The 70,369-nt window shown below is 44.8% G+C and overlaps 5 protein-coding genes across 13 annotated transcripts; 4 read left to right on the top strand and 1 right to left on the bottom strand.

Annotated features, from left to right (window-relative positions):
• The first annotated feature begins 27,173 nt into the window (after positions 1-27,173).
• On the top strand, positions 27,174-33,252 carry LOC103625686 (aldose reductase). The gene is made up of 10 exons (XM_020545520.1): positions 27,174-27,316; positions 29,366-29,453; positions 29,628-29,834; positions 29,969-30,040; positions 30,122-30,181; positions 30,270-30,450; positions 30,699-30,773; positions 31,007-31,188; positions 32,565-32,646; positions 33,209-33,252. Exons 1-10 carry the CDS (start codon positions 27,174-27,176, stop codon positions 33,250-33,252), a joined length of 1,134 nt encoding a protein of 377 aa, XP_020401109.1.
• Positions 33,253-34,708: 1,456 nt separating this feature from the next.
• LOC103642898 (binding partner of ACD11 1) lies at positions 34,709-35,535 on the top strand. The gene is made up of 2 exons (XM_020545937.1): positions 34,709-34,791; positions 34,879-35,535. Exons 1-2 carry the CDS (start codon positions 34,726-34,728, stop codon positions 35,533-35,535), a joined length of 723 nt encoding a protein of 240 aa, XP_020401526.1. The 5' UTR covers positions 34,709-34,725.
• Positions 35,536-37,659: 2,124 nt separating this feature from the next.
• Positions 37,660-39,142, top strand: LOC103625691 (putative S-receptor kinase). The gene has a single exon (XM_008665298.3). The coding sequence runs from the start codon at positions 37,819-37,821 to the stop codon at positions 38,548-38,550; it is 732 nt and encodes a 243-aa protein (XP_008663520.1). The 5' UTR covers positions 37,660-37,818; the 3' UTR covers positions 38,551-39,142.
• Positions 37,817-43,492, top strand: LOC541872 (inhibitor of striate 1). 2 transcript variants are annotated; one of them, XM_020545242.3, is made up of 3 exons: positions 37,817-38,826; positions 38,949-41,105; positions 42,062-43,479. In XM_020545242.3, exon 3 carries the CDS (start codon positions 42,175-42,177, stop codon positions 43,210-43,212), a length of 1,038 nt encoding a protein of 345 aa, XP_020400831.1. In that variant the 5' UTR covers positions 37,817-38,826; positions 38,949-41,105; positions 42,062-42,174; the 3' UTR covers positions 43,213-43,479. The 2 variants fall into 2 exon arrangements, with proteins under 2 accessions (XP_020400831.1, NP_001105010.1); NM_001111540.2 differs by lacking the exon at positions 37,817-38,826 and having other exon boundaries at positions 40,997-41,105; positions 42,062-43,492.
• A 13,687-nt stretch (positions 43,493-57,179) lies between these two features.
• On the bottom strand, positions 57,180-66,574 carry R-S (seed color component at R1). Of its 8 annotated transcripts, none has more exons than XM_035962858.1 (9): positions 66,505-66,574; positions 65,838-65,996; positions 59,719-59,979; positions 59,508-59,604; positions 59,344-59,358; positions 59,199-59,255; positions 58,330-59,094; positions 57,798-58,226; positions 57,180-57,665 (listed from the first exon to the last, which is right to left on the bottom strand). In XM_035962858.1, the coding sequence occupies exons 2-9, from the start codon at positions 65,987-65,989 to the stop codon at positions 57,594-57,596; spliced, it is 1,848 nt and encodes a 615-aa protein (XP_035818751.1). In that variant the 5' UTR covers positions 65,990-65,996; positions 66,505-66,574; the 3' UTR covers positions 57,180-57,593. The 8 variants fall into 8 exon arrangements, with proteins under 8 accessions (XP_035818751.1, XP_008661286.1, XP_008661287.1 ...); XM_008663064.4 differs by having other exon boundaries at positions 65,838-65,999; positions 66,415-66,552; XM_008663065.4 differs by lacking the exon at positions 66,505-66,574 and adding an exon at positions 66,331-66,496.
• Between the last annotated feature and the right edge of the window lie 3,795 nt (positions 66,575-70,369).

Raw genomic sequence — 70,369 nt, 5'->3', positions numbered from 1 at the left:
TCGACGTATGACGTCGTGCGTTTCGTCGCGTGAAGCTTAACGTCTCTTTATAACTAATGCGAAGTGCCTCGTTGCGTGCTCGGTCGCGCGACGAGTCGTTAATTTCTTAATTCGTTTTAGAGTGCTATGTCGCGCGCCTCGCCGCGCGACGATTCTTTTTATTTATCTTCATTCGCTTATAATGATTAGACATGAAACATGACTTTACTTTACGCTAAACATAGTGTCTACATTAGCTTCCTTCTATTAAACGAGTGGTTAATTTATAATCATGTAACGTGATCGTTTCTCGACTGTCTTTTTCTCTTTCTCTCTTAACCGTAGTTGCGAGCCACGTGGAACGTCTGTTTACTTACTGCATTCTATTGTATGGTGTACTGTTCTTTTGTATTAAATATGTGGATGTATGTATGTTTGCAATCGCATAGAGAACGATTCGGTCGAGGAGCCCGAAGAACTCGCAGGAGAAGCCCCTGAGCAGCAGTCGGTTGGTGGAGGCAAGTGTCCCTTGACCTATCTCTGTCCTATTCATTCTTTAATTCACCTCCCGCTTTACACATTTATGCCTAAGGATTGACTAGCTTTATTATCCATGTCCTTGTTTACCTATTTGGGTTGGATTATTATTGCTTAGCTTTATGCTATTGCTTAACCCTAATCAATGAACATGATGAGATTATCTATGATACACTGTTTTCCCCTCTCTTATGATGATGTTATACTTGTGGTCTTCAAGGGGGCTCGAGCGGTTTCTCGAGTGCCTCTCCGTAAGGACCTGTTCTATGGATGACCGCCCGAGAAAACAGTGCAACCATGAGGGTGGAATGGGATGCCCTTAGCTGAATAATTAGAGGATCCGGGGTGTAGTTCACTTAGCCGTCGTGCCGTCAATGGGGCTCGGTGTATGCGGCTCGCTCTGCCAAGTTTGGGTTCGCCCCTTGGGGAGGAGTGCGGTGCATTTAGGAAACCTAACGGGTGGCTACAGCCCCGGGGAATCTTTGTAAAGGCTACGTAGTGATGCCCTGCTAGGCCACCTAGGTAGTGGTCAATGGGGAGTAGCTCTCTTCGGGCAGAAAGGGAATCACGGCTTGTGGGTAAAGTGCACAACCTCTGCAAAGTGTTTGAAAACTGATATATCAGCCGTGCTCGCGGTTATGAGCGGCCAAGGGAGCTCCAGTGATTAGTGATACTTGATCAGAGACATTTTGGGTTACAGGTGGCGATGAGACTGATGGTTTTGGTTATGACTATGGTGCTGGTAAGTGGTATTCTTTCCGTTTGGAAAGGGTACATTGGGCTAATAACTTGGGTTAATGCTAAAACTTGGCTTTCTACTAGTAAATAATAATCTGACCAACTAAAATCAACTGCTTGACTTATCCCCACACAAAGCTAGTCCACTACAGCCAAACAGGATACTTGCTGAGTATGTTGATGTGTACTCACCCTTGCTCTACACACCAAACCCCCCCCCAACCCCAGGTTGTCAGCATTGCAACCACTGCTCAGGCGAAGATGAAGCTGTGGAAGGAGACTTTCAGAAGTTCCAAGACTACGACGAGTTCTAGGCGTGGGTTAGCGGCAACCCCCAGTCGGCTGCCTGTGAAGGCCGCGGTTATCTACGTTTCGTTTTCACACTTTGATTTATTGTAAGGACTATATGGACGTCTCAGACGTATGATGTAATCGACTATTATTTCCCTTTTTAATACTATTTGAGCACTGTGTGATGATGTCCATGTTATGTAACTGCTGTGTACGTGAATAACTGATCCTGGCACGTACATGGTTCGCATTCGGTTTGCCTTCTAAAACCGGGTGTGACATAAGCTGGTATCAAAGTCGTGCTGACTGTAGGACCGCTAACCTAGAATAGAATGGTCGTTCTAAGGACTATAGACCTTTGTCCCTGCCTTGACTTTGATATCCCTTCAAAAGTTGGTCATACCGACCAAACCTATGTTCTACTATACATTATACCATGCTGAAAATTGTGTTTTATTCTAATCCTTCATTTATTTATGATTCATTATTTGCTGGTCATATTAATTCTGTTCTCACCCTTTTGCTGGCGATGTCTTTTGTAGATGGCTCGACTTAGACACACTGCACGAAAGTCCGTCATCCCCTTCTTACCCTCCCGCCTTGCTGAGCGTCCGCTTCGCCGTCCCGTGGCCGGACAGTCCAGCCACTTGGAGAGACTGCACCACCACCTGCATGAGGAGCAGGAACGTCGACGACAGGAGCAGCAGGGCTCTTCTTTCTCGCTCCAGCAGGAGATAGAGTCTGTGAGGAGCTGCTCCCCCGTGCTTCCTCTGGAGGCGCCCCCTGCACCACCACTGGGCGCCCCAGCTTTTGGAGTAGCTACTGGAGGAGACCCAGACGACGGAGGTGGCGACGACAGCTCGAGCCACGACACCGACCTCTCTGCTGACCAGGAGCCGGAAGGATGGGTTGCTCGACCCATCACTCGCGACGCTGCTCGCGGGTGTCACTTCCACGATGCGCTCGACACCCTGCTACGTCGGGCACTTAACCGGCATACTTGGTCCATCGAGTATCGCTGTGTGGTCTACCAGCATAGTCGCGGGGTCTACCCGGACCGCTGGGAGGCGACCTGCTTGGTGCGCCGCCCGGAGAACAGTCTCCAGGGTGCGGAGGCCTGCTCAGAGCACTATTCTATCTCTGAGCGGGACTCAGCTGAGGCGGCCATGCAAGATGCTGCACGGCGTGCGCTTTCGCACTACTGCTCGGTTCTCGGTGGGGTAGCTGACGGTCTCGACCTGAAGTATTACCCCTGCCGTCCATCTGGCAGCACAGGAGGCTTGATTGTCTCACCTGTTGGTGAGGACAATCCTAGGTTGAGCAGCACAGTCAACCTAGCCGCCGTGCTAAACACGGAGCTGGACCATGCATTAGACGAGCTGAGTAGGGCTCGTGCTGAGATCGCCCTGCTGCGGGCTGAGCGCGCGGAACGTCGTCACCTGGACGATGGTTCCCCCGCTCCCGTCGGGACTCAGCACCCGTACCGCTCACCTCGGCGTGGACACCAGCTTTATGGCAATCCCGACTACAAGACCAAGATAAATCTAGAACCATAGATCGTTAGAGTTGGATCTTGTAATTAATAAAAAATATATATACGTAGAAGCTTCAGTCTTAGCGTTAGTCTCGCTTTTAGTTAGTCTTAGTTAGACAGGGTAGTTTGCTATATCTTGTGCATTTATGTTTGTCATGATGAACTATGTTTGGTTTGGATCTTTGTAATGACTGTCACCAGAGTGTGGGTATCCCCTGCATTTTGGTTTACCTATTATGTTAATGGAGTTAGTGATAGTCGCCTAGAGGGGGGGTGAATAGGGCGAAACTGAAATTTATAAATATAAACACAACTACAAGCCGGGTTAGCGTTAGAGATATAAATGAGTCCGAGAGAGATGGCGCAAAACAAATCCCAAGCGAATAAGTAAGTGAGACACGGAGATTTGTTTTACCGAGGTTCGGTTCTCGCAAACCTACTCTCCGTTGAGGAGGCCACAAAGGCCGGGTCTCTTTCAACCCTTCCCTCTCTCAAACGGTCCCACGGACCGAGTGAGCTTCTCTTCTCAAATCAAAGCCGGGAACAAAACTTCCCCGCAAGGGCCACCACACAATTGGTGCCTCTTGCCTTGATTACAATGGAGTTGTGATCTCAAGAACAAGTGAGAAAGAAAAGAAGCAATCCAAGCGCAAGAGCTCAAATGAACACGGCAAATCACTCTCACTAGTCACTAGGGCTTTGTGTGGAATTGGAGAGGATTTGATCTCTTTGAATGTGTCTAGAATTGAATGCCTAGCTCTTGTAGTAGTTGAGAAGTGGAAAACTTGGATGCAATGAATGGTGGGGTGGTTGGGGTATTTATAGCCCCAACCACCAAACTTGACCGTTGGCTGGAGGCGTCTGCTCGATAACGCACCGGACAGTCCGGTGCACACCGGACAGTCCGGTGCCCCTGCCACGTCATCACTGCCGTTGGATTCTGACCGTTGGAGCTTCTGACTTGTGGGCCCTCCTGGGTGTCCGGTGCACACCGGACATGTACTGTTTGATGTCCGGTGCACCGGTATGGGCATGTCTGACGTCTGCGCGCGCTGTGCGCGCATTAAATGCACCGCAGGGAGCCGTTGGCGCCGAAAAGAGCCGTTGCTCCGCTGGTACACCGGACAGTCCGGTGCACACCGGACAGTCCGGTGAATTTTAGCGGAGCGGCTGCCACGCGAACCCGAGGCTGGCGAGTTCCGGAGACCGCGCTTCCTTGGAGCACCGGACATGTCCGGTGCACACCGGACAGTCCGGTGAATTATAGCACGCCGGCTTCCGAGAAATCCCGAGAGTGAAGAGTTTGAGTCTGAGTCCCCTGGTGCACCGGACAGGTACTGTTCACTGTCCGGTGGCACACCGGACAGTCCGGTGCGCCAGACCAGGGGTGCCTTCGGTTGCCCTTTTTCTCCTTTATTGAATCCAAAACTTGGTCTTTTTATTGGCTGAGTGTGAGCCTTTTACACCTGTATAATCTATACACTTGGACAAACTAGTTAGTCCAAAGATTTGTGTTGGGCAATTCAATCACCAAAATTATTTAGGACTTAGGTGTAAGCCTAATTCCCTTTCAATCTCCCCCTTTTTGGTGATTGATGCCAACACAAACCAAAGCAAATATAGAAGTGCATAATTGAACTAGTTTGCATAATGTAAGTGTAAAGGTTGCTTGGAATTGAGCCAATATAACTACTTACAAGATATGCATGGAATGTTTCTTTCTTATTTAGTATTTTGGACCACTCTTGCACCACATTTTTTGTAAATTCATTTCAAAGATCTTTTTGCAAATAGTCAAAGGTAAATGAAAAAGAGTTTGCAAAGCATTTTCAAGATTTGACATTTTCTCCCCCTGTTTCAAATGCTTTTCCTTTGACTAAACGAAACTCCCCCTAAAAGAGATCCACCTCTTAGTGTTCAAGAGGGTTTTGATATACCATTTTTGAAATACTACTTTCTCCCCCTTTTGAACACAATAGGATACCAAATGATAAATACTTTTGGAAAGCACTAAGTTTTTGAAATAGGTGGGTGGTGCGGTCCTTTTGCTTTGGGCTCATTTCTCCCCCTTTTTGGCATGAATCGCCAAAAACGGAATCATTAGAGCCCTCGAAGTAATTTCTTCCTCTTTGGTCATAAGTAAATGAGTTAAGATTATACCAAAGACGAAATCCGGTCCTTTTCTTGGAGCGATGGCGAAGGATGAGTTACGGAGTGGAAGCCTTTGTCTTCGCCGAAGACTCCAATTCCCTTTCAATATACCTGTGACTTGGTTTGAGATAGACTTGAAAACACATTAGTCATAGTATATAAAAGAGATATGATCAAAGGTATTCAAATGAGCTATGTGTGCAAGCTAGCAAAAGAAATTTCTAGAATCAAGAATATTGAGCTCATGCCTAAGTCTGGTAAAAGATTGTTCATCAAGAGGCTTGGTAAAGATATCGGCTAATTGATCTTTAGTGTTAATGTAAGAAATCTCGATATCTCCCTTTTGTTGGTGATCCCTAAGAAAATGATACCGAATGGCTATGTGCTTAGTGCGGCTATGCTCGACGGGATTGTCGGCCATTTTGATTGCACTCTCATTATCACATAGCAAAGGGACTTTGGTTAATTTGTAACCGTAGTCCCGCAGGGTCTGCCTCATCCAAAGTAATTGCGCGCAACAATGACCTGCGGCAATGTACTCGGCTTCGGCGGTGGAAAGAGCGACCGAATTTTGCTTCTTTGAAGCCCAAGACACCAAGGATCTTCCCAAGAACTGGCAAGTCCCCGATGTGCTCTTCCTATTGATTTTGCACCCCGCCCAATCGGCATCCGAATAACCAATCAAATCAAATGTGGATCCCCGAGGGTACCAAAGCCCAAACTTAGGTGTGTAAGCCAAATATCTCAAGATTCGTTTTACGGCCGTAAGGTGGGATTCCTTAGGGTCGGATTGGAATCTTGCACACATGCAAACGGAAAGCATAATGTCCGGTCGAGATGCACATAAATAAAGCAATGAACCAATCATCGACCGGTATACCTTTTGATCCACGGACTTACCTCCCGTGTCGAGGTCGAGATGCCCATTAGTTCCCATGGGTGTCTTGATGGGTTTGGCATCCTTCATCCCAAACTTGGTTAGAATGTCTTGAGTGTACTTCGTTTGGCTAATGAAGGTGCCCTCTTGGAGTTGCTTGACTTGGAATCCTAGAAAATACTTCAACTCCCCCATCATCGACATCTCGAATTTCTGTGTCATGATCCTACTAAACTCTTCACATGTAGACTCGTTAGTAGACCCAAATATAATATCATCAACATAAATTTGGCATACAAACAAGTCATTTTCAAGAGTTTTAGTAAAGAGTGTAGGATCGGCCTTGCCGACTTTGAAGCCATTAGCAATAAGGAAATCTCTTAGGCATTCATACCATGCTCTTGGGGCTTGCTTGAGCCCATAAAGCGCCTTAGAGAGCCTATAAACATGGTTAGGATGCTCACTGTCTTCAAAGCCGGGAGGTTGCTCAACATAGACCTCTTCCTTGATTGGTCCGTTGAGGAAGGCACTTTTCACGTCCATTTGATAAAGCTTAAAGCCATGGTAAGTAGCATAGGCTAATAATATTCGAATTGACTCAAGCCTAGCTACGGGTGCATAGGTTTCACCGAAATCCAAACCTTCGACTTGTGAATACCCTTTGGCCACGAGTCGAGCTTTGTTCCTTGTCACCACACCATGCTCATCTTGCTTGTTGCGGAAGACCCATTTGGTTCCTACAACATTTTGGTTAGGACGTGGAACCAAATGCCATACCTCATTCCTAGTGAAGTTGTTGAGCTCCTCTTGCATCGCCACCACCCAATCCGAATCTTGCAGAGCTTCCTCTACCCTGTGTGGCTCAATAGAGGAAACAAAAGAGTAATGTTCACAAAAATGAGCAACCCGAGATCGAGTAGTTACCCCCTTATGAATGTCGCCGAGGATGGTGTCGACGGGGTGATCTCGTTGGATTGCTTGGTGGACTCTTGGGTGTGGCGGTCTTGGTTCTTCCTCATCCTCCTTTTCTTGATTACTTTCATCTCCCCCTTGATCATTGCTATTATCTTGAGGTGGCTCATCTTCTTGATTTTGCCCTTCATCAACTTGAGCCTCATCCTCATTTTGAGTTGGTGGAGATGCTTGCATGGAGGAGGATGGTTGATCTTGTGCATTTGGAGGCTCTTCGGATTCCTTAGGACACACATCCCCAATGGACATGTTCCTTAGCGCGATGCATGGAGCCTCTTCATTACCTATCTCATCAAGATCAACTTGCTCTACTTGAGAGCCGTTAGTTTCATCAAACACAACGTCACATGAGACTTCAACTAGTCCAGTGGACTTGTTAAAGACCCTATATGCCTTTGTGTTTGAGTCATAACCAAGTAAAAAACCTTCTACCGTTTTAGGAGCAAATTTAGATTTTCTACCTCTTTTAATAAGAATAAAGCATTTGCTACCAAAAACTCTAAAATATGAAATGTTGGGCTTTTTACCGGTTAGGAGTTCATATGATGTCTTCTTGAGGATTCGGTGAAGATATAACCGGTTGATGGCGTAGCAGGCGGTGTTGACCGCTTCGGCCCAAAACCGGTCCGGTGTCTTGTACTCATCAAGCATGGTTCTTGCCATGTCCAAAAGAGTTCGATTCTTCCTCTCCACTACACCATTTTGTTGAGGTGTGTAGGGAGAAGAGAACTCATGCTTGATGCCCTCCTCCTCAAGGAAGCCTTCAATTTGAGAGTTCTTGAACTCCGTCCCATTGTCGCTTCTTATTTTCTTGATCCTTAAGCCGAACTCATTTTGAGCCCGTCTCAAGAATCCTTTTAAAGTCTCTTGGGTTTGAGATTTTTCCTGTAAAAAGAATACCCAAGTGAAGCGAGAATAATCATCCACTATTACAAGACAATACTTACTCCCGCCGATGCTTATGTAAGCAATCGGGCCGAATAGATCCATGTGGAGTAGCTCAAGCGGCCTGTCGGTCGTCATGATGTTCTTGTGTGGATGATGGACTCCAACTTGCTTTCCCGCCTGGCATGCGCTACAAATCCTGTCTTTCTCAAAATGAACATTTGTTAATCCTAAAATGTGCTCTCCCTTTAGAAGCTTATGAAGATTCTTCATCCCAACATGGGCTAGTCGGCGATGCCAGAGCCAACCCATGTTAGTCTTAGCAATTAAGCATGTGTCGAGCTCAGCTCTATCAAAATCTACTAAGTATAGCTGACCCTCTAACACACCCTTAAATGCTACTGAATCATCACTTCTTCTAAAGACAGTGACACCTACATCAGTAAAAAGACAGTTGTAACCCATTTGACATAATTGAGAAACAGAAAGCAAGTTGTAATCTAAAGAATTAACAAGAAAAACATTGGAAATAGAATGGTCAGGAGATATAGCAATTTTACCAAGTCCTTTGACCAAACCTTGATTTCCATCCCCGAATGTGATCGCTCTTTGGGGATCTTGGTTTTTCTCATATGAGGAGAACATCCTTTTCTCCCCTGTCATGTGGTTTGTGCACCTGCTGTCGAGTATCCAACTTGAGCCCCCGGATGCATAAACCTACAAAACAAATTTAGTTCTTGACTTTAGGTACCCAAACTGTTTTGGGTCCTTTGGCATTAGAAACAAGAACTTTGGGTACCCAAACACAAGTCTTGGAGCCCTTGTGTTTGCCCCCAACAAACTTGGCAACGACCTTGCCGGATTTGTTAGTCAAAACATATGATGCATCAAAAGTCTTAAATGAAATGTTATGTTCATTTGATGCATTAGGAATTTTCTTCTTAGGCAACTTGGCGCGGGTTGGTTGCCTAGAACTAGATGTCTCACCCTTATACATAAAAGCATGATTAGGGCCAGAGTGAGACTTCCTGGAATGAATTTTCCTAATTTTGTTCTCAGGATAGCCGACAGGGTACAAAATGTAGCCCTCGTTATCCTGAGGCATGGGAGCCTTGCCCTTAACAAAGTTAGACAAGTTCTTAGGAGGGGCATTAATTTTGACATTGTCTCCCCTTTGGAAGCCAATGCCATCCTTAATGCCAGGGCGTCTCCCATTATAAAGCATGCTACGAGCAAATTTAAATTTCTCATTCTCTAGGTTGTGCTCGGCAATTTTAGCATCTAGTTTTGCTATATGATTATTTTGTTGTTTAATTAAAGCCATGTGATCATGAATAGCATTAACATCAATATCTCTACACCTAGCACAAATAGTGACATGCTCAATGGTAGATGTAGAGGGTTTGCAAGAATCAAGTTCCACAATCTTAGCATGAAGAATATCATTTTTATCTTTAAGATTGGAAATTGTAACTTTGCAAACATCAAAATCTTTAGCCTTAGCAATTAAATTTTCATTCTCTAATCTAAGGCTAGCAAGAGATATATTCAATTCATCAATCTTAGCAAGCAAGTCAACATTATCATCTCTAAGATTGGGAATTGAAACATTACAAACATGAGAGTCAACCTTAGCATTTAAAATAGCATTTTCATTCCTAAGGTTGTCAATCAACTCACGGCAAGTGCTTAGCTCACTAGATAATTTTTCACATCTTTCTACTTCTAGAGCATAAGCCTTTTTAACCTTAACATGTTTTTTGTTTTCTTTAATTAGACAATCCTCTTGGGAATCCAAAAGGTCATCCTTTTCATGAATAGCACTAACCAATTCATTTAATTTTTCCTTTTGAGCTATGTTAAGGTTGGCAAAGAGGGAACGCAAATTATCTTCCTCATCACTAGCATTGTCATCACTAGAGGATTCATATTTAATGGAGGATTTAGATTTAACCTTCTTTTTGCCGTCCTTTGCCATGAGGCACTTGTGGCCGACGTTGGGGAAGAGGAGTCCCTTGGTGACGGCGATGTTGGCGGCGTCCTCGTCGTCGGAGGAGTCGCTTGAGCTCTCGTCGGAATCCCATTCCCGACAAACATGGGCATCGCCGCCCTTCTTCTTGTAGTACCTCTTCTTCTCCTTTCTTCTCCCCTTCTTGTCGTCGCCTCTGTCACTATCACTTGATAATGGACATTTAGCAATAAAGTGACCGGGCTTACCACATTTGTAGCAAACCTTCTTGGAGCGGGACTTGTAGTCTTTCCCTCTCCTTTGTTTGAGGATTTGGCGGAAGCTCTTGATGACGAGTGCCATCTCCTCATTGTCAAGCTTGGAGGCGTCGATTGGTTGTCGACTTTGTGTAGACTCCTCCTTCTTCTCCTCCGTTGCTTTGAATGCAACGGGTTGAGCTTCGGATGTGGTGGCATCATCAAGCTCGTTGATCTTCCTCGATCCTTCGATCATGCATTCAAAACTCACAAAATTCCCGATAACTTCCTCGGGGGTCATTTTGGTATATCTAGGATTACCACGAATTAATTGAACTTGAGTAGGGTTAAGGAAAATGAGTGATCTTAGAATAACCTTAACCACCTCGTGGTCATCCCACTTTACGCTCCCGAGGTTGCGCGCTTGGTTCACCAAAGTCTTGAGCCGATTGTACATGTGTTGTGGCTCCTCCCCTTTGCGAAGCCGGAACCGACCGAGCTCCCCCTCAATCGTTTCCCGCTTGGTGATCTTGGTGAGCTCATCACCTTCATGCGCGGTTTTGAGTAAATCCCAAATCTCCTTTGCGTTCTTCAACCCTTGAACTTTGTTATACTCCTCTCTACTCAAAGAGGCTAGGAGTATTGTTGTTGCTTGAGAGTTGAAGTGCTCGATTTGGGCCACCTCATCCTCATCATAGTTCTCATCCCCTATCGACGGTACCTGTACACCAAACTCAACAACATCCCATATACCTTTGTGGAGCGAGGTTAGATGAAATCGCATTAAATCGCTCCACCTAGCGTAATCTTCACCATCAAAAGTTGGTGGTTTGCCTAATGGGACGGAAAGTAAAGGTGTATGTTTGGAAATGCGAGGGTAGCGTAGGGGAATCTTACTATACTTCTTGCGCTCTTGGCGCTTAGAAGTGACGGAGGGCGCATCGGAGTCGGAGGTCGATGTTGATGAAGTGTCGGTCTCGTAGTAGACCACCTTCCTCATCCTCTTATGCTTGTCGCCTTTCCGATGCGGCTTGTGGGAAGAAGATTTTTCCTTCTTCTCTTGGTGGTGAGAAGAGGAAGCCTTTTTCTCCTTCCGTTTGGAGGAGTCCTTCTTCTTCTCCTTCCTCTTGGTGCGGGACTCTTCCGATGAAGTGCTCCCGTGGCTTGTAGTGGGCTTTTCGCCGGTCTCCATCTCCTTCTTGGCGTGATCTCCCGACATCACTTCGAGCGGTTAGGCTCTAATGAAGCACCGGGCTCTGATACCAATTGATAGTCGCCTAGAGGGGGGGTGAATAGGGCGAAACTGAAATTTATAAATATAAACACAACTACAAGCCGGGTTAGCGTTAGAGATATAAATGAGTCCGAGAGAGATGGCGCAAAACAAATCCCAAGCGAATAAGTAAGTGAGACACGGAGATTTGTTTTACCGAGGTTCGGTTCTCGCAAACCTACTCCCCGTTGAGGAGGCCACAAAGGCCGGGTCTCTTTCAACCCTTCCCTCTCTCAAACGGTCCCACGGACCGAGTGAGCTTCTCTTCTCAAATCAAAGCCGGGAACAAAACTTCCCCGCAAGGGCCACCACACAATTGGTGCCTCTTGCCTTGATTACAATGGAGTTGTGATCTCAAGAACAAGTGAGAAAGAAAAGAAGCAATCCAAGCGCAAGAGCTCAAATGAACACGGCAAATCACTCTCACTAGTCACTAGGGCTTTGTGTGGAATTGGAGAGGATTTGATCTCTTTGAATGTGTCTAGAATTGAATGCCTAGCTCTTGTAGTAGTTGAGAAGTGGAAAACTTGGATGCAATGAATGGTGGGGTGGTTGGGGTATTTATAGCCCCAACCACCAAACTTGACCGTTGGCTGGAGGCGTCTGCTCGATGGCGCACCGGACAGTCCGGTGCACACCGGACAGTCCGGTGCCCCTGCCACGTCATCACTGCCGTTGGATTCTGACCGTTGGAGCTTCTGACTTGTGGGCCCTCCTGGGTGTCCGGTGCACACCGGACATGTACTGTTTGATGTCCGGTGCACCGGTATGGGCATGTCTGACGTCTGCGCGCGCTGTGCGCGCATTAAATGCACCGCAGGGAGCCGTTGGCGCCGAAAAGAGCCGTTGCTCCGCTGGTACACCGGACAGTCCGGTGCACACCGGACAGTCCGGTGAATTTTAGCGGAGCGGCTGCCACGCGAACCCGAGGCTGGCGAGTTCCGGAGACCGCGCTTCCTTGGAGCACCGGACATGTCCGGTGCACACCGGACAGTCCGGTGAATTATAGCACGCCGGCTTCCGAGAAATCCCGAGAGTGAAGAGTTTGAGTCTGAGTCCCCTGGTGCACCGGACAGGTACTGTTCACTGTCCGGTGGCACACCGGACAGTCCGGTGCGCCAGACCAGGGGTGCCTTCGGTTGCCCTTTTTCTCCTTTATTGAATCCAAAACTTGGTCTTTTTATTGGCTGAGTGTGAGCCTTTTACACCTGTATAATCTATACACTTGGACAAACTAGTTAGTCCAAAGATTTGTGTTGGGCAATTCAATCACCAAAATTATTTAGGACTTAGGTGTAAGCCTAATTCCCTTTCAGTTAGTTATATAGTTGGGAAACCTTTTATTCCATTTTCCTCTTTATCTAAGAAGCTGTGTGGTCTGTGTTGGAGATCAGTGAAGATGCTCATCTGTTCAGTGCTGTTGAAGAATTCTATACTCTTTTCTTATGCTGCAAGATTTGCCAGATCAGTTCTGATGTGTGGTTGCATTCTGCAGATGTCAGAGAACAGGCGCAGAGGAGGAAGGCGTGCTCAGCAGGAGCTAGCCGCTCAGCAGGATGAGGTACCCCAGCAACAGCACCTGCCACCCCCACCCCCGATGTCGATCGAGCAGATGTTTCTGATGCAGACTCAGGCAGTTCAAGCCATCGGTCAGACTTTGGCCGCCATTCAGCAGCAGCAGCAGTAGCAGCAGGCACCACCTCAGCCTCAGATGCCTCAGATGCCCAGAGACAAGCGTGCTGAGTTCATGAGAGGTCATCCACCAACGTTCGCTCATTCTTCTGACCCCATGGATGCTGAAGACTGGCTGCACACTGTGGAGCGGGAGTTGCATACCGCTCAGTGCGATGATAGGGAGAAAGTCCTGTATGGTCCCCGTCTGTTGAGAGGAGCAGCTCAGTCATGGTGGGAGTCTTACCTCGCCACCCATGCCCACCCTGACGCCATCACCTGGGAAGAGTTCAGAGGAAGCTTCCGTCAGTACCATATTCCTGCAGGTCTGATGACAGTGAAGAAGGAGGAGTTCCTGGCTCTCAAGCAAGGGCCATTGTCTGTCAGTGAGTACCGGGACAGGTTTCTGTAGTTGTCTCGCTATGCTCCTGAAGATGTCAACACCGACGCCAAGCGGCAGTACCGTTTCCTAAGAGGCTTGGTTGACCCTCTGCAATACCAACTGATGAATCACACCTTCCCGACGTTTCAGCACCTGATTGATAGAGCAATCATGACAGAAAGGAAGCGTAAGGAGATGGAGGATCGTAAGCGCAAGATCAGTGGACCCCAGCCTGGAAGTAGCAATCGTCCTCGTTTCTCAGGCAATCAACCTCAGCAGTTCAGGCAGAACTAGCGTCCACCTCAGCAACATCAGCAGTTCCAAAGGCAGTATCCTCAGCATCAGTACCAAAACCGTCAGAGCAATCAGTCAGGAGGTCAGTTTCAGAGGCAGAATCAGTAGGCATCCCGTCTTCCTGCCCCAGCAAACTAGCAGAACAATCAGGCAGCACCAGCTCAGGTTGGAAACAGAGCATGTTTCCACTATGGAGAGCAAGGCCACTGGGTGATGCAATGTCCGAAGAAGGCAGCCCAGCAGCAGTCAGGCCCCAATGCCCCAGCAAAGCAGAACGTGTCTCAGCCTGGAGCAGGCAATCGCTCTCAGCCGCGCTATAATCATGGGAGACTGAACCACTTGGAGGCTGAAGCAGTTCAGGAGACCCCCGGCATGATAGTAGGTATGTTCCCAGTCGACTCCCATATTGCAGAAGTGTTATTTGATACTGGAGCAACGCATTCTTTCATTACTGCATCATGGGTAGAAGCACATAATCTTCCAATTACTACCATGTCAACCCCCATTCAAATTGACTCAGCCGGTGGTAGAATTCGAGCTGATAGCATTTGTTTGAATGTATGTGTGGAAATAAGGGGGATAGCGTTTCCCGCTAACCTCATAGTAATGGGTACTTAGGGAATAGATGTCATCCTAGGGATGAATTGGCTAGATAAGTATCAGGCAGTTATCAGTTGTGATAAAAGGACAATCAAGTTGGTGTCCTCACTAGGAGAGGAAGTGGTGACCGAGTTAGTCCCGCCTGAGCCAAAGAAAGGAAGTTGTTATCAGATAGCTGTTGATAGCAGTGAAGCAGACCCAATTGAGAGTATCAAGGTTGTGTCTGAGTTCCCAGATGTGTTTCCAAAGGACTTACCAGGTATGCCACCAGAGCGGAAAGTTGAATTTGCCATAGAGCTTCTTCCTGGAACCTCCCCTATCTTTAAGAGAGCTTACAGAATATCTAGACCAGAGTTGGTTGAACTTAAGGAGCAGATTGATGAACTATCAGAGAAAGGTTACATCCGGCCAAGCACCTCGCCTTGGGCCGCTCCTGTCTTGTTCGTGGAAAAGAAAGATGGCACCAAAAGGATGTGCATCGATTACCGGGCTTTGAATGAAGTCACGATCAAGAACAAGTATCCTTTGCCTAGAATAGAAGATCTGTTCAACCAGTTGAGAGGAGCCAGTGTGTTCTCCAAGATTGATCTGAGGTCAGGTTATCATCAGCTCAGGATCCGACCTTCAGACATTCCGAAGACAGCATTCATTACCAAGTATGGGTTGTATGAGTTCACAGTGATGTCTTTTGGTTTGACCAATGCGCCAGCGTTCTTTATGAACTTGATGAACAGTGTATTCATGGATTACCTTGATAAGTTTGTGGTGGTATTTATTGATGATATTCTGATTTATTCTCAAAGCGAAGAAGAGCATGTAGATCATTTGAGGATGGTATTGCAGAGATTGCGAGAGCACCAGTTGTATGCAAAGTTGAGCAAGTGTGAATTCTGGATCAATGAAGTCCTGTTCTTGGGTCACATAATCAACAAGGAAGGATTGGCTGTGGATCCAAAGAAAGTGGTAGACATTCTGAACTGGAAAGTGCCAACAGATGCTCGAGGAATCAAAAGTTTCATTGGAATGGCCGGATATTATCGGCGATTAATTGAAGGGTTTTCGAAGATTGCGAAACCAATGACAGCGTTGCTAGGCAACAAAGTTGAGTTCAAGTGGACCCAGAAATGTCAAGAGGCATTCGAAGCGCTGAAAGAGAAGTTGACAACAGCGCCTGTCCTAGTCTTGCCTGATGTGCACAAGCCCTTCTCGGTGTATTGTGATGCTTGTTACACAGGTTTGGGATGTGTGTTGATGCAAGAGGGAAGAGTTGTGGCTTACTCGTCCCGACAGTTGAAGGTTCATGAGAAGAATTATCCAATCCATGATCTAGAGTTGGCAGCAGTGGTTCACGCACTGAAGACATGGAGGCACTACCTATATGGACAGAAATGCGATGTTTACACAGACCACAAGAGTCTGAAGTACATATTCACTCAGTCAGAGTTGAACATGAGGCAAAGAAGATGGTTAGAGTTGATCAAAGACTATGAGTTGGAGATCCATTACCATCCAGGCAAAGCAAACGTAGTGGCAGATGCTTTGAGCAGGAATAGTCAAGTCAATCTGATGGTCGCTCGTCCGATGCCTTATGAGTTGGCCAAAGAGTTTGACAGGTTGAGTCTCGGGTTTCTGAACAATTCGCGAGGAGTCACAGTTGAGTTGGAACCTACCTTGGAGCGAGAAATCAAAGAAGCGCAGAAGAATGATGAGAAGATCAGTGAGATCCGGCGACTGATTCTAGATGGCAGAGGCAAAGGGTTTCGAAAGGATGCAGAAGGTGTGATATGGTTCAAAGACCGCTTGTGCGTTCCCAATGTCCAATCCATTCGGGAGTTGATTCTCAAGGAAGCTCATGAGACAGCCTACTCGATTCACCCTGGTAGTGAGAAGATGTATCAGGATCTGAAGAAGAAGTTCTGGTGGTACGGAATGAAGAGGGAAATCGCAGAGCATGTAGCTATGTGCGATAGTTGTCGAAGAATTAAGGCAGAGCACCAGAGACCAGCTGGATTGTTGCAACCGTTGCAAATTCCTCAGTGGAAATGGGATGAAATCGGTATGGATTTCATAGTCGGATTGCCTCGCACTCGAGCCGGCCACGATTCCATTTGGGTAGTAGTGGACCGCTTGACCAAGTCAGCCCACTTCATACCTGTCAAGACCAACTACAACAGTGCAGTATTGGCAGAGTTGTATATGTCTTGGGTCGTTTGTCTTCATGGTGTGCCAAAGAAGATAGTGTCAGACAGAGGAACGCAGTTCACCTCTCATTTTTGGCAGCAGTTGCATGAAGCCTTGGGTACACATCTGAATTTTAGTTCAGCTTACCATCCGCAGACAGATGGTCAGACCGAAAGGACCAATCAAATTCTTGAAGACATGTTGAGGGCCTGTGCATTGCAAGATCAGTCCGGATGGGACAAGAGATTGCCTTATGCAGAGTTCTCCTATAACAACAGTTACCAGGCCAGTTTGAAGATGTCACCATTTCAAGCGCTTTATGGAAGGAGTTGTAGAACTCCGTTGCAATGGGATCAGCCTGGAGAAAAGCAAGTATTCGGGCCAGACATTCTGCTTGAAGCCGAAGAGAACATCAAGATGGTCCGAGAAAATTTGAAGATAGCGCAATCAAGGCAGCGAAGCTATGCAGATACAAGAAGAAGAGAGCTGAGTTTCGAAGTCGGAGACTTCGTCTATCTGAAAGTGTCATCGATCAGAGGAGTCAGAAGATTCGGAGTCAAAGGCAAGCTAGCACCCCGCTACATTGGTCCGTATCAAATTCTCGCCAGGCGTGGAGAAGTGGCTTACCAGCTCAGTCTGCCAGAGAATTTGTCTGTCGTGCATGATGTCTTTCATGTGTCTCAGTTGAAGAAGTGTCTGCAGGTGCCAGAGGAGCAGTTGCCAGTGGAAGGTCTTGAAGTCCAGGAGGACTTGACCTACACAGAGAAGCCAGCGCAAATCCTTGAGGTTGCAGACAGAGTCACCCGAAGGAAGACCATCAGAATGTGCAAAGTCAAATGGAATCACCACTCTGAGGAAGAAGCAACCTGGGAGCGTGAAGATGATCTGATGGCTAAATACCCAGAGCTCTTTGCTAGCCAACCCTGAATCTCGAGGGCGAGATTCTTTTAAGGGGGATAGGTTTGTAATGCCCTGAATTTGGGGGTAGATTTTTTTCTTCTTTTCCCTCACCAAATTCGGGTGTTACTCTCTTTTCTCTTTCCTGTTTCGCTCCTTCCTCCCAATTTCAAACCTGTATAGTGACGGTGTCCGTGTCATGTATAAACCAAAATCTAAGTGTTATGGGTGTTGCATCATGCCGAGGCGCATTTCTTTGTCTGATATCGCGTGTTCGTCTCGTTCTGTCTCGGTTTTCGGTTCGCGATTGGAGTCGTGTCGTGCGTCTTTGTTTGGGTTGTGCGTGTCGTGGGTTTCGATCCGCGAAGTGGCCCGGCCCAACCCAACCCAGCCTGGCCCGGTCCGCCCGGCCCGGCCCTGGCGCCCACACCCCCCCATGCGCCCCCTCTCCTCTCTCTCTCATTTGGATCTCCCGTGCAACAACTTCCCTCTCCCTCTTCCACCTCTCTCTCCCCGTGGTGCCCTAGGAGTTGGAGACGGCGATCACCGGAATTTGGACCCCAAGGTGAGCTCCCCTCCCCTCCCCTCCCCTCCTCTCCCTCCTCTTCTTCCTCCCCCCGCGCGCGCCCTCCCTTTCCCCTGCTCGCGCGCGCCCCTGCCCCTCCCCTGCGCGCGGCGGCGCTCGCCCGCCCCGCCCGCCCCCCCCCCCCGCGGCGGCGACCCCGCCCCCTCCCCCTGCTCGCCGGCGCGGCCCCCGCTCGCCCCCTGCTCGCGCGCGCGCGGCCCCGCCCCCGCCCTCTGCTCGCGCGCGGCGGCCCCGCCCCGTCCCCCTGCTCACCGGCACGCGGCGGCCCCCCGCCCCCGCCCCCTGCCCGCGGCGGCGTGCGGCCCCCGCCCCTGCCCGCGCGGCGGCGCCCCGGCCCCGCCCCCCTGCTCGCCCGGCTCGGCCCCGGCGCGGCCCCAGCCCCCTGCGCGCGGCATCCCGGCCCTCGGCGTGGTTCGCGTGGCCTTGGCGTGGCCTCGCGCTTCCCCGTTTACCGCTAGCGTGTTCCCGCGTGCGCAAACCCGCGTTCGCGGTGATTATTTTTGGTCGGTAGTCAATGTCAAGCTCCGTTAGTTAGTGTGTTGCGTCGTGCTCTTCGTCGCGCGACGGATTTGTCTAATTTCAGATTCTATTTATGTGTTACGTCGTGCGCTTCGTCGCGCGACGAATTTGTCTGATTTCAGATTCTATTTATGTGTTGCGTCGTACGCTTCATCGCGCGACAATCCATTTTAATTTCAGGATTTTTAAGGTGTAACGTCGCGCGTGTATTCACGCGACGTTCCACTTTAGACTCAGTTTAGTCGACGTATGCCGTCGTGCGTTTCGTCGCGCGAAGCTTAACGTCTCTTTATAACTAATAAGAAGTGCTTCGTTGCGTGATCGGTCGCGCGACGAGTCGTTAATTTCTTAATTCGTTTTAGAGTGCTATGTCGCGCGCCTCGCCGCGCGACGATTCTTTTTATTTATCTTCATTCGCTTATAATGATTAGACATGAAACATGACTTTACATTAGCTTCCTTCTATTAAACGAGTGGTTAATTTATAATCATGTAACGTGATCGTTTCTCGACTGTCTTTTTCTCTTTCTCTCTTAACCGTAGTTGCGAGCCGCGTGGAACGTCTGTTTACTTACTGCATTCTATTGTATGGTGTACTGTTCTTTTGTATTAAATATGTGGATGTATGTATGTTTGCAATCGCATAGAGAACGATTCGGTCGAGGAGCCCGAAGAACTCGCAGGAGAAGCCCCTGAGCAGCAGTCGGTTGGTGGAGGCAAGTGTCCCTTGACCTATCTCTGTCCTATTCATTCTTTAATTCACCTCCCGCTTTACACATTTATGCCTAAGGATTGACTAGCTTTGTTATCCATGTCCTTGTTTACCTATTAGGGTTGGATTATTATTGCTTAGCTTTATGCTATTGCTTAACCCTAATCAATGAACATGATGAGATTATCTATGATACGCTGTTTTCCCCTCTCTTATGATGATGTTATACTTGTGGTCTTCAAGGGGGCTCGAGCGGTTTCTCGAGTGCCTCTCCGTAAGGACCTGTTCTATGGATGACCGCCCGGGAAAACAGTGCAACCATGAGGGTGGAATGGGATGCCCTTAGCTGAATAATTAGAGGATCCGGGGTGTAGTTCACTTAGCCGTCGTGCCGTCAATGGGGCTCGGTGTATGCGGCTCGCTCTGCCAAGTTTGGGTTCGCCCCTTGGGGAGGAGTGCGGTGCATTTAGGAAACCTAACGGGTGGCTACAGCCCCGGGGAATCTTTGTAAAGGCTACGTAGTGATGCCCTGCTAGGCCACCTAGGTAGTGGTCAATGGGGAGTAGCTCTCTCCGGGCAGAAAGGGAATCACGGCTTGTGGGTAAAGTGCACAACCTCTGCAGAGTGTTTGAAAACTGATATATCAGCCGTGCTTGCGGTTATGAGCGGCCAAGGGAGCTCCAGTGATTAGTGATACTTGATCAGAGACATTTTGGGTTACAGGTGGCGATGAGACTGATGGTTTTGGTTATGACTATGGTGCTGGTAAGTGGTATTCTTTCCGTTTGGAAAGGGTACATTGGGATAATAACTTGGGTTAATGCTAAAACTTGGCTTTCTACTAGTAAATAATAACCTGACCAACTAAAAGCAACTGCTTGACTTATCCCCACATAAAGCTAGTCCACTACAGCCAAACAGGATACTTGCTGAGTATGTTGATGTGTACTCACCCTTGCTCTACACACCAACCCCCCCCATCCCCAGGTTGTCAGCATTGCAACCACTGCTCAGGCGAAGATGAAGCTGTGGAAGGAGACTTTCAGGAGTTCCAAGACTACGATGAGTTCTAGGCGTGGGTTAGCGGCAACCCCCAGTCGGCTGCCTGTGAAGGCCGCGGTTATCTACGTTTCGTTTTCGCACTTTGATGTATTGTAAGGACTATATGGACGTCTCAGACGTATGATGTAATCGACTATTATTTCCCTTTTTAATACTATTTGAGCACTGTGTGATGATGTCCATGTTATGTAACTGCTGTGTACGTGAATAACTGACCCTGGCACGTACATGGTTCGCATTCGGTTTGCCTTCTAAAACTGGGTGTGACAAGGGGCAAGGGCGTCCTCTCATCCCACCCCAAGCCATTTCATGGCAACTCTCTTCCCCCCCCCCACACACCCACTCCATGTTCCACACAAGCACACACTAGCACAAGGATCGTTCGGTCGTTCTTCGATCGTTCGTCCCCCTGTTCTTAGTTTGTTCGTTTGTTCGTCCGATCGTTCGATCATTCGTCCGATCGTTCATGGTTCGTTCGTCCATTCGTCCGATCGTTTGATCGTTCGTCCGTTCGTTCGTCCAAATAATCTTCTTCCTGTTGTTATGCTGCCGAAATTCCGATCGTTCGTTCGTTCGATCATTCAATCGTTCATCGTTCGTTCATAGTTCCTATTCATCGTTCATTCATAGTCCCTATTCATCGTTCTTCCAGATAATCTTTGTCCTGTCGTTATGTTGCCGAAATTCCGATCGTTCGTTCGTCCGATCATTCGATTGTTCGTCCGTTCGTTCATAGTTCCTATTCATCGTTCATCATTCGTTCGTCATCACTATTCATCGTTCATCGTTCATTCATATGACTATTCACCATTACTATTCACCGTTACTATTCATCATCGTTACTATTCATCGTTGTTATTCATCGATGATATCTATGTCAGCCTTTTCGTCGTCACTATTCATCATTGAAAAACTTCCTGCTCCTTTGGGAGAGGATGCGCTTTGAAAAATACAAAATGTTTTACAAAACAACCCTGCATAAAATATTGTTGTTTCTGCAAAATATCCTGAGCTCCATATATTCTATGCATTATATCTGATTTCCCCATTCCGCGGGTGAAGGTGGGCCGCTGAGTACGTTTGTACTCACCCTTGCTTATTTGTTGTTTTTCAGAAAAAGGAGATCGGGTAAGAGTTACGACTGTTCCCAACCTTGCTTGTGGCTGTTGGACCGCTGATTTGCTTCGCTGCGTATATCGGGCTGCTTCAGCCCCACTCTGATGATATGTCCCGAGTTGTGGACCAACTCTTAAAGTTGTTCGCCACCTTTATAGGTTTGTCTCGTTTAAGCAGATTTGAAATCATCTGCTGTATAAATGTGTTTACTAGCCTCGTGGGACTAGTAATTGTATCACATTTGAGTCCCAGAGGATTGGGGCGCTTCAGTTACGTGTTTTTGTGAACACGTTGGATAGACGCCCTTTAGGGAGCGGATCTCCAAACATTTGCTATGATGTATATGTTTAAGATTAATTGTTTGATTTTGGACTCTCTTATTTATAATATAATACATAATATCAATGTGCTTAACAACAACACTTGACTTGTTATATGAGTAACATATTGTTGATTTGTTATCGTAGTATAGCTTCAGTTGTTTTAATATGTTGTCTACCACTTTTAAATTAGGTACAAACTTCTTAAGTCATGTAGCTTGCTTATTGCCTCATAACATGCTATTAATTCAAACATAGATTATCGACGGTGTAATGACTGTTTGCTTCGAGATTTTCTACGATATAATTTCTTCCATGAATGTAAATATATAACCTAATGAAGACTTTCTACCTTCTCCACATACCACATAATCTAATTTGAAGAACCTATAATTTCAAGGCTACTCGCTTTTCTATATTTTAACATGAGCCTTTTTATTCCTTGCAATTACCACAAGGCTTTCTTAACAACTTTCTAGTAATATATTACTGTATTCTTCTGAAATATACCAAACGTCCCATTTATGGATGTTAAGTCAGTTTGAGTACATATTTGAGCATACATTATGCTTTTGATGACTAAAGCATATGGAATCGATTTCATTCGATCAATCTCATATTTATTCCTAGACATTGATCACTCCCCTTATTGTCCTTGACTACTAACGTAGGTGTGCGGTTACACGCATGCATACTATATTTTGTATGAACGTTTTACACATATGTTTTTTGATAGACCTAATACCACTTTCTCTCTATCTCAATGAATATCAAATCCTAAGATATAAGCTGCCTCTCTCAATTTTTTTTCATATTAAAGTGTGATGATAGAAAACTCTTAGTCTCTAACAACATATTCTTATCACTACTTGCTAACGGGATATCATTTACGTATAGTACGAGAAAAATGAATCTCTCATTCTTAAATTTTGAATAAATACATTTTTCATCAGTGTTTTTCTTAAACCTAAAAAAACTAATTGTTCTATCAACCCTAAGATACCATTGTATCGACATTTGCTTTAATCCATAAATGATTTTCTTCAAATGAAACCCTAAGATTTTTGCCCTTCGTGACAAAACCTTTGAGTCATGCCATGTAGACATTCTCAACTAATTCACCGTTAAGGAATGATGTATTTACATCCATCTGATGTAATTCTAAATCATAGTGTGACAAGCGCTACAATTATTCTAAAGGAGTATTTCATCAAGATAGGTGAAAAGGACCTATTATAATCGATTCATTCTCTCTAAATTAAGCCTTTGTCCACAAGTGTATCTTTAAATCTTTCTACATCCCCTTTACGTCCCGTTTGGATCATTGGAATTGAATTCCATAATAATAATAATTTAGGCATATATCAATTAAGTTAATTTAGTTTTATGCAAAATATATTTGTATACTATTATTAGCAAGATGTCAAAGATTTTTATGTGTTATATTTTTACTATAGAGGAGTGAGATGAAGAGTGTCATGTAAGTTGCAGAGTAGAAACAAATTCTACTAATGCATAAAATCATTTCCCATCTTCCATCCTATTAATTTGATATAGGTTTATATCTGACTTTTGAAAGTGGTGAAATGTCAAATTCTAAACTAAATAAGTTACTTTATTGAGTCAATTTCAATTCCTCTAAATGAAGGGATCCAAACACACCCTTAGGGTTATGTTTTGTCTTGTAGACCCATTTCTATCATATTACTTTGACTTCTCTTGGAATTTCTACTAAGTATAAAATATAGTTTGTACTCATTGACTTTATTCCATCCTTTATGGGGCTAACCGACTTGATGACCATCATATGAAAACTTTGATGACCATCATATATTTTTTATTTGAACTCTCTCACTTTACATATTCAAGATAATACAATATCGTGAGAGTAACATTATTAGCTGCCTCAGACATTCCTTCTATTGTCAACATGGGGCTAGGATTATCAATGCCATAGTCTATTTCCGTCGGAGCTAATGCCATGTCTATTTTCTCTCTCCAAGAGAGATAATTTGAGACATTTAATGGCTCAAGTCTAAAGATTAAGTTTATGGCATTAATGATCTTAGTTGGTGATACTTAATAACAAATTTTAAATTAGTATGCATATAAAATTCAATATAAAATTCAATATTGGTTTAAATTAAACGCACACAAAAATAAAATAATTTGCTTCAATTCTAAAACACCATTTAACAAAGAATAAATAAATAAACGCAGCAGAAAACATAAATAAAATTAAACTCATAACTGAGTGAACTTTAACTTAACTTCTCTCAACAAATACAAAGCTAAAATAATGTACAAAAATTATACTATGGAATTGTATAATTATATCTTTTGAGAAAACAGAAAATGAATAAAACTAATAGTCATCGTGCAGCTGTGCTGTACTGTTCCTAAATGAATAAAATTTTAGTACTGCATGATATATATTCATATGTTCTCACACATACAATCTCTTCTCTGTGCAGGGTCAATCGGCGGCGTCGAACAACCCTCATGCTTCGTCCAGCCCTTCGCCGAACCAGTCCAGATGCCCACCTCGTTGATGATTTGTTTTGTGATGATCCAGACTTACCTTTATGAGTGTTGGTGATGTTATTTACACTTTATCTTGTGAGATACTTGGTGATGTTAGTGATGATGCAGACTTGTATCTGTTTTGTGATGATCCTGACTTTAGTGAGACTTGTGATCTGTTTTGTGAGACTTTAGTGAGACTTTGTGATATATATGATGTTGATGATAAATGTGTTCATTCTGTGATGTGCTTGATATATAATGTGATGTGAATGATATATATCTTTTGTTTGTTTGGATGGAACAACAAAAGCAAATAAAAAAGGGACATCCTGGTCACTTTGCCGAGTGTAACACTCGGCAAAGGGTTGCTTTGCCGAGTGCTATGACCATGGCACTCGGCAAAGAAGGAAACCTGGGAACCGGTAAAGCCATCTTTGCCGAGTGCTGACAGTGGCACTCGGCAAAGAAGGAAACCTCGGAACCGGCAAAGACATCTTTGCTGAGTGCTTTTGCCAAGGCACTCGGCAAAGATACTGGCAAAGGGGCCCACTGGAGGGTTCTTTGCCGAGTGCCAGTCCACCAGACACTCGGCAAAGAAACCTCCTTTGCCGAGTGCCTACTAGAGCTCTCGGCACAGGGACTGGCTGTGGGGTCCACTGGACCAGTCTTTGCCGAGTGTCGCCGTAGGCACTCGGCAAAGGATCCGTCACCGTCACTTGGCGCCGTGACGGTGACTTTTCTTTGCCGAGTACCAAATGGCACTCGGCAAAGTCTTTGCCGAGTGCCCGATAAAAAGTACTCGGCAAAGATGCTGTTGCCGATGTACAGTTCGCCGAGCTTTCTTTGCCGAGTGTTACACTCCGCAAAGCCTTTGCCGAGTGTAAAATAGCCTTTGCCGTGTGTTTAGAACACACGGCAAAGGAGCTGATTCCGGTAGTGTCAGGGACAGGGGCCTAATAGAAACCCATCCATTAGACATGGTCATGAGCCATTCGATCCGACCAATTCAACTTAACCTACCTAAAAAAATCTGGCTCCACCATATCAATGCAACGAACAGATACGAACTGTATCTTTTGACCCGCAATAATTCACATGCCGGGTCGTGTTTTTTGACCCAAAATTCGACCCAACCCAAAAAAACCGATCCAAAATAAAAAAACCCGACGCAACTCGAAAAAACTCCGACCCGACACGCCAAACAGGGAGGCACGACCGACCCGACACTAGGCACTGGTCGAATATGGTCATAATAAATGGCCCACGACCCGACTTTGACCCGATCCAAACCCGATCTGACCCGACGTTTAAACAGGTCCACCTCCCATTCCTTGCGCGCTAGGCCCTAACCTGGCCTAGGCTGGAAATCTCTCCTTCGATCAGAAGAAGCCTAGTTTCTCTCACGCCATTGCCCATGGATCCTCATCCGACAGTTAGAGAAGATCGACGTTCATATATACTTTTCACTAGTCAGTTGCCCGTGATTTGCTACGATTTTTTATATATCATATAAATAGGTATTAAGATATTTATTCAAATATAATTATTGCTTATTTCTAAACACTAAGGCATTGTTTGGTTCATATTTTGTAACGTAAATAGTAATGATAATGATTCACACTTGAGTACCAGCGGTAACAAGTTTGAATATGTCGTTATCTATTTCTAGTGTGGTATTCGATTACGATTAGACTTAAACAAACATCATTTAACGTTATCGGTTACCCATTACGTTACCAACATTTGAACCAAACGACAGCTAAGATACATGTGTCTGATGATTAGTCCCAAATTTCCGAAGTTGGGGGGCGGGGATTCGAGTGTCCGCTTGATACTTGTTTTGCACGGTGTGGTAGCTGCGTGGGTGGGGTTAGGTGCTGAGCAGGCACAGTGGCTGGCTGCGTGGGCGATGGAGTCCACAAAGTTGTGGTAGTACAGATGCCCACATTACGTTCTTAATAGAGTAGTATAAATAAATATGTATTAAAATATTTATTTAAATATAATTATTATTTATTTATAAACACTAAGGTATGTGTGGTCTAATGATTACCTCCGATTGTTTGGAGTAAAGAGTTGTAGGTTTTAGTGCTTGTTTTGTATTTTTTTTTTGCGTGATATGGTAGCGCGGAAGGTGAAGCCGTGGTAGCACTAGATTAAGTGTAGAATCATAAATATAGATTTATAATTTATTATACAATACTACTAGTTATACTTTCTGGTTTTTATCTCTACTAATTGTTAAGGGCGGACCGAGGGCGTCCACCATCTGACCGTGCCCCCGCCCGCGCATGCGAGCCCCGCGCGTGTCTTCCTCCCCAGACAATCTCGCTCTGCGCACGCCCTGTCTCCGTGACCCCGCCTCCCCCAGACAATCTCGCTCTGTTACCCCGCCCACACCTTTGGCAGTCCGCACTCCTCCAACGAAAACCCTAGCCGCTGTCTTCGACCACCTCAAACCCCACACCATGGCTCCGCCGCTGCCTCCGTGACCCTCGCGATCGCGCCTCCCTCCGCGCCATCCTCGCCCGCGCACGCCCGCCGATGCCTGATGCCAGCCACCACCGCCGCCCGAAGAAGTTTCCGTACAGGCCAAAGCCCCGCCGGAGCCGCATCTTTCCTCCTCCACCTCAAGTCCCTTCCTTCACCCGTGGCTGCCGCGGCCTCGCTCCTCTCTGCGCCGCGCCACCTCCATGACCACCCTTTCGCGGCGTGTGTACTGTACCGCGTCGCACGCGCGCGCCTCTTCCCGCTCCTCCCCCCGCTCCTCGCCGCACTCCGTTCCCTCCGCGTCCCCCTCTCACTCTAGGTTCCATCCCCCAGATTGAAAACAAAGCTGTAGCGGTCGCGGTCATCCCGCCGTCCATGCTGCTCCCCGTGCCGGCCAACTCCCAAGAGGACAACAGGCGGCACTGTGCCCCCACCTCTCCCTCCGTGCACGCGCCCGCCCCATCCACGAGCAAGCTCTTGCTGCGAGGCGGGGGAGGTTGTTGGCGGCTGCGTGGGAGGTTGTTGACTGCTGGTAAGTCACCCTAGCCTGTCTATCATTCATCCCGATCTCGTCTCTTCGCGTCCCGCAATCCCAGCCGCGAGGAACTCCAATCGCTTCCTCCATCCGCCCGGATCCGACTCACCTTCCCTGCTCTCTGGTTCCGCGAAGTCCGCTTTCTCCTCACGCAATCCTCGCCATCCGCCTAGATCCACAGACGCAATCCCTGCTCTCTCATGTCCGCCGCTTCCTCTAGGTCTCTCCAGCAGCGAGGAATTGTGTCCGTTTCCTCCGCCCATTCCCTATTCTCTCCATCCGCGAAGTTTGCTACCTCTTGGCGCAATCCTCTACATCCGCGTCCGTGCCGCGCTATCCATGAAGGCGAATCAGACGCCCCAGATCGACGCACCGGCTCTCGATCCGCGCTCTCAAGGGAAGGTGAGTCGCCTTGGCACCGACCGGCCTCGCCCCCATAAAAAACCTTCCATGTAGGATGCGGCAGACACAGATTCGCGCCTATAAAATGTCAGGAAACATTACATAACAAATGCATCTCTTCATACTACTGCCAGGTACGTCCGGATCTTGTATACACTATTTGCATCACTAAACCTTGATTATAAGACATCTGTAGTGAGACTGTTCTTTTCCTATGAATTTCTGTTGGTCAGCTATAATTTCAGTATTTTGGTGTTTCAATAAGGTTTCAGTATTTTTTGGTATTTAACTGTTCTAGACAAGCAGTGTTGTAGATATATAGAACCTGCGCTCATTTTGTCCAAGAGAAACTGTTTTCTCTGCCTGATATATTGTCTAACTGTTCTAGATAAGATGTGTTCTATGTATAGTAGTTTCTGAAAACAGTTTCAAATGACACTAACATAATCAAGTTCACAAGAAGATCATAGATATGTCTTCCCTCACGCACTAAAAACATATGCACACCTTATTTTTCTTTTGTTTTGTAAACTGCTTCTTAAGAAATTAGTCAACTAGGAACGTGTACTGAATATGGGATTCAGGTTGAAATAAAGCGTATATTTTCTGTTTGATGGTGAATGTAAATGAAGAAAAATATGACATTTGCTCTTAGCCTTTCTGCCATTCTTTTTTTAATGTGATCATGAGAATGTGAGTGAATGATGGCAGCATGACCTGCAAGTCATCATAACAAGAAAAAATATTTATAATGTTTCAATTGGAGCTACACACAAGAGTGTTTCAAATAACCTCGCTTGGTCTGTTGCTCTTCTTTTAGCTATAGCTGACCATAATTTTTCTTGGTTGAGGAAACTGTAGTTAGTGATAGCTCAATATTCTGTGTGTAGAAACCTGTATAAAGTATTGGACATGTATTTCATAGTTTTTGTAACTTATAAGGCTATGTAAGTCACAGATTAACTCTTCAAAGAATTATACAACAAAGAAATCAGCGCTCAGAAATGGGATCTTTGCATTTTTAGTCTTGCTCATTTTTTAGTATTCATGTATGACTCATGGTTTTCTAGAGAAAAATATTGGACCGTTACAATAATGCTAATATGGTGTTAATCTAGGATTGCTCATTTTGAGTATTCTTGTACGACTCATGGTTTTCTAGAGAAAAGATCTTGGACTGTAGCACTACCTCCACTTCTGAGATCTGGACTTCTGTAGTTATCTGCCATAGCAACACTAAAAGTGACAATGTTTGAATGGTATAGTTCTTTTCCTTGGTCGGTGATATATATTCACTTGATGGTATAGCTCTGCCAAAAGCACAACAGCTCCTGCTTGATCCACAAAAAATAGGATGCTCATGTGATTGTATTTTGATTTTTTAGTTTTATTTTTGTTGCATGTATAATCCAATCGCCGAGATCAACCTCTACCTTCTCGAGCCATAGGACCTCCCCTCCCTCTTCAACATCCGCAGTCACAACACCAAGGGGTAGTTCTTCGCCCGTGCGGTCGAGGCGGTCCTAGCAACAGGACCAACCACGTACACACAGAGTTTATACCGTTGCGCTAAATACCTGAATATATTGCTCCAATCTCCGAAATTCGATCGATATTTGTCTGCTTTCAGGTGCACCGAGCTGGCTCCTGATAGGGTTCGGCCAGCACTCCAGAAAACACTCAAGGACTTGCAGCTGGATTACCTGGATCTCTACCTTGTAAGAAACCAAAACCACTGACTTTTTTATTGTTTCAACTTCCTTACTGTTATCTGGAAAAAAACTTTTGTATGCTGAGGGACAGGTTAATGCTTACAGCTACTAAAACGCAATATGTTCTTTCTGATAGAATAGAAGCACTATATGCTTGCATTGACAAAGGAACGCACGCAGATCCACTGGCCCTTCAGGCTGAAAGACGGGGCGCACATGCCACCGGAAGCCGGGGAGGTGCTGGAGTTCGACATGGAAGAGGTGTGGAGGGAGATGGAAGGCCTTGTGAAAGACGGGCTCGTCAAGGATATAGGTGTCTGCTTTACCACGGTCACCAAGCTCAACCGCCTGATGCGGTCAGCGAATGTTCCACCGGCAGTGTGCCAGGTAGGTTTCGAGCTATTTATATATTCAGAGCTGATCCATAGCTACAAACAAGCCTACAGCATGCTGAAGATCTGGAACTGACAAAACTGAACTCGAGTTATCTGTTTTTGTTCGCTTGACATTGTTCAATGCAGATGGAAATGCACCCTGGGTGGAAGAACGACAGGATCTTTGAGGCCTGCAAAAAGCATGGGATCCATGTTACTGTAAGATTTTTTCTTCTTCTGAAAATCAGATGGGACAGAGTGATAATCACTAATAATAATACTCTTTTTTGACGCTTCAAGGCTTACTCTCCGCTGGGTTCGTCAGAGAAGAACCTAGCACACGACCCGCTCGTCGAAAAGGTCCCTTACTACTTCAGTTGAACCCAAGCTCCTAAACTAAACTACATGCTGCTGTTTCTAGGTCTGACTCCAAGCGTTTAAACCACAGGTAGCCAACAAAATGGACAAGACCCCGGGGCAGGTGCTCGTCAGGTGGGCGCTCCATAGGGGGACAAGCGTCATCCCTAAATCGACCAGGGACGAAAGGATCAAAGAGAACATCCAGGTGTTCGGGTGGGAGATCCCTGAGGACGACTTCAGGGCGCTGTGCGGCATCAAAGATGAGCTGAGTGAGGGATGGCATGGCTCTTGGGGTTTAAGGCTTAAGCGATAGCTTAGCATATGACTGGGTGAGGGCCGACTCCTTCGACTTCGGGACGACTGTCTCGCCCCCCAGGTATCCATCCAGCTCCTCCTCCTCCTCGCCGCCGCCGCCTCGATCCTGTCCTGGATTGGAGTCTCACCCTACCCCTCTAACAAAGTAACAATCTCATGATTTTGCGATTTCGTGCAACGGGCACACTGCTGTTATCATTAGCAAGTCCAAGGTGGTCCGTCTTCGGCGGATTCACCGACAAGCGCTTCCTCGCTGATGTTTCCGTCTACGACGTAGGTAATATAATTCCTCTCCAATTCTCCGACTGTTCGCTTGTCGTGCCAATTTGCCTGCCCACGTCTTCGAGCAATTTGTGCACACGCTGCAACTCATCTTAAGGGTTATTAGATTGAGGGACGTAGATTGCATTTACATGCTTGAGATTGTTATGGATGGGCTGATGGAGCATATGCATTGGAAGGAAGAAAGAGCTTGGCCTTACAAACTTTTGGATGCAACTTATGTTGCAGAGAATAAGCTATGGTACACACCTGAGTGCACTGGTAATGGGTCGAATGGGCAGGCCGGCCCAAGCCCAAGGGCTTTTCACATAGCTGTTGTCATTGACTGCAACATGTTCATCTTTGGTGGCCGATCTGGGGCAAGCGGTATGCAGTCCACCAGATCTGTTGGTCAATCGAGCGTCAGGATTGTTAGCTTCTTAGTTTGGCGAACTAGGGGATGGGTTGGTCTGGGTGGATCTTGGGTTGCGGGTCTACGGCCGAGCCGCATGATCTTTGATGCAATTTCGTCTGAGGATGCTGCTTGCATGAGTACACAGATTGTGCTTTTGTTTCTGAATCCACCTCACACAGTCCAATTTCTTGCAGTGGAAAAGAAGTCCCATCCATCCATTTGCATTTCATATTTGGTCGTATGCTAAGCTATTAGCTATATCTTTGTTTGTCTATTATCTTTACCAGATTAGAGCAATTAGTATATCATTACCTTCTCTATTCACCCTTTTTTTGTATTCAGTTATGTATCAAATGCAGTTTTGATATTTGATAGGAGAATGGTAGACCATTGCGAGGGCAGTGGAGGAGTTGGGCGACGTGGTCAGACGAAGGCAGGGCAAAGCCACGTCCAGTAGCCACGAGGCTGCATCGCGAGGGCGGTGGAGGAGCTGGGCGACGAGGTCAGACTAAGGCGAGGTGAAGAATCACTGTTGGGCTGCATCAGTCAGCACCCTCTAAGGGAGGAGGATGCATATGATGCGTCAGCTTAAGAGCATCGCCTTCGGCTGCTCGTCAGTCTCCAATCCGGTGAGAGCTCCAATTATCAGTCCATTCCACTGCTATTGGTGGTTTGGGTACCTGCATTGGGTGTTTTTTAGATAGCAAACATTTTTTTTAGATTGTCATAGGACTTGGACTTGTGAAAGCGCTAAGAAAAGAAGTAGATTCGACTGAAACTTTTCTAATTTATTTAGTGCTCAATAATATTCCATACTGACGTTACATATTGTCTTTATTAAATAAGAGGCGGTTCATTATCTTGTCTTTATTAAATAAGAGGCGGTTCAATAAAATTTTCAGTTACATTCTACTGTCTTGCTAATATCTATTGTCTTTATTAATTACAAGATTGGCGGACAAAAAGGATTAACCAACCTTACTGGTATAATATGTTATTGAAAATTCCTATTTATGAAAGTAAGGTTGTTTAATATTATTATTTCAGTAAATTCTATTTCAGTTCGAGAACCTTTTTGCACACCAACTGTTTTATTTATGTTTATATGTTATATAATAATAGAGTAGTAGAGATTTTGGTACTACCTAATTAGATGTTGATGTTTACTCTATTTCAGTTCTAGAAATATTTTGCTGATCAGTAAAAAATCAAACATGATACTTTTCCATAAAAGGTTGTTTTCCTGTTCTATTTGTTGTACGTAATACATATATTTTGCCCAAGGTTAGCCCCCCTGGTCTCGCGCGCCTGCGGCGGAGATCGGTCCAAGTTTAGTCTCTAGCGTTTGGCTGATTAGTCGGTTGTGGTGCTCTTCTGCTTGTTTGCTTCTAGGACAAATTGCTGGACATGACCAGCGTTTCGCGCCTGTTCCCGATCACCGACCGGCTGGGGTTGCTCGCCACGGGGATCGCAGGTGACCTCAGCAGTGCTTGCTTCTCATGTCATTTCTGCCAGAATGCTTTGCCGAATGTACCTAAATATATGAAGTCCTGGATTAGTGTCCTATCTTTGTTTTCTACATCATCCTCAACCTTTTCTTCCCTAATAATGTCATTTATTTTCTAAAATACATGATCTAGAGTTTAATGGTTGGAGCTCAATTTGTTTTTAGTGCCACAAACACTTTAAATGATAGGGTATTTTAATTTCGGGGCACTATTTTGAGGCCCCTCGTTGGAGATGCTCTTACGGTTTTTGGGGTGATGATGCCGGGGAGTTTTGGGGTAATGGTGTAATACCCATGGCATAGCATGAGGGCGTTTGAAAATTTAAACTACTAGGTGTATCCTCAAAATTCTTCTATGAACCTTTTTAAATTGAGTTCTTTAGACTTGCATTTTGGTTGGTTGACACACCAACATGCTGTAATCATATTCAATTTGATAATCTGAAACCTTTGGTCATACACAGCAGAGGGTCAATTCGACTGTCATCATTAACGCACACATATAATGCATTAATGCATCACATTGTAGAAGTTGGTCTAAATTCTAATGATCTGTTTGGTTTTACTGATTGATGTGAGCTATTTCTGCCTTATGTTCATGAGCATGGAATGCATTATTGCTAGCTAAGCTTGACACCACTTCAAGCAAGGTGGCTCTGCCAGTTTATTACTTCTGTTTCTAATCACCATTGCATCTGACCATTGGCTTGGTACCTTGTTAAACATTACACAATTGCCATTAAATTTAACACCTGAAATGGTTTAGAATTTTCTGTTCAAATTCGAACCAACTCGAATCACCATTACCAGTACTGCCACGTGGAGCACCAAAGATGGTAACATCAAAACATGACATAATAGTTATTTTTATTTGCATGCTTGTTTTAGAATGCCGATAATCATATTTTTCTTCTTCAATCATCATTACAGGTGAGGGGAGATCATTGGCACATGAGGCAAGGAATCAAACTGCAGAATTTCGTTTCAATTGGGGATATGAAATGCCTCCTGATGTTTTGGCACAATGGTAAAAAATGAGCTCAAGGAAATATATATTATATCAGGACTTCAGACTGGCAGTGCCTATAATTGCTTGATGACATGAAAGCCGCAGATTCAGTTTCGGTATGTTACAATTTTTAGAGCACTATGCTTAGCTACACTACTCAGTACTTACATATGAATGGAATACAGACACATGTATGGTGATGCTTCTAATTCTCTTTGAAACTGAAACTTCAGATGTGCCTATCTAAAGGTTTAGGCGTCCCTATTGGATTCAAAGGCTTTTGTTGACAAGGTCTATCCATGTGTGTTTCTAAGTCTAAATTGTAGTGTTGTATTATTGCAAAATGAAAAGAACTGTATATTATAATGGAAAATGAACAATACCTTCAGGCCAAAAAATCTTCGAAAGATCCTAGGTGGTGGAATGAGGCAGGTTGGAGTTCTGTGTGCTGGTGCTCATACACTATGGGAAAGCTTGCTGGTGAGGATAGAAAGGCTAAAGTTGTGGCAGGTCTATTTTTTTCCCTCTTTTCTAAAAATTTTAGAATTGGTTGTATGCTATTTAAGGCAAAATGTTTTTCTATTGTCTAAAAAATGATTTATTTTTTCCCAGAATATTTATTTCCTAGCTTTTTATCATACTTAAAACAAATCTTTGCTTGTCATTTATTTACCGACAGCAATGTGCCATTGTACTGCAATTTGTGCCATTGTACTACAATTTGGTAGCTCAATCAATATTTCAGCAATGTGCCATTGTACTGCAATTTGTTGCCATGACATTTTTAGGTCCCAACCAAAGACTGTATCCCTCTTTTGCTGGTTGTTTCATGTGATATCTTTGCTTGTCGTTGGATGTTGCCTTTTACATAGCCAAATGTTCCAACTAATTTTCCAACATCTTGTCTACCTTTACCTGTTAGTTGTAGCTTGAAACCATGCTGTCTTTGATGTCAATGAGAACTTTGTTTGCAAATAGATGTCCCACAAATTCTAACATATACTTTGGTGCTATCAAAGGGAGCCACAATAGTTGATATGGCTGTAATCGTCACACCAGCCAATGATTATGAGCTACCAGCTTCTGTTTTAGCTGCTCTTGAGGTATGATCAGAACCATACTATTTACATGTTACAACATGGTATTGCTATAGTTGTTGTACAGCGTTGTAACATTATTTTCATTTCTAGCCTAAAGACACAAAACCTTATGCCCTTCAAAAGGCCGAGGACATTGTTGGGACCATGCTGGCAAAGGGATTTATCCTTGGTAGAGATGCACTGGACAAAGCAAAAGCTTTGGATGAAAAGCACCAGCTCACGTCAACTGCCACAGCTAGAGTGTCCTCCTTTGACAAGAGAATAGGCCTAAGTGAGAAGATCAGTGTTGGCACTTCAGTTGTAAATGATAAAGTGAAGGAAATGGATCAGAAATACCAAGTCTCTGAGAAGACAAAGTCAGCGCTGGCAGCTGCTGAACAGAGTGTCTTGACCGTTGGATCTGCTATCATGAAGAACATGTATGTTCTCACCGGAGCAGCATGGGTAACCGGTGCTTTCAGCAAGGTCACCAGTGCTGCCAACGATGTTGGTGCAAAGGCTAAGGAGAAAATAGCAGTCGAGCAGGAGGACAAGAATGCCGAGGGTGGGCCTGGACAAGCAAACATCTCAGAGATCCCTGCAGCACACAGGGAGTTGGACTGCGAATTCGCAAACATACATGTCTCTGAAACCTCTGAAGATGTTCCCATGTCTTCCGTGACTGTCCCGCTGTTACAGATGAGGAGCCCAGCATGGCCACTCCACCAGCTGAAGTTTCTAAAAAACCAGAAGCTGCACAGGGATTAATACTATAAGTGATACAGTTTTGCTTCATACATGCATGGAATGTAAATAGACATGAAATGAGGTAGCCATTGAACTCATTTGTGGTGTTGTGGTTGACATCATCAGATCGAAACCTCTTTGAAGGTTGAAAATGATTGGGACCTGAAGAATTTTGCAATTTGTACGTGGTACTTTTTTTTATCAAATTATCAGTCTTACCCGGCAGTGGGAAACTGGGAAAATGGAATTTAATGCTTCTGCATTTGTGCTGATGCTGGTCCATCTACTGTTTCTTGGTATAACAATTGTTTGTGCTTGAGAGATTATTATGGCTGTTAACGAGGGAGCTGTAGTTCAACGTGGGCTGCACATTTTGCGTTCCTGAAGCAACAACGTTTCTGGAACATGACCGAATTATTTGGACGATTCTCCTGTTTGAATGTTGTAGTTTTTAAAAACCATGGTATCAAGAGACTAATCTCGTATTTGAAGCACTTATATCATATCCTGTCAGTGAGCATAGGAAGGTTGGAAACCTAAGACACTGCCGGAGTGCCCATGTTCATTTTCTGAAATCTGGTAGCTTGCCGAGTTCGGTAAGAATAAGCCCAGATGCCCGGCTCATTACTTTCGTTCTATGTCTGTTTAGTTTCATTTAGCCAAAAGATAGGATTTCTGCAACGCGTGTGGCTAGCGATGTGTATGGCTCGCGCTTGCAGCGACGATAATGCCTGAAAAATAAAAGCAGCAGGCGTCGACGCTTGCAAAGACCATGCCAGGATGTCTACATTACGTGTGTTGGCACATTCATGTTTTCCTTGTAGGCTCCCATAATTGTCATTGTCAATGAGTAATAATGAGTGCAATGGGCAGGGCCAGGGCAAACAAAAGCCACAGAACATAACTAATGTTATCAGACGATCAGATTTCTGAGCTTCTAATACTACCGGTATGCTTTGCATTTATTTACCGGCAGGGACAAGCTCCATAGAGGCCCGTGTTTATGCTTCGTATCTGAGAAGAAATCACCAAATACACGATTTGTATGAAGAGAGGAACTGAAAACAAAACCAAATGTCTCAAACGTTCTCGCTGCATCATTAATCTGTTCAGTCCTTGGTCTCACGATAAGAGCAACCTGGCCTTCACGCTCCCATCCTTCTTCCCAAAACTCGACATGTCTAATAAAGAGTAAAAACAACATATTGTGATCAGAGATGAAGCACGAACACAAGAAATGAAAAGTGCATGTATGTTAACTTCAGTCGATGGATTTTTACTGACCTGCTAAGTGTGATGTGGAGTCTAAACTGAGAACTGCTTGAGTTGGGAAGCGACAAAATTTTAGGAATACAAGTAGGACCCACTCGATAATCTATGATTCAACTACGCTTGCAGAAATTATGTACAAAATATAGTAGCTGTGTGTAACACTTACATTTGTTTCTTCCCTAGGTCTGCGCTTATAAAGATGGAAATGTCATAATAGATATTGTTGCCGGTATGTTGGGGAAGTATGATCGTCGACATGTTCAACCTGATTCTCTCTTTCCTATTTTCTCAGTGACTAAGGCCCTATTTGGAACCACCCAGTTTTTAAGAAACCGATTTATAGAAATAAATGTGGTTCCAAACATATCAGTTTATGACTCGGTTTATAGAAATTAGATTCTCAGTTTCTTAAAAACCAAGAAGTTGGCCTCTCCTAGCTAAAAAATAAAAATTGGTTTCTTAAAAAGCTTCCAAACAGGGCTTAAGGGTATCACTTATGGGATGGTATATTGGCTTGTGGACAAACGGTGAGTATTAATTTAGTGTCAGGGTTCTTTTAACCTTGCCAGTTTAAATATGTTTAAATGTCTGCATGATATTAGTATACACTATATTATAGGATTCGGTGTGCTCATAAATTGTTTCTCACCTTTACATATACCATTGTCATGGATTTTTACCTTTCGGGAGGGGGGCGTAACATCATGTCATTTCACTCCTTTATAACACCTGTTTTTCTGTAATATATAGTGCCCGTTTTTCTGTAATCATTGTGCACTAATATTTTGTTGAATATTTTATATACCGTTGCAACGCACGGGCACCTAACTAGTCTCTACTAACTATTAAGAAGGTAATGTAGACCACTTTTGTGCCCCCGCCTCCCCCTGCTCCACTCAATTGCGTGCGCGGTGCGCCCTCGCCTGTCCCCGCGTCCCCGCCCCTGTCTCCTGAAGTCGTCCGCGACCGCCGCCATGCTCCCCTCGCCCCGTGCCGCATCCGTCGTGATAGGGATCCGAGAACACCCCATGGATGTGTCCGGGATTCGAGGCCTCTCCCGTCCCTTCCCCTCCCCCACCCCCATCGGCGATGCCCGGATCCGCGACCACCGCCGTCCAACCCCGGCCTCCGTCTGTGACCGCTCCGTGGTGGCGCAAGCGCTGGAGGCATCCACAGGGGGCTACCGACGGCTGGGACGGGTTCGTGCTCACCACCGACGGCTGGGACGTCCATCGGGGGACCTTCCCGGCATGGATGGTGTCTTCGCAAGGAAACGACAGCTCGCTGGTGCTGCTGAACACCCGTCCGGGTCCGGCTGCGGACGGCGCAGGCATGGCGGAGCACCTGCAGCTGCACCTGGGGCAGGTGAGCTTACGGAGCTGGTCGAGTTTCGCTGGCTACTGGGTGGCCCGCTGGACCTTCCCATCCGACTGCAGATCCAGCGCCTTCTTCTGCGTCCGTTTCGGCATTTGCACCAGCGTCGGCACGTGTGCCTGCGTCGACGAATTCGAGCCTTCGAAACCCTGCGAGTGGCAGCGCGGGTACTTTGTGGACGGGTGCACCACCAGGTCTCACCCGCTGAGCTGCACCGCAGACGATAGTGGCCGCCGCCCGACGACGGAGCAGGACGACTCGTTTCTGCTCCTGGACAACCTGCGAGGGCTCCCTTACAGTTCCATCCCACAGCGAAGGGCCACGGCTGGCCGCGCTTCTTCACGGCGGCCGCGGCGTGGGGAGGCATCAGCTGGATCTGGTGATGGATGAAGAGCGGAGGGGCCCGACGCCGCGTCCTCTGCTCCTCGCCACCGGACTGCCTCGCTTTCTACGGCAACATTATTGCCAAGAACATTTTTGATGATGTACTGCATTCCATAGCAGCAGCATTGTCCGTAGCAGATGATGGCAATTCACTGCTAGCACTAGCTGAAGCTTCCTTAACTTGAGTGGGAATATCAATCTTAACTGAAGGTCTGATTGCTCGAATTGGAGCTGCCAGTGATTCCTTTTGGCCTTGGGTTTGCGCATCCTTCAACTAAATCGGTATGGCAACTGTTAGTGATCCACAAGAGGCTAGCGTTATGTATCATAATTTACTAGGACAGAAATCACAGGAGAAGTTGAGCTCTTCCTTGGTTGGTATTGTACATCCTTTACCTGAAAAGGGATCACAGATGGAACTGCTTCCTTCCTTGATTGATCTTGCCTGGCCGTGTGCGCCGTGGAGGGCAGGCCGGAGTCTTGGACGATGCTGGCTGTGGCGGGCGTCGACATGGAAGGTGCTGTGTCTGACCGATCTCTGATGTTCTTCTTTTAATCGATTTTTTGTTTTATTAAATAGCCAAAAGGCAGTTTAACGTATGCGTCTTCTTTGAAAATGACATATAAGCGAAGTCTTTTAAAATAATGGTAAATTGGCGAAACTCACTTGCCATAATGGCAAATTTCCAAATTTCTCCTCACGCAAGTCTTCGGCGCCAGGTCGCAACCGTCACGTCACCTCGCCGCCTCCCCCCGCCCGCCCTCCAGAAATAGGGCCAGAAAATATCTCTCTTCCCTGGTCGGGTGATGAGTTGTGCTGATTCGGCGGCAGAAAGAGCGCGTAGGGTAGAGGTGGAGTGGAGGAGCGAGAGGAGTGGGCTACCCGCTAGCCCTGGTGGCGTGGTGCGGCGCTGGAGGGAAGACGTGTGTGAGAGGGAGGAGGCCGCGGGGAATCGAGCACAGACAAGGCAGCGCAAAGCGCGCGGAGAAGAGGACCTCCCGCTCCCGCCTGCGTGGGTAGCGTCCTGGCGCAGCAACAAAGGCAGATGGGTGGTGTGCGCCGTGTGCGTGGACGGACGGATGGCATGTGTGCGTAATTAGCGACCGGGCGCGGGGGCGGGGCGGGAAGAACGCGGACGGTGGGTGCTGGTGCCGCTGCCTTCGGCCTCACCCCATGCCGGCAGAAGGGGGTGCGGGGCTGGCCAGACCATACGATGGGACTTGTGAGCGACGGGCTGCCCACCCCGGAGCCGGTCGGATCGAGACGAACGACTACGACAGTGAGCGATCGCGCGTCGCGGGCACCGGGCACGCACCACCACTCGCGCTCGTACCCGCGGTAGGCAGTCCAGTCCACTCCAGTGCGGCTCCCCTGGTCAGGCTAGGGCCTGATGGACCTGGCAGGCTGGCACACACGCGTTGGCGATGCGTGTGCGCCTACTTTGCTCCTCTATTTTATCGTACGGCGGGCGGGGCAGCTGGCCCAGCATGGCTTCATTCCCACATGTTCAACTGTTTGATGTATCAATTTTTTTATCTATCTCTACTTCTCTACTATCTATTAAGGCAATAGTGTAGACCATCTCCGTGCCCTCGCCTCCGCGACATCCACGCCGACTCCGCGCACACGGAGCTCTGACTCCACGAAACCCCCGCCCACCTGCGTCGGATAGCCAACCTCCGCACGCGACCTCCGCAACCTCCGTAAACTGCTATCGTGGCTCCATGACATTTGCGTCGACGACTCCGCGACCTCCTCCACCACGATGGCTCTACCACACCGTGCGTGCCATCGCAAAAACCTACGCAATGTGTCGTGCGGCTCCCACCCACCGCGCCCCTGCCTCCCCTCCGCATACGCCATGCTTGTGGTTTCGTATATATATTTTATACTATTTTTACTTACGTAGCAACGCACGGACACATATCTAGTATTTGATTATGTACACAATAGAGCCGAAGGATACGAAATGACTTCGTGATCCAACTAGTGACATATAAAATAAATTCAAGAGAGATATCAATTTCCAAAGAAACACAAGCTTATCTTTGTGTATCGTAGACACAAAATGGTATAATAGTTGTGTTATCTATTATTTTTTACTACTATAATATTTTGTATCATGGTATTATTTTCGTTGCCACGTACAGATATTTAACTAGTTAATTAAAAGTTTAAAACACATCCGTCGGGCGTACTCGGGTGTTGAATGTTGTTCGTTAAAAAAAAGCACCCTCCGGTGGACACGCATGCCGGCATGCCGCCCAAGGAACTGGAGAAGTGGAGAGACAGCGCCGCGGCCCATACCTCTTGCTCTTGTTGCCGCCGCGCAGCCTCTCTTTCTAACAGCTGGGTCCCAACTACTCCTGTCCCCACTTGGCATTGTAACCAAGCTGCCGCAGCCCGCAGCGGCCACCAATGCGGAGCGGCCGCCTGCGTCCCTTCACCTATCCGAATGGGGCTTATCGCCACCATCCAATCGAAGCTCTGGAACCTCCTCCACTCCCAGCTTCCGCCGACGCTCGCTTCAGCTGCTGCTTTCCTTCCCATCCTTCAACAGGTCTGTATAATCCTCTAATGTGTCCGGATCTTGTGAAGTAGCTACTGATTGGGTTAAGATGAAGCATTGTGTTGTTCATTTGTTGTTTGCTGTCTGTCGTTCCTGGAAAAAAATGTTCGTAAATGGCGGAGTTTCGCTGCAAGATTGCGCCTTGTTGCTTCGCATTTGTTGTCCAATAGTTGGGATGGAGCTAATTAAACTGAGCTCCTTATGCTAAAGTTCGCCTTTTATTCTGACACTTGTTGTAAGTTCGCCTAAAATGCGGAAGGCATGTCTATAGGAAAAGTTACTGTTAGGTTGTTCTTTTTATAGGTCCATATGATGATCTATCTGTAGAAATGCTTTCAAGAAGTGAGGCTCTGCATATGCTTTCTTCCTAAACTCTAAGTATACTGCCAGCAGAACTAAGATAACGAACCAATTGCTTATCCCCAGCTAGCTGATTTTAATGGAAAAAGGAATTCTTGCCCCCCTTTTGCAGATTTCTTTAGTATTTTTGTTTTTGGATCAAAGGCTTTTACCTAGCTTTATTAGAAAGCATATTGCTCAAACCCTGACCCAGCACTGGGTTTGCCAGTAAAAAACAAACAAACAAAACTCGCATACCAGCGTGCAAAGCACTTCTAGTTAACCCCTGCTCACAGATTTCTTTAGTTTCTCACTGAAGCTAACACTCTATAACTAAACAAGCTGTTAACATGGAGCATCTATCTCTCGATTGATGCTGGCAATGAATTTATGCACTGTGCATTATGTTGTTATAACTTTGCGAAAGCACCATTGGTACAGTTGTAAGATGTGGAAGTATAGCTCCACTCACTATGGCTCAAATCCTAGTGTGCACATATTGAAGAGAGGTAAATGGTGGCGTGTACCTCTAGTTGGTGCAGAAGGTGGATATACCCCCTCCAATATTTTGTAAATTTTTTTATACCTTTTGCTTGTTCTTAATGCAGGTGCAATTTGCATTTCCCATGGAGCTCACTGATTAATAACGTGTGAGCTGAACTTGCTTTTCTGTGGACAATTTGGAACTTCAGTACTAGTTTCCGATAGGATTCAGGGAGAAATGATCTCTTTTAACAATTTATTTTGGAGCTCCCTTCAGCCTTCTTTCAAGTTTTACAGAAAGTGCCTGACAAACTGCCCATATTTTGCACTGACCATGCATTCAACTACAAAGCCCTTGGGTTCATCTATGCCGGTAAAGAGGGCGCATTTGAAGCCACATGCCGCAGACATCAAGAGGAACCCCCATGTACATGAGCTTTACAAATTGGTTTACCGACTTCCGGAGAACCTTAGCTGGCTGTTGGCACCACCAGAAATTCCTAAAAGACCTGCCTCAAAGAAGAAAAAACAAAAAGACGAAATAGTGGCCGGTAACAGCTTTGGTGTGATCTTGGAGTGGGAGGGAGTTGTTGTGGATGATGATGATCCAGACTTGGAGCCCCGGGTTTGGTATGTTCTATCACTAGAAGAGGGGAAGTCTTTCCCTCCAGATGCATTGCTGAAGAAAATCGAGGGAATGAGAACTGACCAGGCTATTGCAGAAGTCTTATGTTGGTCAGAAGATCCAGCAGAAATCCAAAGGTTGGCAACACACAAGGAGGTTATATATCAAAAACTTCAAGGTGGATACTACCAGCTGCGACCACATGTGCTTGATTTCTTGAACACCCTTGTGGGTTTTGACATTCCAATAGCAATTGCAGCTCCTCGCTCAAGGAAGAGCCTTGAAGAAGGGATCAAAACTGTTGGTCTGCAAGGCTACTTCGATGCTATAGTTGCATTGGAGGACTTCTGCTTAGGGAAACCTGATGGTGAGATGTTTGAAGTCGCAGCGGAGCAACTTGGTCTGGAACCAGATGCCTGTGTTGTGTTTGGTAACTCAAACTTGACGACGGAATCTGCACATAACGCTGGGATGAGGTGTGTGGCAGTTGCAGGCCGACACCCTGCCTATGAGCTCCAATCAGCAAACCATGTTGTGAGATGGCTTGATCAGCTCTCTATTGTTGACTTGCAGAGGCTTGCTAATGGTGAAGTTATTGGTCGCAGGGGTAGAGAATCTGACATGGATATGGAAATTGTGATTGAGGAATGATGATGTTTCTGCAAAAATGACGCACTAATATATTGTTGTGCTTATAATCTGATACACCTAAGTAATGCATTACATTTTGTAAACAGGCCAAGCAGTGCAAGTTCCGGACTAAGGATACTCCGGAGTTTGCATTACCTTCCTGGTTTGCTTGTGATGAATTGGAATTCGCCTAAAACTCTTTTAGTCATTAGAGTTGGAAGTGAAGAAACTCCCACCCGTAACTTGTGTATGTACAGTATATATATGTATTACCTATTCTTCCCTACATCTTTGAAGGTGTATCTGTTGGGCTTTTTGGGAGGGGCTCAATTTATACACGGTTAAATGGCCTTTGGGTTTTACGGGGTCACGAGTGAGGGGAGGGAAGGGATGAAGGTTGATTCAAATAATATTGTCTATTGAATTTGAGTATGCTATCTAGCGATATGAACCGTTAGTTTTAATGATGTGTTAAGTCTGTATACAATTTGTTTCGTAGATTTATTTGAGGTTATGAGTGTTAGGTGATTTGCGATATGAATTAAGTCTGTATACAATTTGTTTGGTAGATTTATTTGAGGTTATGAGTGTTAGGTGATTTAGTTGAGTGAGTTTTGCAAAGTTTAAACTAGTGAATTATATAATGGTATAGATAGATTATTATTTATTGCAAGATTATTATTTATTTCATAGCGTGTTGACATAATCAATCAACCTCAATGGGCATGGGCTGCATCACCAATGCTCTTATCTCTGCCTGCCTCGACTGCTACATGAACCTTTCACTGACAATCTGAATTTGCTGCCACCATATGCATCTTGGATCCACTAATAAGCTAATCAGCCGGTACTGCCGTTTTACTCAACAAACACGATCTGCAGCAGAATATACAGGCACAAATTATTTCTTGCATTACCCGCAGCTATATCTGCAACATGCTGATAAACACCACCACATGTTGACAGTCTTATCCATGGCTCCACCAAGGCTTTGATCGGACATAATAAAACCTGCTATCCTAAGGGGTGTTTGGTTTTCATCCTGCTAAAGTTTAGTTTCTACTAATGATAATTACATATATTAAATATAATCTAATTATAAAATTAATTACACAGATAAAGGCTAAAAGATGAGACGAATCTATTAGACATAATCAAACATATATTTAATACTTATAATTAATGTTCAAATATTTGATTGACACAAACTAAATTAAAATCAGATAACCAAACACCTCCTAACCTTGGTCACCACATTATGGATGTCAGATGTCTTTCGAGACCAAGCACGACGCTGGTGGTGCTGCAGACATGCTGCAACAAACTAGCTATAGCTAGCTGTGGTTCTACTCTGCAGACTGCAGTAAAGCAGGATCAGTAGGTATGGAGGGGAATGGAGCTTGGAGAGGGAGAGGGAACACGAGGCTTTGATGGCGTGCTCAGGTATTGAATTGCTGGGTTAGGTGGCACTGGCACCCGGGTGACGGTCTAATCTACGTATTGATGGTCACCAGCGTGTTTATATCTTTTAAGAAAAGAATTTTTTATAGGCCATGTTTTTTTAATAAACATACTTCGTCAACAAAAATGTGTACAAATTGAACTCTGGCGATGGGGATGGATTAGATAGGTCGTAGTTTGGCTACAGTTGGAGCCAATGTCATGACCGATTTGTGTCGCTTTAAAATCTTTGTTCATCTGGAACACTCCAATGACAACTTACGGTGAAAAAAATGAACAATAGATTAAAGACATTATAGGGGTCTAAATCTAGACCGTCTTAGTTAGGTTTTGATTAGCAGATCGTATATATGATCGTGCAAACACCGTTGACCAAGTATAGCTTGAAATAGCAGGTGAGGTAGATAAAACTACTCGAGATAGCCTTACAATACAATACACTCGTTTGCTCGACAGCATGTCAGCATCTAAGGTTGATCGAGCATGTTACAGACATTAATTATTTGTTGTATGGCAAGACGCCAAGACGTAACATAGAGATTAGAGTGTACTAATGAAGAAGGAACACTTAAGTCGGTGGATTAGCAGGGCATGACGTAGGAGTCGAGCCTGGACCGTGCACATCGTTGTCACGGTAGATAGAAGGCTGACGGTAAGGCACGTTTGACTAAATTTGCTACGAAATTTAGGAAAGAGACAAAACAAATGTCGTTAGCAGACGGATGTGGCAAGTAAATGCACAACCTGTCGCATTAACAGCGTAATGGGTTGATGGGATGGGATGCCACCTTTAATGCAAGAGGCGTGTAGCCTGGAGAACTAGCAATAGCAACCGTAGTTGTACGTGAGGGATGTCGTGATATGCCTTTGTTGAATGCAATTTTGTTGCTGATGCAGGGACGTCTGTAGCCAAAAGTTTAATACGCATCTGCAGGAGAAAGAAAAGAAAGAAAAAGAAATTATCATCCAGAGAATACGTGGGAAATAAGCAGGAATACATAACCAAGATATTTGCCAGGCCATCATGCAAATCCTTGGAGTTGGCGGCCACAAAGATAGGAGTTTGTTGTAATCTTTTCCTATTATTTAGAATAAGTTAGTTTTATATCCAGTTAGAGACGGGATATATAAGCACTATTGTAAGCTGCAAAGACGAGAGATCAACAGTTATCATTTTCTTTAATCTACTACATATTCCTTTAGTTTCTTTCTTTGGTGCTTTGACGAGAAAAGCATTCGAGTCTCTCTGCGAAAGTGAGATCAACGCCTGCTGCTCAACCAATTTCTGGTAGCAGCAGACGCCTGCTGCTCAACCAATTTCTGGTAGCAACAGATTTGGCGACTCCGCTGGGGAACGATTTATAATCGTTTCACGGCGGCAAACTGCTGGTGATTGGCGTCCTCATCGCCAATCATAGTCGGGGCTATGGAGGACAAGACAGCGAAGAAAACGGCGCTAGACAAATCTGAAGTTCATCCCTTGAACGTGATCAAAGTCACGATGGAAGATCTTACAGAGGTAGACAGGAAGGAGATTGAAGAAGAAATCGCACGAGAGATGGAAGAGAAACGGAACGAGAGGTTGGCTTGTTTCCGAAAAACCAAGAATGGTGTGATCAAACAGACCATTGGGGCAAGCACGTCCGGCAAAAAGGTAAGTTCATCTGTCACTTGCGAAGAGCTAGCTCACATGATTGATACTTCTGTAGCTAGCAAGTATGGGGCTGATGTCACAGAAATTACGCGTATGATTTCTGAGGGAGTACGTAATTCTTTCGATGTGTTTAGATCTGAATTTAAGCAAGATATAAGCAACAACATGCCTAGACAGATTCGATCTATAGTTCAACAGATACAAGAAGAGAGTCAGGGTAAACGTGCAGCGAATTCACCAGACACGTCTAGCTTCGGCATAGCAGTTGCACCCAACACCATAGATGCATCGGCTAAGGGTACGAGTGGGAGTGCAGTAGCAAATTCTAATCTGCAGCAGCCATATTACCAAAGTGTGGCTTATGGACCATCTATTAATCCCATAGGAAACGGAGTGCCGCAAGGATCTGTACCAAACAGGCATGTGGCAGGGGCGCAGGGAGCATTGTGTTCGACCCCTTTTATGACACCTGTGACTTATGATGGTGAAGCATTTGAAAATGTTAGGGAGCAGGTAGCAAGGACGCTTAGGGAATTTGGTTTTGAGCCTAAAGGGCATACTAGATCCTATAAGAAGCCTTACCCAGAATTTTTTGATACAGTGCCATATCCTCGGGGTTTTAGAATTCCAGATTTTGTGAAATTTTCGGGAGACGATTCAAAAACCACCTATGAACATGTAGGACAATACTTGGCACAAGTAAATGATATAGGTATAACTGATGCCCACAAAGTTAAATTGTTTCCTCTATCATTGTCCAGCACTGCCTTCAATTGGTTTACATCTTTAGCACCGAATTCAATTAGTACTTGGGCGTGTTTGGAGAAAAAATTTCATGACTACTTTTATTGTGGTGAGACTGAGCTTAGGTTATCACATCTTACTACAGTCAGACAGAAATATAATGAGACTGTTTCTGAGTACATTAAAAGATTTAGGGAAACTAGGAATAAATGTTATAACTTAACTCTAGGGGAAAGGGACTTGGCCGATTTAGCTTTTGCAGGGTTGTCGTCTTATCTGAAGGAGAAGTTAGAGGGGCAAGACTTTAACGATATAAACCAAGTTATGCAGCGCGCTATCACCCATGAAAATCGTGTTAGGGATAAACAACAATATAGCCGATTTAGAGACACGAATAGTAGGGAAAAGGAGAAACGTGAGGTTAACATGTTGGAGCCCAATACTGATAGTGATGAGGAGACAGATGTATGCGTGGCTGAATGGGTAGATGCGCCAAAGGGTAGGCCTATGGCGTGTACTTTTTTAAAGCCAAGTCCAGGGAAAAGGGAAGAAATGAAATATACATTTGATGTGTCCAAGTGTGATAAATTGTTTGACATCTTATTACAGAATAACATCATTAGATTAAGGGAGGGGCATGTTATTCCACCCCCTGAGCAATTGGCTAAGAAAGATTATTGTAAATGGCATAATTCATTTTCTCATTCTACTAACGAGTGTAATTATTTTCGCCGTCAGATACAATCGGCCCTGACTGATGGACGATTGACATTTGGAGAAGCTAACAAAATGAAGCTTGATAAAGATCCATTCCCTATCAATGTAATTGATTTCGAGAGCAAAAGAGTGTTAGTTCGGACAGATCAGGCCGAAACTACTAAAGGCAAGAATGTGGTTATCTCTGATGATCTCAAACTCAAGATGATAATACCAAAGAGTCCGGAAGTTGGTGTGTGGAAAGTAAATGAGAGAAAAAGGGTTCAGTCTGTCTTTAAACCAACTTCTGAATTTTTGCTCAACAAATATACTTCACAATGGAAAAGAAATGAGTTCCAACATTTTAGAGGTTTCAAGAGACCCAGGTCTCCAGAAGGGGCAGGAGGCAGCCTTTTTGGACAGAGGGGAGGGTCGCTGAACTGGAGAAGTAGAGGAAACTGTGCTCATGCAGAAAACCGAGATTTGTTCTCACAACGTGAATTCCAGAAGCAACCATATTTAGAGACAGAGAGAAAGCATGGAGTGTGGAGCAGGATAGGGAGAAGTATGGGGAGTCAGCCCAGGGCTGTTGCCATATCAAAAGGTCCCGAGGAGTTGTGCTCGCAGATTCAAAAGAAATGGGCTTCTCACAACCCAGCAGATGCCAGAGGGCTGCATATGGGCAAAAAAATAGAAGAAGGGGGTGTTATTGTTGATGGGCGAGATGAGCCACCGAGCAAAAGATGCTCTAAAGTCATAGTGGGAACAGTGGAGTGCGACATATTAAATGATACAGAAGGTTCCCAGGCAGAAGTGGCAAAGCAGAATGGTCAGGTGGTTGTCACTAAGAATTACACAAAGAAGGGTGAGGAAGTGGCAGCTAAGCCAAGCATAGGGCATGGACGCGTAGCTGCTGCTAGGACAAACAAATCACAAGGGAGCATGCTGCGAGGTGGTGGTGATCAAGGGGTGAGCAGCAAGCGCATGAGGCTTGACGTAGGGGCTGCACGAGAAATGAATAACTCTGCTAGCTGGGAAGGTGAACGCAGGGCTGAAATGATTGCAAGTCAACGCATAGTTGGTCCCGGTGTTGTGATGGATGGCCACTATAGGGGGGAGCATCACACATTGGTTGAACAATCAGGTTGCAGTAATAAGCAAAGAGCAATACCAGCAAGGGTACCAGTTAGAGAACAGGTTGATACAGGCGGAAAAAATATGTTGATTGATGTCACCCAGAATGTAGGTCCTGCTGGTCGAGCTTCAGCTGGCAGTGTACTGGACGTGGGGGGCAAGAAAAATCATGGTTCAGTTGCGCCCGGTACAAAACCAGCACCGAGATGGTGTCCACCTGGGTTAAGCCGTACGCAAAAGCGTCGTGTCCAGCGGTTGAGGACTATGGAAATGACAGAAAAGATGAAAGAGGAGGAGCGTGACAGGTGGTTTAACGAGGATAGACCAATGGTTATCCCTAAGAAAACGTGGAGGGAGAAACGATTGGCCAGGGAGGAAAAAGATGATGATACCAGCAGTGGTTCCGATAAAGAAGAAAGCGCTGAAGCACAAGGGGACATGGATATAAACATGGTGTTTGTTTTACCTACTGAGTTCAGAGCAGGAGAGGGAGATGAGGCCGAGCTAACATTGGGGGCTGAGCGTGCTGTGTTTGAGAAAACAAATGAGCAGGGATCTCATCTAAAACCATTATATGTTCGTGGTCACGTTGATGGGAAGCCAATGGGGGGCATGTTGGTCGATGGGGGAGCAGGTGTAAATGTAATGCCGCTATCCGTGTTTTCTAAATTAGGATACAAAGAGAGTGAGCTAATTAAGACGAATATGAATCTAAGTGGGTTTTCAGGGGAGCCATCACAAGCAAAAGGAATTATGTCTGTTGAACTCACAGTGGGCAGCAAAACTGTCCCAACGGCCTTTTTCGTGGTGGATGTGAAAGGGAGGTATAATGTTTTGCTAGGGCGAGATTGGATACATGCTAATGGTTGTGTGCCATCTACTTTGCATCAGTTTTTGGTTCAATGGGTAGGTGATCAGGTGGAGGTGATTGAAGCAGACACCGCTATGTGTATCGCACTCATGGAAACGCCAATGGAATGGCAGCATGGTAATATGAGGTGTTTGACAGGAAGAGATTTGTCAGGATATGATTTTATCAGTGTAGAGCGAGACAGTTTTGTGCCTATTCATGTAAAGCCGGCTGACATAGCACGACTCAATGACTCAGCGTTATAAATGAATGAACACAATAGTTTAAAATGGTTACAGGAGAGGACAGATGAATATCGTTTAAACAAAAACGATATGGGTGAGGTGGTGGATGATTTTGATGATCTTGGAAAGTTAGGACAGGGGTTCTCATCTGTTGATAAGCTAGAGGAAGTGGACATTGGAGACGGAGAGGTGCCTAGGCCAACATTTGTCAGTGCTAAATTAATAGCTGATCAGAGGCAAAAGGTATGTGCTTTACTTAGAGAGTTTAGAGACTGTTTTGCATGGGATTATACTGAAATGCCAGGGCTGAGTAGGGAGTTGGTTGAGCATAGGCTACCAATTAAGCATGGGTTTAGGCCACATAAGCAGCCACCTAGACGATTTAACCACGACATCCATGATAGAGTTAAGGAAGAAGTTGATCGGCTGTTAAAAGCAAATTTCATAAGGCCATGCAGGTATGCGGAGTGGGTCTCCAATATAGTGCCGGTTGAGAAGAAAAATACAGGGAAGATCAGGATTTGTGTGGATTTTAGGGATCTAAATAGGGCGACCCCGAAAGATGAATACCCAATGCCCATAGCCGATGAACTTGTTAATCAGGCTTCGGGGAATAAAATCATTAGTTTTTTGGATGGTAATGCAGGGTATAACCAGATTTTTATGGCCGAAGAGGATGTATCTAAGACAGCCTTTCGTTGCCCTGGTTTTGTCGGGTTGTTTGAATGGGTTGTGATGACATTTGGATTAAAGAATGCTGGTGCAACATATCAACGGGCCATGAACCTTATTTTTCATGATCTTTTGGGCATTGTATTAGAAATCTACATTGATGATGTTGTGGTTAAATCGGCTGCTTTCAATGACCATTTAGCCGATTTACGGTTGGCGTTGGAGAGGATGCGAAAGTATGGTTTAAAGATGAATCCCCTTAAGTGCGCATTCGGAGTGTCGGCTGGTAAGTTTTTAGGCTTTATGGTGCATGAACACGGGATTGAGATTGATCCAAAAAAGGTGGAAGCAATTGATAAATTGGGAGAGCCGACATGCAAAAGGGACGTTCAAAGGTTATTAGGAAAGATTAATTACTTAAGGCGATTTATATCCAATTTGGCCGGCAAAATTGAGTCATTCGTACCTCTTATTCGGCTTAAACATGAATCTGACTTTAAGTGGGGAGCTGAACAGAGGGAGGCATTCGCTGTTATTAAGGGATATTTGGCAAAGCCGCCAGTGCTTAAAGCATCCAAGGCGGGAGTGCCTTTCAAATTGTACATTGCAGCACAAGAGAAGGTAATCGGCGCTGTCTTAATACAAGAACATGGTGGGAAAGAGAGTGTGGTGGCCTATTTAAGCCGTCGTCTGCTGGACAGCGAGAGCAGGTATGTGTTCATTGAAAAACTCTGTTTATCCTTGTACTTTGCATGCACTAGGTTTCGACATTATTTGCTCTCAAGTACTTGTACTGTAGTATGTCAAACGGATGTGGTTAAATATATGTTGCAAAAGCCAATTCTTAGTGGTCGAGTCGGGAAGTGGGCATATGCTTTGATAGAGTATGATCTAATTTATGAGTCTTTATGTTCTATGAAAGGGCAAGTTATAGCCGATTTTATAACTGATCATAGGGTTGATGTAGAGCAGGAAATCTCATGTCTTAATATTCGTCCTTGGCAATTATTTTTTGATGGTTCTGTGTGTAAAGAAGGACAGGGAATCGGCTATGTTTTAGTGTCACCAAATGGTTTATGGCATGAAACATCAATTAGGATTGAATATTGCTGCACTAACAATCAGATTGAGTATGAGGCTTTGTTGTTTGGGTTAATGCATTTAGATGGTATGGGAATAAAAGATATAGATGTGTTTGGGGATTCATTGCTTGTGGTACAACAGGTGAGAGGGGAATTTCAGTGTTTAGATGGTATGCTGCGTAATTATTTAGACAGATGTCTAGATATTGTTAAAAAAATGGATACTTTCACTATTGTGCATATATCTAGAGACAAGAATGGTAGAGCTAATTTTTTGGCACAGCAAGCATCGGGATATAACATAGAGAGAGGGCAATTCTTTATCCAGAAGGAGCCAATGTTTGCAGGCATCAATAGTATAGAGAAGAGTAACTCAGACCAAAAAAAATTCGAGGCCGAGCTACAAGGTGGGATGGGTAATTCTGATTGGAGGAAACCATTGATTGAATGTTTGCGAAACCCCAGTAGCACCAATGATAGAAGCGTCCGGAGACAAGTATTAAAGTATACCTTGATGGGAGATGAATTATACCGGCGAACGATAGATGGTTTGTTGCTGAAATGTTTGGGTGAAGAGGAGTCAAGAGTAGCTATGGGAGAGGTCCATGAGGGTATGTGTGGTACCCATCAGTCGGCCCACAAAATGAGATGGATGTTAAAACGTGCAGGATTTTATTGGCCGACTATGATGGAGGATTGTTTTAGGTACTTTAAAGGGTGTGAGGCGTGTCAAAGATTTGGAGATATTCAGTCAGCACCAGCTAGCATATTGCATCCTATTATAAAGCCGTGGCCATTCAGAGGATGGGGGTTGGATTTCGTTGGTGAAATTCATCCATCTTCATCTAGAGGGCATCGGTTTGTGCTGGTGGCTACCGATTATTTTACTAAATGGACCGAAGCTGTGCCTTTGAAGAACATGACACATAAGGAAGTGATAAGTTTTGTGCTAGAACATATTGTGTACAGATTTGGCATTCCGCAGACATTAACAACAGATCAAGGAGCTGCTTTTATGTCTCAACAATTTAAAGAATTTGCCAAATCCTTGCAGATCAAGTTATTGAATTCATCGCCATATTACGCGCAAGCTAATGGGCAGGCTGAATCCAGTAACAAGGTATTGATAAGATTAATAAAGAAAAAGATTGCAGAAAAGCCAAAAAGATGGCATGAAGTACTATCAGAGGCATTATGGGCTCATAGAGTTTCTCGGCATGGGGCAACTAAGGTAACACCATTTGAATTAGTGTATGGGCAAGAAGCGGTGCTTCCTATTGAAGTGAATCTGCAAGCTTGTAGAGTGGCTTGTCAGGATGGATTATCGGCAGTAGTGTATGGCGAGTTGATGATGGACAGGATTGATGGAAGTAGTGAAAGCCGATTAACAGCTTTAAAGGAGATACAGAAAGAAAAATTGAGGGTAGCAAGAGCTTACAATAAAAGGGTAAGAGAGAAATCGTTTCAGATCGGGGAATTAGTATGGAAAACGATTTTGCCCATAGGGTCTAGGGATAATAAGTTCGGCAAATGGTCACCAAATTGGGAAGGCCCGTTCAAGGTGGTAGGCATCGTGCATGGGAACGCATATTTTGTTGAGGACGCCCAAGGAAGGAAATTACCCAAGGCCCTTAACGGAAAGTATTTGAAAAAGTACTATCCTAGCGTGTGGCAAGGGGCGTGCTAAGATTTGAAGCTAGTAGCAGAGTTATTTTTTTTTTTTAAAAAAAAACTAAGTCTGGATATAATGTAAGAATAATTATGTCGGCTAAGAGAATTAGATTATACAGCATAGTAGCATCTAGGGCACTAAATTGGTTGAGAGAATACCTAGGCAGGTGCTCTGCAGATGGGGGCAGTTGATTGGCAGCGGATGGCTGTCTTCAGGTGCTGCAGATCCGGATGCCTGGAGATCCAGGTCGGAGAGGCTGTGTTGGCCAAGTGGTGGAGCAGATGCGTGACGGAAAGTTGCTTGAGTCAAAGATTACCGCGCCACCTGGGACCGCTTGCTCGCACCTTTGCCAGGATGGTGCTTCGCGTAGCAGCTGATGCACTGATGCTGTGTACAGCCGCCGTCAGGCTGGCGGATCACAGCCATGGTCGCACTGGCGCCTCGCCGGTGTGCCACTCGTGCTGGTGTCGCGATGCTGGCGTGGGCAAGTGGTGTTGAGAACCCTAGCGACGGATGCGAGGAGCGTTGAGCGCTGAGGAAACAAAGGCAAGGGTAAGGTGCTCGCTGTCCAGTCGTTTGGGCCAGTTTCAGTCGACGGAGTATTGAGAATGAGTATAATGTCGCTAGTTTGGTATGGAGGCGTAGAGCTAGGAAAACAGGAAGAGGCCGGTAATCACAATGGGCTGATTTTGGTTAATGCACGGATCCAATTATTACTAGTGAAGATTACGGCCGGTGAGTTGAGGAAATAGCCCTAAAAAACAGAGAGAGAGAGAAATATTATCAGAAATGTGTTACTATTATTTAAAACATAAGCCGATTCGATGTTGAATCGTTGCCGGGATATGTTTTTCGACACACTAAGTTTGCTCGAAAAACAGGGGGGCATATGTTGAATGCAATTTTGTTGCTGATGCAGGGACGTCTGTAGCCAAAAGTTTAATACGCATCTGCAGGAGAAAGAAAAGAAAGAAAAAGAAATTATCATCCAGAGAATACGTGGGAAATAAGCAGGAATACATAACCAAGATATTTGCCAGGCCATCATGCAAATCCTTGGAGTTGGCGGCCACAAAGATAGGAGTTTGTTGTAATCTTTTCCTATTATTTAGAATAAGTTAGTTTTATATCCAGTTAGAGACGGGATATATAAGCACTATTGTAAGCTGCAAAGACGAGAGATCAACAGTTATCATTTTCTTTAATCTACTACATATTCCTTTAGTTTCTTTCTTTGGTGCTTTGACGAGAAAAGCATTCGAGTCTCTCTGCGAAAGTGAGATCAACGCCTGCTGCTCAACCAATTTCTGGTAGCAGCAGACGCCTGCTGCTCAACCAATTTCTGGTAGCAACAGCCTTGACACTTAAAAAGTGCCTTTGTCTAGACTTAAATTGAACTATTGATAAAGAGGATAATAAAGCGCAAACTGTGCGGCAGCCAAATTCAGCTAACACTACCACAAACGTGTTTTTGCCGAGTGTTTAGAGTTTCGGCGAGTGCAAAATCTCAAGCACTTGGCAAATAATACTTTGTCGTGGGTCACTTGTGGTGATAAATGATACTCGACAAAGACCACCTTTACCGAGAGTCAAACACTCGGCATACAAATACGCTTGGCAAAGTCGGTTTGGCTGAGTGTCCGGCTCTCGGCACAACGTGACACTCGTCAAAGCGTCGTCAGCAGACGTCTACAGCTGACGACTGTTAACTATGCCAAGTGCCTAAGGAGGACACTCGACAAAGTTATGTCTTTGCCGAGTGTCACTAGCAGACACTCGACAAATAAGGTATTTGACGAGTGTCTTCTCCCGACACTTGTCAAAGTTTATTTGTTTTTCCCTTTTACCCCAAACTTTTTCTACTATGTTTAAACAGTCTCTGGACCTACATGTTTAATTTTGGCACGTAATTATTAAAGTGTTTGTTATACCTATTATATTTAATTCATTTAGTTGAATTTCTTTGGATAGTTTAAATTTGAACTGCAAGTCACTCAAAAATGGAAAATATTGAATGCAAAAAATGATATTTATGTTGTTGAGCACAAGTTACTGCTTAATTCAGGAACATATCAGAAATTTCAAACAACGTTCACGAAACATGACCACGAACTTGTGATCCGGTTGTTTTAAAATTATATAAAACACAAACAAAGCCAGAAAATCATGAAATTTGTCAAAATTTTATGATATGATATGTAGAGACTTTGATAAAAATTTGACACTATTTTGTGAAAGTTGTCACACATTATGTGTACAAACATAGCCGACCTTCGTAGAAGTTTTATGATTTCATGTGAAGGCCCGCTAGGTTGAGTTCCTCCAGCTCGAGGTTCATGCGATCATCCTAGACCAAGGGCAATGGATGTGTGTGCTTGATTAGGCCTTCATGTGCTTGAACTTCTTGTTTAGCCGCGAAGCAAAATGAGGATGAGATGGTAGTCGGGCAACTCCTTGCCCAAGGAGCGAAGCTTGTCCACTATGACCTTCTTCTAGCAATAGTCTTTAACACTAAGGTCACTCTGTCGAAAGGCATGAAAACGCTCGTGAAGCTGAAGGGCACGAGTCTCACAATGGTCCAAAAATTGGGCCTCAATAGGCAACCATACATGATGCATCGTCTGGTAGGGCTTACAGACGATGTCCTAAAGCTCGTTGGAATGGTGCTATACATGCAAGACAGAATGATTCCATCATAGTGGTGCTAGTACACAAAGCTGTCGACGACATTGGAGAGAATGTGATCGTCAAGAGAGTAGTAACATAGGGCAAGAAGTACCTGATCACGCCACTAAGAGTACCTCGGGGACTAAGGTGTTAGGCACCGGTGACAAGGGTACAAATGTGCTAGATTACCACAACATGAGCATGGAGGTGTGCAATGATACTAGTGTTGCACGATGGAGTGTCGTCACCAACAATGGAGTTGGCATCGTCGTCTTCAGGCGCTATTGCCTTTGGGCAACAACCAACTTGTGCTTTAAGACGCGAGCAACCTCCTCCTTCTATAGGGTAAGCGTAGTAGTCGCTTGCTTCTAACGTTGCACCTTTAGCTTAGTGTGAGTGACATCCATAGTGGCTAGGGCAGTTGCCATTCCTCCTCTTACTTTCGCGTAGAAACATCTGTCGTGTCATTCTATGACAAGCTGGAGGTGGCACCATGTGGCGCCATCGCAGGGGAGAAGAAGTGCTACAAGGTTGTAGTGATAGAGGTCTACTATGGCAGTTCAACCAGAGGAGAGGAGAGGAGAGTGTGGCATACACTAGAGAGGCAATAGCCCGATAGAAGTGGGAGATGTATGCAACACACTCTAGAAGGTTAGAAAGGCAATAAAAGCAGAATGGATATATTAGGCTTTGATACTATGTCAGATAAATTGATGTCATGAATTGATGATTGTAGTAGATGATATAGGATTACATATATACGAGATATGCTTTGGGAGGCAAGGCCAACTAGCCCTAACACATTGATACAAATATAGTTCTAACAGTTAGAGTGACAAAAGCATCAAGCAATGGTTAACTATTTCCTGTAGATCAATTATGTCATCGGTTGTCTCTATGTAGACAAGAGACGTGAAGGAGTGTTGTTGCACACTGATAATTCAAGTTTGAAAGAGATTGAAGGTCCTATTTGACAACAATGTTTCTCAAAATCATGGTTTTACAATATTATACTTTGCAATGATCACGATAATACCATAGTTTTAGCTAGCTCTAAGGATACCATGGTTTTGAGAAACATTGTTTGGATAGGACGTTGTAAGTTATGATATTTAGACAAAAGTTAGCCATGTCATAAAAACTTTGCGTTGGAGTGTAGTTTCCAATATTACAAAAATATCATGTATCTAGAATGCTATGACTTTGAAAATATAGTTTTTATGAATGCAACCAAACACCTTATGCCATAAATAAACACTCTAGCATTCCTATAAACCATGGGATTGCTTAGAAACTATAAAAACAATTTACTTCCAAATATACCTTACGCTTAGTCTTTAGCTTCCTTTCTTCTTTTTTTGAGTTTCTACGTGTTAAGGGCTGGAGTCTAAGTATTCATGCCAATATAATTGTTGATATAGAGGTCCGATTCATGTCTGTTATCTAAAGAAACAAGAAATACATCTTTGCTTCGATCCCATGAAGCCTTCCATGCCCGTCGATGTCCAAATTTCCAGCTGCCCCTTCACCGCTTCCCTATAGCTTTGCGAAGAGCCTCGCTGATCATCCAGGGCACGACGGCACCGGAGCCAGCAAACTGCATAGAAATTGAGCATATAAGTTAAACAACCGCGTCAGTAAAAAACAAACTCTCCAACCAAAGAGTCTAATTAACCAGAGCAGTATTGCAATCGCCATGCATGTCTCTTAGTTTGCTGGTGATATATACCTGAGCTCGTATCTTAAGCCCCATGAAGCCATCTGGCGCTGAAGCCTGAACCGAGAGGACGTCCAAATGGAGGCTCTTGATGGCGTCGAACACTCGCGTCATCAGGAGCTCCTCCCACCGGCACTGCACCTCCAGGAGCACGTCCTTGTCCGAGACGGTGACGGTGACGTTGCTGGTGCCGGCGTCCATGATGAGGACCGGGGGGCGCTCCACGTCGTCTCTGCCGAGCTCTGGGCTCTTCCTCTTGGAGCCCGCGCAGACCTCCTTCCTCACACTCTCATTATTGCCACGGGAGGGCCTTGTTATTAGCCTTGTCGTCGTTTCGGATGGGCGCGACGCAGGTTCCCTACTGGACTCCAGCTCTTGCACCCTTCTCTGAAGCTCCTTGAGGTAGGCTATCGTTTCGGCGAGGATCGACGCTTTGTTCACCTGCCAAATTGGGGGAAAAAATTGTCTCCAATTAAGTTTTCAAATCAACACGACGAAAGGATTAAAAAAATGAAAAGTCGATGGTACGTATCTTGTTCATTACCCTGTGAATGGACGGAAGCAGTGACTTGAGGACGAGGAACATCTCGTTGAGCTTCTCTCGTCGCTTTCGCTCCGACATGACGTGGTTCTTGGTGCCAGTGCCACTCATTTCCTGTGCTGCTCCCGTCGCGCCGCCACAGCTCTCCCAAGCACCGCCGCCGGCCACCACTTTCTTCAGCAATCTCTGCGGCTCCTCGATGGCCGGCACTACTGCTGCGGGCGCCGCGTCGTCGGAGCACGACGACTGCTGCGAGGACCTCGTCCAAGCCATGAAACTCGTCGCGCGAGAGCCGTAGACGGGTGCCCTTGAGGCGTCGGCGGCGACGTTAGCGGTAGCCCTGTCCACCGGAGGCGGCGCTGGCTGCGGGGAAGAGCAGGGGACCTCGAAATTGGACGCGTCCACGGTCCAGCCGTCCTCTAGCGGTAGTGGTAGCGCCTGCAGGTCCATTTCGTCGCAGAGGCTGTAGAACTCCTCGATCTCCTTGGTGATGTGCTCCAGGCTTGCGTCGTCTGACAGGGCCTCGGCTTCTCTTAGTCTTAGCTCCTCCTCCTGCCCGTGTCCCCCGGCGGCGGTCATCGCCTCTATGTCCATGCCATTATTGTGGTCGAGTTCCTCGAACGCAAACGTGCCGTCGTCTGCTGCGGCCTCGCCGGTCTCGTTTGCTCGTCCTGACGGGCTGGAGCTCGGCTCTTCCGAGTACGTCGGGCACTGCGGCTCCCAGAAAGCCGCGGTTGCTCGGCTGACCAAGTCCGGGGCCTCCGGCACCTGGCAATGGCATTTACAGTTTTGGTTAAATACTAGTACGTACCTGATCGTCAGGAGACGAAGCTCGGCTGGCCATTTAATTCGGAAGCTCGAGCTGAACATACCGTGTCAGTTGTACCAAGCTCAAGCACGCCGCCCATAACCGGGATGCAGAGGATTGACTGCAGAAATCAAGCACGACCCCAGTCAGAACTCTGAAGTGACATGTGTTTCAGACGAGACGAAGCATGGAAATCGCTTTTTAATTACCTGAATGGACGCGCTCTGCTTGACCGGAGGGAGGTACGACAAGGTCGTTCACGCATGCACGTAGTTCACGATTTCAACAAAGATCGCAACCGACTAGTGAAAACCATGCACGTACGGAAGGCAACAGTACACGTCCAGAAAGAACAAGTGAGAAACGTGCATACCTTGGCCAGGAGCGCGCGGGGGAAGGCTTTGCTGCCGGCGAGGTGCGCGTTGCACAGCCAGACATGCTCGTCGCTCGCGAAACTCCTGCCGGGCAACCTGTGGCGACGCATGCATGCAATGCACCCGAGTGACGACAGACACCGAGAGGAGAAAGGCCAGCAAGAACAAACTAAAGGGCGTCACGAAAAAAAAAACGAATCGATCGATTACCCTTGGCCTGGCCGGAAGGCGTAGGTCATGGAGACCACGTAATACCACTCGGTGTCCCCGAGGTCCTCCGGCGACAGCGAGCCGGCCGGCCGCGCAGGCGCAGCGCGGCGGTCGCCCTCGCCCGACAGCAGGGCCTCGTAGAGCTCCCGGAGCTGGTCGCTCCTCTGCATGACGAGGTGGTCGGATGTCAGCTCCACGGAGTTGGAGATCTTCCGCGTCTTCACCTCGCCGTTGTAGAACCCGTCCGTCCACGTCAGCACCCTGCAACGACCATATTTTACTCTCGTCGTGAGTTAGGCCACATCTGTCTTTTATTTGGTGGACATATCTGATGCACATGAAAGATTAATGCATATGATGCACATATTAAATCATCACCACTCATTTTAGATATAACGTTTCTTGTTGATCATTCAATTTACAAATAGCACCTTCCACCAATACACACCACCACATTAGAGGATGTGCTTAGCAAAATATACCAAACAACTAAAGACGTTAGATCTAAAATGAGCGGTGATGATTTAATATGTGCACCATGTACATAAATCTTCTATGTGCACCAGATATGTTTTCTTTTATTTGATGACCTTCTCGACTGCACCCATCCCTCAACACGGTTTTGAGATCATCCGTCGTGGTTTGTGACCCGCGGCCTCAGGGACACTGGTTTGAGTGGTTTCGTGAACCCCAGTGCGGAGAGAGGGAGGGGGCTTGCGGTTGCAGCCATGGACGTCTGCTATGATCTGGCTCCACACGGCAGCCGCCGACGTTACTACAGAGGAGCCGTCCGTCTCAGCCAGAACCCGGCCGGAAGATTAGGCCCCGGTTACTACAGAGGAGGCTACCACCTACCAGTCAGCAGGCTAGGCTTCAGTGTGGTCGACGAGCTCACAACGGATTCCCAAATCCCTGGCCAATGACTCCTCCACCTTGACAACTTCTTCTCCAAGCGCTGCTGCAGAAGGCCAACCTCCCCGCTAATTTGTGAGCCACCCAGGGATTCCATTTTTGTTTTGGAATTTTAGAAAACCGTTTCGTTGACCAAAGTTTGACTCTATATTTTTCAAATTCTAAACCGAAATACACAAAACTGGACCGGCCGGTTTTTTATCTCGCACCGGACCTTCTCGCTCCTTCCCGAGCGAGATTTGCAACTCTGGAGCCACCTAAGAGCAACTCCAAAAGTCTAGGTATAATCTTAGCTAAATTTAGACTTTTATGAGGTCTCTAAAAAATAGAAAGCTTCTCAAACGGTAAGATAAACCAACAGACTCTCTAAATCTTATTTTCTTCCCTCCTCCAACTCGTCTTTCTGCCCAAACAAACCGTAGGAAAACTGGTCATCTCCGCTCCTCACCTCTTCTTCCACCGCCACAGTTGCAACGAGAGCTGACCAGTGGATGTGATGGAAGGGTCACGTACTCACGTACGGAGGAAAAGGTAGCAGACAAAATAAACTTGTTTTTGACATTTCAACAAGTACCTTGAGGACATTCGAGCCATTTGGACGATGCGCTCCAAAAACTTGCCGACCACCATGAACGCCTAGAGCAGGCACCGGTACTGGGAGATGCTCGAGAAAAAGCACACGTAGATGCTGTCGAGATCGAGAGAGCTCGATGGCCGGAGAGCACGAGCAAACCGTGGCAGCGGGGGACGGAGAGCGCGCACGAAGCATGGTAGCGGAGAGCGGGAGTGGAGAGATGGCGAGTGCCACAACCTCGGCAAAGATACCGAGCGGAGTGAAGCTAATGCCGAGCGAGATGAAGAGGCAAAGAAGATGGCGAGTCTGTTGGAACATGCTTTTGTCGTTATTTTCTTTTCTTTTACCGAGTACACCATTTTTAGTCTGTTGGAGTTGCTCTAAGTTGCTATATCCTATAAAGAATGTTTTTCCCGCTGCGGAGCAAGCTTTTAGCAGCCAAGAGCCATAAGCGTATCTAGACAAAATAATTATTGATGTCATCTCCATTAAATTATAAAATCATCAACTCATTTAAGTGCTACCAAACATACATTCTAATGAAAATTACTAAATTCATTAGTGCCGTAGGACACCACAAAAGGGCCTGGATCCACCCTTGCCAAGAGCCTCTCTAGAGTGCCCGCTTTCAAGCGAGGTAACACCCTAATCATACAACGGATTCTAGCCACAGGTCTGTCTATGCTAAGTACGACGAAAAAGAAGGCATATAAGCTAGTTCTAGATGCTCTCCAATCTTATCTATTATTTTAAACTTTACTATATAAAAAATACTAATATAGATAGTACAAAATAGCACGACGAATCCAGGATTTAGTCACGTCCCCAGACCCATCTATTTAATCTACTGGAGTTGTAATGTATTTTAATCTAAATACAATTAAGTTATACATAGATATATTGATCACGTCCTAGTCCATGGATCAGGTGGCTTGACCCATAACCCTGTATCCGCTCCTGTAAAATAATATTTTACCCGGTCATATATATATATATATATATATATATATATATATATATATATATATATATATATATATATATATATATATATATATATATATATATATATATACTATCTGTTGTAGTGTGGACACAGCCTATGAAGCTCTACGAGGCTAGGTGGAATGCTTCGAGTGTTGGAACCACTTTTTTCTGGACATCGGAATTGGAGCTCACAATTCACAAACACATCACAGACACAATCCCACTTTGTAGCAGTGATGAATCTAGCTAAAAATATTGTCGGGTCAGTAAGATCAGATTTGCTATATGATATAAAGTTTTTGAACTTTAACGATGTTTTTCTAAAGGATATATAAATTTTATCGGGATTAGCTGACCCCGACAAACACCCCTAGATCCGCCCCTACTTTGTAGGTTGGTTCGTCCATTGTCAATTATTTATGTAATATCAAAATTAAATCCCGTGTGTCAGGACGTTCCAGCCCCAACAACGGGCACTGTAGACCTTTTTTTTTGTTTTTTGGGGGAGGGGGGCTCGTGAGGAACATGTTGTTTTGTATAAAACTATTCTATCTTAATGATAATGACGTGTAGATTTTTATACACACACGTGTGCGTTGAAATCTTATGATAATGAAATATATCACCTTTTGTCCATTAGATTAAAAGTCTAACTTTAAAAGGTGGGTGAAATGATAAAACCATATCTTAATTTCTCAGTTTTTCCCCTCTGCGTAGATTTTTCCACCAACAACATGATTTCTTATTAGCACCTACTCCCCTCGGGTCTAAACTATAAGTCATTTTGGACAAAATTTGAGTCAAACTTATAAAACATTGAGTATAAATAAATAACTGTTTTGTTATTTAGTTTGAAACCTAGTAGTCACATGCACCAATTTGTCTTAAAAATATTTTTTACAAAAATATAAATATATTAATAATTCATTTATATTATAGCAGAAAAATAGTCAAAACTAAATTGTTTGAGACCGTGTCGTCCTAAACAAATTATAATTTAGACCTGGAGCGAGTAGAGCCTTACTGTCTCCAGCAATATCCTCTATGCTCCGTTTGGATGTTGGAATTGGAGATGGTGGAATTGAATTGGATCCAATACCAAATCAGCCTGGCTTTGGAAATCGGATCCAATACCAAATCCAGTTCAATTCCGAGCAAATCAGAGGGTGGAGGGTCGGAATTGGAGAGTGGAGGCGTGTGTAGAGTTGAATACCGGCTGGAATTTGGTGGATTTCCAATTTCAAATACTGTGACCATCCAAACACCAGAATTCGGGTTTGTCAATTCCAATTCTGAATTCCGAGTCTAAATTTCAACATCCAAACGCACTGCTATATACATCCTCTATATCCGTTCTTTACAGTCTTCTCTAAAAGATTCTGTCCTCTATATCTCCTTCCTCTCCAACAACATCCTCTAAATTACGTCCTCTATACTCAAATACCTATATTAGAGATATTTTTATTTTTTTTGTATATACGTATTTGTCACACTCTCAAATATATTGTACATATTTTAGTTTTGTTAGACCGATTATTTAAAGTATTCAAATGGATAGAGGACTGTTTAGAGAAACCCTATACACAGAGAATCCAGCAGCGTTCTCTAAATTTAGAGGATCGTTTAGAGGGCGCTGTTGGAGAGCGTAGAGAACCATTTGATTCTCTATATTTAGGATAAAAGACCCATTTGGGTTCTTTGGTCGAGCCAGCCTAGATATTTAAAACAAAATAGATATGCCGACAGATAATTAGTGCTCTTTTTTTATTGCATGCGACATCGATCTTTATTGCTAGATGTGTTGTGCATCCGTCAGCTTTATTGCAACAGGACTTTATCTATGTTATTTTAATCTACTTATGGAACACATGTCTATGAGTCGTTATTATTCATATTAGCATAATATTGAAATATAAGTATTAGCAGGAAATACTTTGGAAAACTCTAAGTGTACTAGATTTTCACAAGCTTATGTTATCTGGATGGGCCTCACCTTTTATATTTTGTTGTTGTTGAGTATTTATTAGTTTCATCAAAGAAGAACAGAATCACTGTTATTTGCTACAAAATGTGAAAGAAGAATTTTCTAGAGAGATAGAATAACAATGGATCTTGCTAAGTTAATAATTACTCTCGTGAGAACACATATATGGTGGTACGAATCTAATAAATCAATGTCAAAAGCTATTGACTGAGTAGCATTCCCTTATGAACATACATTTGCAAAATACTGATGAGGTCCCGTTTGGTTTGAGTCCTATTTTAGTACCATTTATTCACTAAATTGCCAAACGATGAGGCTAAAATTGGGACTAAACTGTTTTTGTCTCTGGTCCCTCAAAGGGTGACTAAAATGGACTAAATCATATAAATTCCACATTTTGCTACTCATTTATTTCAGTTGCACTAATAGCGGGAGAATGCTAAGGGGTATTTAGTCCTTTATTGATTCATTTAATGTGTTTTGAATAGTTTTAGTCTCTAGAACCAAATAGGATAGAACTAATCTTTAGTCTAAAGGGACCAAACAGGGCCTAGTTAAGTCACAAAACTACTACGCTGGGATGATCACGAAAGCAAGCAAATAATAGTTTAAATACCAAACACGATCTAGACCGTACCGATGTTCTCGTTACCCAACACTTTCACATTCGAATTTAAATAAATAACTAAAACACACTTCTACTTTTGTCACGCATTTGTAAAAAAACAATACAGTTCACGTTTAGATACATAAATTACAGCTGCACATAGAACAATTAATGAAAAGACCACCACTTGTCACGTTAGGAACCAAGCATACATACCTTTTAAAAAAAGGAACCAGACATGCAGACGCATGCCCCGTGCGGTTGCATGCATGTTAGATCCAATTGGTAGACATTTACCTAAAACTTTGCTTATTTCTCTATTTATCAAACTAAAAAAATGTCTATCTAGATTGACGGTCTATAATTAGCTAGGAGTATCATAGGTCATAGCAAAGCCTAATAATAAATGGGTTTAGTTTCCGGTTGCTCATACGTACACTCTACTAGTCTACTTGCATAGTTTCAGCTCATAACTGTGGTATTACAAGTGGAAAAATAAAAAATGGGAGTTTCCGGGCTTGGTAATGGTAACACTGCATATAGCTACAACTACAACGGCAAAGAAAGGAGAGTTTAATTGACCACGTAGGGCTTATTCGGTTATCTTCCAATCTATGTGGATTTAGTGAGAGTATATGAGTTTAAATTTCAAGTAAATTAATTTTTTTCTTAATTTTTTTTCAATATAATTTAATTCATGTGAAATGGGAATAACCGAACAAGCCGTAGAGAGAAGAGAACACACGCGGCCACACAGGACGCATGATTTGAAAATCGGTCCAGTACTCTCTTAAATCGAGATTGAACAGTAGCAAAGTACTATCATTAACTAAATTGGATATAAAACCTGGCGACATCATTGCAAACAAAAAGGCTCAAGCCTTTTCTGCAAAAAAAAGTTTAAGTAAATGCTCTTTATTTGATATGTATGCGCTGGGAGCCTGGGATCTATAAAAGCTCAGGCAAATGATGCGACGATGATCATCATTCAGCAAAACTACAGAAAACTGCCAACCAAATATCAACTGTACATAATTAATAAGACTTTAATTTACCCTGGTTGAGTGTCTGAAATGGACCAGAAGAGGGCGTAGCTCCAGTTGATGCTCCTGGCGGCTGCAGCAAGCTGGCTCCTCATCAGCTGCCTCTCAGCAGGTCGTTGCAGCAGTTCTTCCGCCTGCTGAACTCGGGAAGCTGAAAGCGCCATCACGCGCCTGCTGAAGCCAGAAAGTCAACGAAGAAGATTAGAAGAATATAATTCTAGCTCGTGCATGCAATTTGCAAGTAACCATTTTCGTTTTGTGCCAGCTGATACTGTGTGGTCTGTAGTCTGTACTCGCTTCTATGTGAAGGAACGAACCTATCTGCGAAGAGTACAACAACTCGATTCTAGATCAGTATTATATTGCTTATTATCTACTGATCATCAGACGATGCCTCGTGAACCGGCGGACGAGGGGCATGCGTATGCTGGAAAGACGTAGAAGGAAGAAACTAGAGAAGCAACGAAGCAATGCAAGAACTTCCATGCGAAGGGTAGAGAAGAACCGGAGGAGCTCTCCTCCGCGCTAAGGGGATCGAACGCCTATGCCATATGGGTGCAAGTAGGCATATATATAGACATCCACGTACACTCTATGTTGGCAATAATGGCGACCTCTTGGTAGCTAGTGAGGAGCGGACGACGAAGACGGGGTAGATGCCTACAGATATGCCACGAACCTTGGGATCCAAGATGGGTTTAATTTATGGACAGAGCTCCAAGTGACCGAGCAAGACGGTGATGGAAGTAGACCCTCTTTGTCTTTGGTGGAGCTCTGGTTGAGTTTAGCTTCTGTAACACTACTGCTGTTCATGTACAGTTTAAGCACTACACGACCCCTCTTTTTCTCTCTCTCTATAGCTCCTTTCTTCTTCTTTCGTAGTCAGTAAAGTCATTTTTTCTTCATCAGAATATCAGATCTAAGTTCTCTGACGCTATATATAATAGCGCCACCACTCATATTATAGCACTGCTTTGGCCCCTAAGCGTGTGTTTGGCTAGCGAGTTGATGATGGTTGGGACGGGTTCAACCCACAACAACCCTTGTTTGGTTCAAAAAGCTCGTGGGTTATAAGTGTTAATCAGGAAGATCGAGACGTGTTTGCATTTGCCACCACATCACTGTATCGAGACTGCTTCCATTTATACTTTTGGATGAACTTGAGCAGTGTAGTAGAAGATAAAAACCGTGTTTTTAGCTTCTGGTTGCTTTTCTGCATAGGCTACATCCGGTTGAAAAGTTAGACAAAGACAATGCTTACAACCTCTCACACTCACATGCCTTTCAATGAAATTTGGAATCCGCTGCAACATCCGATAAATCTTGAAAATTTCAAATGGTATCTATTTCATATATGTTTCTAGCATCATGAGTGACCGTTGTTTGGGTAGTTCACCTTGTTTACCTGTTACTGGCACTTAGTTGATTTCCTACTTATTATATGCTTAGTGCTATCTTTGTGATGAACACCTCTTTAAAATGTTTAAAACTGAATCAAAATACTTACACTTCACATATCTTGTGCATATGATCAGTTTGAGCATCTGCTAGCACGTGCATTTATTGATGCACACTTAGCACAACACCACTTAGAACATTTTTACACTTTGACTGGTATACTCCTGAAGCTCCTGCATTTTCTCCATTTCCTACTCTCTGTTGCATTTCTGCATTTTCTCACGGGGACTTCTCTTGTCGAGGGGAAGTTTTTCTTTCTACCCTTGTTTGTGCCTAATGAGGTCACTTGTCAACAAAAGTGAGAGATTTTGAGATTTCCCAGTTCCTCTATCAAGGGGGAGAAATTTTGTCGTTCGAGCTTCCTCTCATCCAAGGGGGAGAGATGTGTTATTTGGAGATGTTGGTCTTTGTGAGAGATTTTTTGGAGTATTATGACAGGGGAGGAGAATTGAGCCTTTTGGAGATTTTTGCTAGTTCTGTTGAGTTGTTTGCCTCTTTCTAGAGAAACTAGCTTTGATTTTAGCTTTTGTGCTGATTTTATGCCCTGGATTGGTTTTTATGCTCCAATAAAGCTTTTTGTGCTCCGATGAGATTTTGGCTTCTCGCTAGTGGTGTTGAGCCCTACTTTTGCCTCTTATTGAGGGCTAACCTTTTTCTCGCTTAGTCGTGTTGAGTCATTGCCGTTTTCTTTGGGGACAAAGTTTTGCTTACTCCAAATGACTTATATGGATTTTATCTGGCTTTTGGTCATTTGAGTGAGTTTCTCTTCTTCTTCCTCTTTATGTTTACATATACTCATATGGTGGTATTGACAATGCACTCATCAAGGGGGAGATTGCGAACACAAGGTTGACTTGATCCTTGTGGTTTGGGTTGATGATGAGTTAGCACTATGGGGTAGTAAGTGGACTGACCAGAGTGTGAGATTATGCTTGTGCAACCATGTCGGTCGGCTTGTGGTGTGTAGGTGTGGATCATAGGGACGGTGGTCGACGGCTGAGGTGAAGGTCATGCGGGCTCGTGCTGATAGACCGGGAGCGGTGAAGGACGAGTACTGGGTCTTGATTGATGGACCAGAGTAGTCGGGTGACCAGCCACAGTGGTTGTCACCCAGCACATGCACTCGCGCGAGGACGTAGTGGAGTGGACCGTGTTGTTGCCATGGTCAAGGACTGGCGGGACACACATCTGGTCGTGGAGGACATGCACGAGGTGCGGTGCTCATGACAAGTTTGGTGGTTTGGGCCTCAAAACCACCCATCGCTACAGATGGTGGATTTTTCTGAGTTTGGGCCTCAAAACTCGGCGTAGGCGGTTCCGGAGAGAACGATGGCGGTTCGTGGCGTGATCGTCGAGGGTGCGTCAAGGCGAAGTAACTCCGTGTGAAGGACGTGGCCGTCAGATCGAAAACCTAGGGGTTGGTCCATTTCGCCTCGGTGGAGTGGATATACTCTATGTAAAAAGGGTAGTTTTGGATGTGAGAATAACCCTCTATAAATAGAGCAGAGGGCTGGATAGTTTGGTATCTCTTGGTTGTCATTTTGTTTGAGACTACTCATTTAGAACTCTTAGTTTTCTCTCTAGGTAGACATCTGTTGAGTCGAGAGATCCACAGTGATTTTGTACTATCGACTGTGATCTTGTGATCAGAAAGTTTAATCGAAGGAAGGATCGTTGGTACGTCCACAACGTTTGTTTACATCTTCATATCAGTTTTACATACTTGCTGAAATTTGGAGTTGTTTTGGTCACTTGTTCTTCCCTTCCCCCTCTTGTGTTTTCGGTGGAAAACATTTGATTTGAGAGGATTTGGTTTGGTGATTGATTGGTGGTGAGTTGCACTTAGGGGTGGTAACGGGCCATTTAATTTAGCCTAGCAAATTTAAGGATCAAGTCAAGTTAGGGCCGGATCATAAAACAATACAATTTTCACTAGTACAATTTGGCCCTATACAAGCGGTAGGCTTTTTACATCACAGGCGGTTCGGTTAGAAAACCGCCTGTGATGTCCCAGGCGGTTTGGTACGCCTGTGATGTAATAGTATCACAAGCGGTTTTTGTTTAGGACCGCCTGTGGTGCTCTATCCTTTTCACAAACGGACCCTAAGGAAAAACCGCCTGTGATTGTGGAAATATGAAAATACAATTTAAATATGAAAATATTTTAATTTTTAACAGAAATATGCAAATACAATTTAAATGAATTAATATTTAATTTTTAACAAAAATATGCAAATACAATTTAAATGAATTATAATAGCACACATAGATAACTAGAGAGATTTTAAATTAATTGGCAACCACAATTCATAGTCGATCATACATGATAACAAATACAATTTGATTCATACAATTTTTCATGAACTACCATTTTTCCGCATATATGGCTTTAAGTTCTTATCAATTTTCTTTTCCACACGCTTGATTCTCTCTGGACCGTTAAAGACGAACATCTCTTCATACTTATTGTATTCCTCATCTTGGTCTCCCACATTCTCAACTCCAACAATTTTTTGCTTTCCAGAAATAACTACATGCATCTTCTCATCTGCTGGATCGAGTACATAGAACACTTATGCAACACATTCGGCGAGAACCCACGGGTTATCTTTATATCCTACTTTCTTTAAGTCTACCAGTGTGAGTCCGTAGTTATCCACTATCACCCCCACGGGATGTTGTACCCATTGGCACTTAAATAAGGGTATTTTCATGCTTGGGCCATAATCAAGTTCCCATATTTCCTCTATGAATCCAAAATATGTGGTCTTCTGTCCATGTAGGTCAAAAGCATCGATACGAACACCGCTATTTTGTGCAACACTTTTCATGTTTTTTGATTTAGTATAGAATGTGTACCCATTGATGTCATATGCTTGCCATGATGTCACAAAACACGATGGCCCAGAAGCCAAATTCTTCATTGTTTTCTCTTCCAAAGAGTCTCCGAATGGGATGTTTTTGTCCATTAACCATTCGCTGAAACGATGTTTGTGCTCCCTCATGATCCAGTCCTCTGTGCGGTTCTGATTTTCTTTACGAAGCTCATCCAGGTGTTCCTCTATGTAAGGCTCGGCTATCGTGAG

Source organism: Zea mays, chromosome 10 (assembly GCF_902167145.1).
Source record: "Zea mays cultivar B73 chromosome 10, Zm-B73-REFERENCE-NAM-5.0, whole genome shotgun sequence".
Taxonomy (NCBI): domain Eukaryota; kingdom Viridiplantae; phylum Streptophyta; class Magnoliopsida; order Poales; family Poaceae; genus Zea; species Zea mays.
This window is presented reverse-complemented; position numbering and strand designations above follow the sequence as displayed.

What these genes read in the sequence shown, in the direction of transcription:
- LOC103625691 (XM_008665298.3), top strand. Translation starts at nt 37,819, where the DNA reads ATGTGTCCGGGATTCGAGGCCTCTCCCGTCCCTTCCCCTCCCCCACCC.
- LOC103625686 (XM_020545520.1), top strand. Translation starts at nt 27,174, where the DNA reads ATGCTGCTCCCCGTGCCGGCCAACTCCCAAGAGGACAACAGGCGGCAC. An exon ending in TGTTGGCGGCTGCGTGGGAG is followed by an intron (nt 27,317 to 29,365) that starts GTTGTTGACTGC and finishes GTCTGCTTTCAG; the next exon opens with GTGCACCGAGCTGGCTCCTG. An exon ending in TGTTTCCGTCTACGACGTAG is followed by an intron (nt 30,774 to 31,006) that starts GTAATATAATTC and finishes CTTATGTTGCAG; the next exon opens with AGAATAAGCTATGGTACACA.
- LOC103642898 (XM_020545937.1), top strand. Translation starts at nt 34,726, where the DNA reads ATGGCTGTAATCGTCACACCAGCCAATGATTATGAGCTACCAGCTTCT. An exon ending in CTGTTTTAGCTGCTCTTGAG is followed by an intron (nt 34,792 to 34,878) that starts GTATGATCAGAA and finishes TTTCATTTCTAG; the next exon opens with CCTAAAGACACAAAACCTTA.
- LOC541872 (NM_001111540.2), top strand. Translation starts at nt 42,175, where the DNA reads ATGATCTCTTTTAACAATTTATTTTGGAGCTCCCTTCAGCCTTCTTTC.
- R-S (XM_035962858.1), bottom strand. Translation starts at nt 65,989, where the DNA reads ATGGCGCTTTCAGCTTCCCGAGTTCAGCAGGCGGAAGAACTGCTGCAA. An exon ending in ATTTCAGACACTCAACCAGG is followed by an intron (nt 59,980 to 65,837) that starts GTAAATTAAAGT and finishes TGGTCGTTGCAG; the next exon opens with GGTGCTGACGTGGACGGACG. An exon ending in AGCTTGGTACAACTGACACG is followed by an intron (nt 59,095 to 59,198) that starts GTATGTTCAGCT and finishes TGCCATTGCCAG; the next exon opens with GTGCCGGAGGCCCCGGACTT.